Below are 71327 nucleotides of genomic sequence, written 5' to 3'. Positions count from 1 at the left end.
CGCTGCCGCGGCTGCCGGTGTGGTGATCAACGATCCCACGATGCGCCTTGCTGATGTAGAGGCAGCGACTGCGGTGGCGGCTGTGCCCAGGCCACGGTGGCTGCATGTGGGGGTATGGCCCCCAAGACATGGGCCGCACCATTGGAGGTGGCCCAGCCCACAAGACCAAGGCGTGCACGGCGCTGCTCGACATGTACCGCAAGACATTGTATAATACCAAATAGGATACTTTACTTTTAACCCTGCTCCTCCAGAGTATATAAGGAGAGGCAGGGGTCCTCTACTCGACATCATGTATTCAATACAATACACCAAAGACACAGAATGTAGGGTATTACGTCGATCAGACGGCCCGAACCTGTCTAAATCGCTGTCTCTGCGCCTTGTGTCACCATCTGGTTCCTGATTACGCGCATCCCCACCGATAAATCTACCATCGTGGGATACCCCTCGGTGGACTACTGAGCATCTTTTGTCGACAGTTGGCGCGCCAGGTAGGGGTGTGTGCTTGATCCATGGCGAGCCAGATGGACCTCAAATCAACAACGCGTTCTCGTCGTCAATCTCGTGGAGATTCATCCCGGTCTACGACGACGATTCATTGCTGCTACACCAGCCCCTTCGACAGCAGATCTGATCTTGGAACCACCTTCAAGGTCGTCTTCACCAACAACTCACCGCCGCTGCTCTCGTCAGCCCTCGTCGACGACTAGCCGCCGCTGCTCTGGTTGGCCCTCGTCGACCACCCGCCGCAACGGCTCTCGTCAGCCCTCGTCGACGACTCGCCACCGTCCTTCGCCGACGTCCCTCACCATCGACTCATCGTCACCGCTCGACGGCCTTCGCTGACATCCCTTGCCGACGTCTCTCGCCCTCGACTCATCGTCACCGCTCGGCGGCCTTCGTCGACATCCTTCACCGACGTCCCTCGCCATTGACTCGTCGTCACCGCTCGGCGGCCCTCGCCGACGTCCCTCGCCGTCGACTCGTCGTCACCGCTTAACGGCCCTCGCCGACATCCTTCGTCGACGTCTCTCACCATCGACTCGTCGTCACCGCTCGACGGCCTTCGCCGACATCCTTTGCCAACGTCCCTCGCCGTCGACTCGTTGCCACCGCTCAACGGCCTTCGCCGACATCCCTCGCCGACGTCTCTTGCCATCGACTCCTTGTCACCGCTCGGCGGCCTTCGCCGACATCCTTTGCCGACGGCCCTCGCCGACATCCTTCGCCGACGCCCCTCGCCATTGTCTCGTCGTCATTACTCGGCGGCCCTCACCGACATCCCTCGTCACCACCGAGCTGCAAGCGAGCTGCCCGCGTCGCCGACCAGATAATGCCATACGCCGCTGACCAGACATTCTGTCTAAAGCTAAGTCACGTTTTAATATTCTTCTAAATATTCTCCAATCTCCATATATTGTTATAATGTTTCTCCGAACTGTTTTCTCCATGTTTGCTCTCCAAACGATTTTCCGAACCCTCGAACAGTCCTGTTGATGCTCGGATGCCTCCAGAGACGGCCCTGTCTCCGGCTCCTCCCTACACGTGCTACGGGCTCCGCGCTCTGCGTTATGGATGGTCGGCAGCGGCTCCTTGGTCATGCCTATTTCTCCTACACGTGCACGGGCTCCGCGCTCGACGTTATGGATATGGGCTAGCTAGGGCTGGAGACTCAGCTACACACTAACTATTTGGGTGGTTTATATTAAACATAAATATATTTTCACGCCAACTGATCACCGAACTGCATACGCCGTTTCATCACCATTGCTGATTTTTCTCTAGAGTTTCTTTATTTGTATATCATGTACTACCCGTTCTACATATTTGTATTGCAGGATCGTCGTCCAGGTGATCAGACCACTTGGTGCTCAGGCTTCTCCACCGTTCAACTGGTTGGACCACTTGGTTCATGGACTCCATCACCGACCAGTTGATTGGACTGTTCGCCGGTCGCTTCTACTCAATGTTCACTTCGCCGCCGACCAGTCGACCAGAATGTTCGTCGCTCGTGCTTCATCACCAGTTACGTCGGTTACTCCTCGGCCCTTGGATTCTTCGTGCTCGAGGACTAAGTGGGCACACTTCACTGCATGGATGTCGTTAGCTACGTCGGTGCTCGGACCTCGCCGCCTATGCCGGGGACTCCTCGGTGCTCGGACCTCGCCGCCTACGTCGAAGACTCCTTGGTGCTCGGACATCGCCGCCTATGTCGGGGACTCCTCGGTGCTCGGACCTCGCCGCCAACGCCAAAGACTCCTCGGTCCTCGGTGCTCGGTCATCGCCATCGATGCCGGGGACTCCTCACTCCTTGGTGCTTGGTCATCGCCAGCGACGCCAGGGACTCCTCGCTCCTTGGTGCTCGGTCATCACCGCCTACACCGGGGACTCCTCGCTCCTCGCTCCTCGGTGCTCGGTCATCGTCGCCAACACCAGGGACTCCTCGCTCCTCAGTGCTCGGTCATCGCCACCGACGTCGGGCACTCCTCGCTCCTCGATGCTCGGTCATCACCAGCAACGCCGGGGACTCCTCGCTCCTCGGTGCTCGGTCATCGCCGCCTACGCTGGGGACTCCTCGCTCCTCGGTGCTCGGTCATCACCAGCGACGCCGAGGACTCCTCGCTCCTCGGTGCTCGGTCATCACCAGCGACGTCGGGGACTCCTCGCTCCTTGGTGCTCGGTCATCGCCGCCTACGTCGGGGACTCCTTGCTCCTCGCTCCTCGGTGCTCGGTCATCGCCGCCAACACCAAGGACTCCTCGCTCCTCGGTCCTCGATCATTGCCGCTGATGCCGGGGACTCCTCGCTCCTCGGTGCTCGGTCATCGCCAGTGACGCTGGGGACTCCTCGCTCCTCGGTGCTCGGTCATCGCCGCCTATGTCGGGGACTCCTCGCTCCTTGGTGCTCGGTCATCACCAGCGACATCGAGGACTCCTCGCTCCTCGGTGCTCGGTCATTGTCGGGGACTCCTCGCTCCTCGGTGCTCGGTCATCGCCGCCTACGCCGGGGACTCCTCGCTTCTCGGTTCTCGGTCACCGCCAGGTACGCCGGGAACTCCCTGGTTGGTCGGACATCGCCGGCTATGCCGGGGACTCCTCGGTGCTTGGATCTTGTTATGTCTCATCGATGTGCTATCAAGCTGCTCTATGTTGTTCGGATCAGGGTGCTGATCTTGGGCAGTACGTCTGGGGTCTTGATACGTGCACGTTAGACAACGTCGGCAAGCATTTAGACTTATTTTTCTTTGACCCTACTACAAGATTCATTCTTCATCTTCTAGCAGGCTCGGGGACTAAGTGGGCACACTTCACCTTGCGGTGAATGTGCTTGTTCTCATCTCTAGGCTACGCCCAGGGACTGGCTGCTTGCTCGACTGGTTTTCTACTTTGTGATCTTGGCACCACATGACTGCGTCACCTACTGTCAGGCTCGGGGACTAACTATGGGGGTATGGCCCCCAAGACATGGGCCGCACCATCGGAGGTGGCCCAGCCCACAAGATCAAGGCGTGCACGACGCTGCTCAGCATGCACCGCAAGACATTGTATAATACCAAATAGGATACTTTACTTGTAACCCTGCCCCTCCAGAGTATATAAGGAGAGGCAGGGGTCGTCTACTCGACATCATGTATTCAATACAATACACCAAAGACACAGGATGTAGGGTATTACGTCGATCAGACGGCCTGAACCTATCTAAATCGCTGTCTCTACGCCTTGTGTCACCATCTGGTTCCTGATTACGTGCATCCCCACCGACAAATCTACCATCGTGGGATACCCCTCAGTGGACTGCCGAGTATCTTTTGTCGACACTGCAGCTATGGCGCTACACACCAAGATGGAGCGGTAGTCGAAGCCAGCTAGAGGATCACATAGCCCGGTCGGGCGCCATCGCCAATCACCGTCACTAGAGCGACGTCGTGGTTGGCACGGCCGTTCACTAGTGCTGTAGACAGTATACCATGACTCTATAGGGAACACCATGGCCGATGCTCACCAACTCGAATTACCACGAGTGGAGCCTACTGATGAAGGTCAAGCTGCAGGCTTGGTGGCTATGGGAGGCGGTCCACGTCGGTGGCATCAGCTATGACAACGATCGCCGGGCACTAGAGGCATTGTGCGCTACTGTCTCCACCGAGCTCAGCGCCTCCCTCGCCAATAAGGCCACGACAAAGCTGGCATGGGAATCGATCATCGTGGCACATATCGGTGGAGATCACGTGCGTTGGGCAACGTTGCAGCGCCTCCGAGCGGAGTGGGAAGGCTTCTCCTTTCAGCCTGGGGAGCAAGTCGAAGACTTTGCCCTTTGCATGACCAACCTGATGGAGCAGATGGCATGCAACGGCGACACCGACGTCACTAAGGAGTGTGCGGTGGAGAAGTTCCTCTGCTGCATGCCGATGAAATATGCGCATATCATCATGTCGATCGAGATGCTCCTCAACTTCAAGCAACTCACCGTTGAGGACATGATCAGGAGGCTCAAGGCGGTGCAGGGCTATGAGGAGGGCCCTCATGCTGAGCCGGGCGCTGCCGGAGGCAAGCTGCTGTACATGATGGAACAGTGGCATGCTTTCGAAAAGAAGAAGAAGAAGGAAGGATCCGGCTCGTCTGACTCCTCCAAGGAACATCGCTAACGTCCACGTGGTGGTAAGAAGAATGAGGAGAAGGGGCCCTGGGGCCAGGCTAGCACTAATGGTGGCGGCGGCGGCGACCATAAGGCGTCCTAGGATGACACCTACAACAACTGCGATAGGTCTGGCCATTAGGCCAAGGACTGCCATCTTCCTTCACACCGTGGTGGGCAGGCTCATGTCGTGCAAGTAGAGGAGCAGGATGCTGCCCTGTTCCTGGTGCACGAGTGCATCGAGCTATAGCTAGAAGCAGGAGAGGGGGTGAAAGGTCCAAGCTTTCCCCTTTCTGCGTCAGCTAGCTCCACACATGTCCACCTCGACGAACCGCTCACCCACGCCTTCCTCAGTAAAGGCACCAACGATGACAAGATTGATGGCTGGTACCTTGACACTGGTGCTACGCACCACATGATTGGTCGACATGAGTTCTTCTCTGACCTAGACTCCGGCATGAAGGGCTCCATCAAGTTCGGTGATGCCTCTGCCATTGAGATCAAAGGAGTTGGCTTGATCATCTTCAAGGCCAAGACAGGGGAACACTGCCTCCTCACCGGCATGTACTACATCCCAGCCTTGAGGAACTCCATCATCAGTGTCGGCTAGCTGGATGAGAACGACTCAAGGGTGGGGATCGAGGACAACGTGCTACGCATCTAGGATAGAGGCCATCATCTTCTCACTAAGGTGAACTAGGGAAGCAACCGCCTTTATGTGCTTCATGTGTAGGTGGCGCACCCCCTTTGCCTTCCCACGTGCTAGGATGATGAGGCGTGGCACTGGCACAAGCGCTTCGGGCACCTTCACTTCAAAGCCCTGAAGCAGCTCAACAAGGAGGAGATGGTTGGCGGCATGCCCTGTGTCGACCACGTCGTGCAACTCTATGACACCTATGTGGTGACCAAGCTAAAGTATTGGCCCTTCCCACATCAAGCATCCTATCACGCCACCGAGCAGCTCAAGCTAGTGCATGGTGACCTCTGTGGTCCTGTGTCACTGGCCACTCCTAGAGGTTGGTGCTACTTCATACTGCTCATCGACGACGCCACCTGGTATATGTGGGCCGTGCTACTTGATTCCAAGGCGGTAGTTGTAGACGCCATCAAGTGCCACCAGGTAGCCATAGAGAAGGAGTGTGGTTGCAAGCTCTGGGTGCTTTGCACGGACAACGGCAGTGAGCTCATGGCGCCCGAGTTCATGGCATACTACGCCAATGAGGGGATTCCACACCACTACTCCGTGCCATGCTCACCACAGCAGAACGGCATGGTCGAGCGCTGCATTTAGACGGTGGTGGCAGTGGCGCGTGCCCTCCTCAAGCAGCGCGGCATGCCAATGACCTACCAAGGCAAGTCCGTTATGACTGTCGTACACCTACTCAACCGCTCACCGACCAGTGCACTCGATGGCAAGATGCCATATGAGGCCTGGCACGGGCACAACCCGACAGTCAGCTACCTACGTAGCTTTGGCTGCCTTGTCTTCATCAAGGAGCTGAACCACATCAGCAAGCTCAACGATCGCAGCTCACTGGGGGTCTTCATTAGCTACGTAGAGGGTCCAAGGCCTACTGCATGCTAGACCCGGTGACACAGTGTGTGCGCGTGGCGCGTGATGTCGTGTTCAATGAAGGACACGACTAGGCATGGGACAAGGCGGTAGACGACGGGTCTAGACCTCTATGGCACCCTAGCCAACCGCTGTGGCATCTTCTGCTTCACCCCTGTAGCCCCAGCGCATGTAGGGCAGCTGGAGATCAAGTATGCGACATCGCTGGAGGACGATGAAGATCGCCTGGATGCCTACTACGATGATGAGCCCCTCCGGTACCATACGGTGGCAAACATCCTTGGAAAATAGTCTCCACCGGACCAGCCCAAGTGGCTCTTCGCCCACACACCGGTGAGTCGACCACTTACGCTGAGGCGCAGGGTGATCCAGCGTGGTGGGCAGCGATAGAGTAGGAGCGCAAGTCCATTGAGCAGAACCACACCTAGGAGCTGGTGCCACTACCTAATGGCCACCGTCCTATCACCCTGAAGTGGGTGTTCAAGCTCAAGAAGGATGAGCTCGGCACGGTGATCAAGCACAAGGCATGGCTGGTGGTGCACGACTTTGTCCAGCAAGAGGGGATTAATTACGATGACGCCTTCACCCCTATGGCACAAATGGAGTTAGTCCATGTCCTCCTCGTGCTGGCGGCTCAAGAGGGGTGGCAAGTCCACCACATGGACATGAAGTCCACCTTCCTCAATGGCCAACCTCAAGGAGGAGGTCTATGTACATTAGCCACCTGGCTACGCCATTGCCAGAGAAGAGGGGAAGGTGTACCGCTTGCGCAAGGCACTCGACAGCCTATGCCAGGCCCCGCTAAAAGCTCTAGTTTGGTTTTGGTTAATTGATGAAACCCTAAGTGCTAACCTAGTTTATCAAAGTGATTATGAGATAGGTAGCACTACTCTAAGTGATGAAGCAATGGCGAAGATCAAGACGATGGTGATGGCATGGTGATGATAAAATGCTTAAACTTGGAAAGGAAGAAAGAGAAAAACAAAAGGCTCAAGGCAAAGGTAAAAATTGTAGGAGCCATTTTGTTTTAGTGATCGAGACACTTAGCGAGTGTGATCACATTTAGGATCGATAGTCATACTATTAAGAGGGGTGAAGCTCATATTGAAATGCGGTTATCAAAGTGCCACTAGATGCTCTAACTCATTGTATATGCATTTAGGATCTAGTGGAGTGCTAACACCCTTGAAAATGTTTGTGAAAATATGCTAACACATGTGCACAAGGTGATACACTTGGTGGTTGGCACATATAAGCAAGGGTGAAGAAGTTAGAGGTGAAAATAAGTTAGTCTTGCTGGTCACTGAGTGACTGGACGCTGGTCTCAGAGGGACCGGTGTGTCCGGTCAAGTGTGGCAGCGTAGACGCTAGCGTCGGTCATCGACCAGACACTGGGTCTTGGACTAACCGGATGCTGAGGTCCAACATCCGGTCCTATTGTCGGGCAGCACAGAAGAAAGTCACTGTGAGACCAGACGCTGGCAGGGTCCGGTCAAGCATGATCGGACGCATCCGGTCGAAGAAATTCGTTTCTGGAACCTTACTAGAAATGATCGGATGCTAGAGACTGAGCGTCTGGTCAATTTGTGCGCTGCGTCCGGTCAATAGATGACTGTTGAAATCTGATGAATAGTATTCAAAGAGAGGGGACACGTGGCATATATCACGTGATTGGACGCTAAAGGCCAGCGTCCGGTCAATCCGACCGAAGCGTCCAGTCACCCCGAGTTGTACCCAGTGAAGGGGTACAATGGCTCTATTTCATGGGAGCTTCTATTTAAGCCCCATGGCCGGCTCAAGCTCACACTCTTGGCCATTTGCATTGACATAGCAACCTTGTGAGCTTAGCCAAAGCCCTCCCACTCATCTCTATCATTGATTCATCATCTTTGTGAGATTGGGAGAGAATCCAAGTGCATTGCTTGACTGATTGCATCTAGTGGCACTTGGCATTCATGTTTCACTACAGGATTCACTTGTTACTCTTGGTGGTCGCCGCCACCTTGATGGCTTGGAGCAGTGAGTATCGTTGAGCGGAGGTTGGTGATTGTCACTGGCTCCGATCGTGGTGATTGTGAGGGGTCTTGTGCCTTCTCCGGTGGAGCGCCAAAAGGTAACTCTAGTGGATTGCTTGTGTCATTGAGTTACCTCACTTGTGGGTTGGTTCTTGCGGTGTCTAATTGTGTGGACGAGGTTCGTGCAACACCTCTTAGCCGCCAAACCACCAAGTGTTGGTCGACACAACGGGGACTAGCGTGCCGACAAGCATGTGAACCTCGGGAGAAAAATCGGTTGTCTCTTGCCCTTTGGTATTCTCCCGATGATTGAATTAGTATTCATTTTGTGATTGGTTCACTCCTCTACATGGCAGTATAATCACCATACTCACTCATTTATATTCTTACAAACTAGTTGTGGCAAGCTCTTTAGTGTAATTAGAATTGAGAGCTTGCTTTATTATTTTAAGTTCATCTAGTGGAGCTCTTTAGAGTAGCAAGATTGAGAGCTCTTAGTGAGTAGTAACATTGCAAGTTGTGTGCCTAGTAATCATTGCAACTAGAATTATTGGATAGGTGGCTTGCAACCCTTGTAGAGCTAGAGCAAGTTTGCATTTCGCTATTTATCATACTAATCAAATTGCTCTAGTTGATTTGTAGAGTTTTAAATAGGCTATTCACCCCCTCTCTAGCCATATTAGGACCTTTCAAGTGGTATCGGAGCCATGGTCACCATTTGATTGAAGGCTTAATAACCTCGGTGTCAAATTATGGCTTAAGTTGTGTTCAACCATGTGGGGGGCAAACTACCGTTCTTTGATGGCACATGCTATGATTATTGGAAGAGAAAGATGAGGATGTATCTTGGTTTAATCAATAATCAAGTATGGGAAGTGACCGAGAATGACTATGCTATCATCAATCCCGATGATCCCACCAACCAAGATAAGATCAACAAGCAATGCAATACAATGGCTCTCAACACCATATATAATGTCATTGATTCCAAGGTGTTTGAGCAAATCAAGGATTGTGAAAGAGCAAATGAGGTGTGGAAAAGATTGAAAGAAACATATGAGGGCACACCGGCGGTAAAGAGTGCCAAGTTATATATCCTCAAAGATAAATTGACAAGCTTCAAGATGAAGGAAGATGAGAGCATTCCGGAGATATTCCATCGATTGTAAGTGATTGTCAATGATTTGAAGGCATTGGGAGAGAAGATCAAGGATGATGATGTCTCTCATCGATTCTTGATGTGCCTACCTCCAAGATTTGAGATGTTGAGATTGCTCATCATAAGAGGAGGATTGAAGGAGATTACCCCTAACCAAGTACTAGGTGATGTCATGACCCAAGAGACATACCATGTGGAAAGGGAGGGGGATGACAAGGACGACAAGAAGGAAGAAGAAGACAAGAAGAAGAAGAGTATAGCAATCAAGGCTAGCTCATCATCATCCAAGAACAAGGGCAAGTCTAAGAAAGAATCAAGCGATGATGATGATCTTAGTGATATTGATGATGAAGCTATGGCCCGCTTTGTCTGCAAGATGGGAAAATTCATGAAGAAGAAGGGCTATGGTGCAAGAAAAAGAAGAGATCACACCAAGAGCAAAGAGTATGTAAGAAGATGCTACAATTGCAAGAACCCCGATCATATTGTAGTAAATTGTCCCTACAATAGTGACAATGATGAAGATAAGAAGAAGAAGCTCAAGAATGATAAGAAAGAAAAGAAGGAAAAGAAGGAGAAGAGGATGAAATTTCAAAAGAAGAAAGGTGGAGGCTATGTAGTCACATGGGATAGTGATGGCTCTTCGGATAGTGATAGCTCTAGTAATGATGACAAGAAATCTATCAAGAGAGCACTAGCAAGCATCGCCATCAACAATAAGCCCTCCATCTTCGACACTCCATCGACATGCCTCATGGCAAAGCCTACCAAGGTAAAATATGATGAGAGTGATAATGATGAATGTGAAAGTGATGCTTGTAGGAATTATGATAATGATGATGATGATGATGAGGAGTACACCAAGGAGGAACTCTTGGATATGTGTGAGCAAGTGCACACTTGCAATGAGATGAAGAGAAAGGAGTACAAAGAATTATGCAAGAAAGTAAAATTTCTTGAGCAATCCTTTGATGAGCTCAATGCTACTCATGAGAGGCTAATGGAAGCCCATGGGAAGGTTGGCAAAGCTCACTCTAAGCTTGAAAAGGCTCACTCCTCTCTCATTGAGCAAGTCAAAGTGGAGGAAGCCAAGAAGGAGCAAGTGATCGTATCATGTGATGTGGGACTAACTTGTGATCTTATTGATGAGTCTTTTTATAAGTTCGTTGTAGTTGCTCCCACTAACTCTTCTTGTAGCACTACCACTTCTACTTCACCTTTGAGTGATGGTCTCTCTTGTGATGCCTCACTAATGGTGGAAAATAAGACCCTCAAGAAGGAGGTGAATGAGCTCACTTGTGCCTTAGGCAATGCCTATGGTGGAGATGCCCGCTTGCTAAAGTGCTTGGGTAGCCAAAGGTTTTCTCTCAACAAAGAGGGATTAGGCTATACCCCCAAGAAAGGCAAGGCGGCCTTTGTCACTCCCAAAGTTAGCTTTGTGAAGGGCAATGGTCGGTTTTGCAATAGATACAAGCAAGTTAGGCATATAGAGCAATATTGCAAGATTAACAAGAACAAGCTACCTAATGTATCCTCAATTAAATTTGATTCTTGTTACATGCTTTTTAAGGGTGCCAATGGTGTGAAGGCTAAGTTCATTGATACACCAATTGTGGACCCAAAGAAGAAGGTCATTTGGGTACCAAAGACCTTGGTAACTAACCTTTAAGGACCCAAGCAAGTTTGGGTACCTAAAAAGAATTGATCTTCTTTTGTAGGTCAATTATAAAGCCAGAGGAAGGCATTGGGTGCTTGATAGTGGGTGCATACAACACATGATCGGTGATCCAAGAATGTTCAATTCAATCAATGAAAACAAGAGCAATGGGATTGATAGTATCACATTTGGTGACAATGGCAAAGGCAAGGTCAAAGGGCTTGGTAAGATTTCAATATTCAATGACTTGAGCATTTCCAATGTGCTACTAGAAGAGACCTTGAACTTCAACCTTTTATTGGTAGCTCAATTGTGTGATCTTGGTTTCAAGTGCATATTTGGTGTGGATGACGTAGAGATTATAAGTGTAGATGGCTCTAACTTGATATTCAAAGGATTTAGATATGAAAATCTATACTTTGTTGATTTCAATGCTAGAGAAGCTCAATTGATAACATGTTTGATCACTAAGTCTAGCATGGGTTGGTTATGGCATAGAAGGCTTGGTCATGTTGGAATGAAACAATTGAACAAGTTGATTAAGAATGACCTAGTTAGAGACTTGAAAGATGTCACTTTTGAGAAATATAAGCTATGTAGTGCATGTCAAGACGAAAAGCAAGTTGGTAACACACATCCTAAGAAGAGCATGATGAGTACATCTAAGGCATTTGAGTTGCTGCACATGGACTTGTTTGGACCAACCACATACACTAGCATTGGTGGAAACAAATATGGATTTGTGATTGTGGATGATTTCACTAGATACACATGGGTATTCTTTCTTGTTGACAAGAGTGATGTGTTTGCAACATTCAAATCTTTTGTCAAGGGCATTCACAATGAGTTTGAAACTACTATCAAGAAAGTGAGAAGTGATAATGGAAGTGAGTTCAAGAACACAAGAATTGATGAGTTGTGTGATAAATTGGAATTAGACATCAATTCTCGACCAAGTACACTCCTCAATCAAATGGTTTAGTTGAAAGGAAGAATAGAACTTTGATTGACATGGCAAGATCAATGTTGAGTGAGTACAATGTGAGTCATTCATTTTGGGCCAAAGCAATCAACATGGCTTGCTATTATAGCAATCGACTCTATTGTCAACCCATGATGGAGAAGACACCTTATGAGCTTTTGAATGGAAGAAAGCCCAACATAGCATACTTTTGAGTTTTTGGTTGTAAATGCTACATATTAAAGAAAGGCACTAGATTGAGCAAGTTTGAAAAGAAATGTGATGAAGGCTTCTTGCTTGGTTACTCCACTACTAGCAAGGCATATAGAGTTTGGAATTTGGCTAGTGGTACTCTTGAGGAGGTTCATGATGTGGAGTTTGATGAAACAAATGGTTCTCAAGAGGAAGATGAGAATCTAGATAATGTAAGAGGCACTCAATTGATCAATGCAATGAAGAATATGGACATTGGTGATATAAGGCCTAGAGAGGTGATTGATATTGAGGATGACAAGAATCAAGTGCTCTCTAACTCAAATGTGCAAGCTAGTGGTTCTCATGATCAAGTTCAAGCAAGAACTAGTGATGACAAAGTGCAAGATCAACAACAAGTGGCTAGTTCATCATCTCAACCAAGTGATCTATCAAATGCAAGCAATCAAGTGCAAGTGCTTTAACCAACCAATATTGCAAGAGATCATCCTTTGGACACTAACATTGGTGATATTTCAAGAGGTGTACAAACTAGATCAAGATTGGCTTCATTTTGTGAGCACTTCTCTTTTGTGTCATCCATTAAACCTAAGAAGATAGATAAAGCTTTGAAGGATGTTGATTGGGTCAATGCTATGCATGAAGAGCTAAACAACTTCACAAGAAACCAAGTATGGGAGTTAGTTGAGAGGCCTAAGGATCATAATATGATTGGAACCAAGTGGGTCTTTCGGAACAAGCAAGATCAAGATGGAATAGTAATAAGGAACAAAGCAAGATTAGTAGCTCAAGGATACACTCAAGTTGAAGGTCTTAACTTTGGAGAAACATATGCCCCGGTTGCAAGATTGGAAGCAATTAGGATCTTGTTAGCCTATGCTTGTGGCCACAACATCAAGTTGTACCAAATGGATGTGAAGAGTGCATTTTTCAATGGGTACATCAATGAGCTTGTGTATGTTGAGCAACCTCCCAGTTTTGAAGATGAGAAGAAACCCAACCATATTTACAAGTTGAGAAAGGCTTTGTATGGATTAAAATAAGCACCTAGAGCATGGTATGAGAGATTGAGAGATTTCCTACTCTCTAAGGGATTTAAGATGGGAAAGGTTGACACCACTCTCTTTACCAAGAAGCTTGGAAATGACTTGTTTGTGATGCAAATCTATGTTGATGATATCATTTTTGGGTCAACAAATCAAGAATTTTGTGAGGAGTTTGGCAAAATGATGGCTAATGAGTTTGAAATGTCTATGATTGGAGAGCTTAGCTACTTCCTTGGTCTTCAAATCAAGCAAATGAAGTATGGCATATTTGTGAGTCAAGACAAGTATATCAAGGACATGCTCAAGAAGTTTGGAATAGATGATGCTAAAGCTATTAGCACACCAATGGGGACAAGTGGAAGCTTGGATAGTGATGCTAGTGGCAACATGATGGATCAAAAGATGTATCGGTCTATGATTGGAAGCCTACTTTATGTGACCGCATCAAGGCCGGACATGATGCTTAGTGTATGCATGTGTGCTAGATTCCAAGCCTCACCAAGAGAAAGTCATTCGAAAGCAATAAAGAGAATATTGAGGTACTTGAAGCATACACAAAATGTTGGATTGTGGTATCCCAAAGGAGCAAGATTTGAGTTGATTGGATATTCGGACTCCGATTATGCGGGATGCAAAGTTGAGAGAAAGAGCACATCGGGCACATGTCAACTATTGGGAAGATCACTTGTGTCTTGGTCATCAAAGAAGCAAAATAGTGTAGCACTTTCAACCGCCGAAGCAGAATATATTTCGGCCGGTAGTTGTGCTCAATTACTTTGGATGAGGGCTACTTTGAGTGATTTTGGAATCAAATTCAAGCAAGTGCCATTGCTATGTGACAATGAAAGTGCTGTAAAGCTCACCAACAACCTGGTTCAACATTCAAGAACAAAGCATATTGATGTCCGCCATCATTTCATAAGAGATCACCAACAAAAAGGGGATATTTGTATTGAGAGTGTGGGCACTGAAGATCAACTTGCCGATATCTTTACCAAGCCACTTGATGAAAAGAGGTTTTGCAAACTAAGGAATGAATTGAACATACTTGACTTCTCCAATATGTGTTGATGCACCCCCAATTTATATGACATGCCTCTCCTTCGAGCAATTCAAGGTAAAGTTGATTGACATGACATCCATCCATTGCTAAGGACTTATTTAGTACATCTAGTCATTCCTATCATGTCCTAGGCTCATTCATGAAAATCAAATGAATTTGATGCTTGTATGGTACCACTATTGCTTGTATATTTGAAATGATCTAGTGGTAGCATATGACATGTTTGTGGGCTTGTAAACCTAGTGTTTGATCTAGAAAATAAGCAACATGTGTTTAACTCAACATGGTACAAGATAACCCTTATTTGGAGGTGTGAAGAAGCTTGTCCTTGGATCAAACCGAGTTAAATATCTTTTGTAAGTAATCTAGATTGAACCAAATTGAGAAAATGATCCTTATTTCACATGGTTTCACCCCAACCTATCTATAACTTGAGCTCACCTTTTGTGCTAATTGTTGACAAAGGGGGAGAGAAATTCACAAAGATAGTAAGATAGGAGGAGCAAACAAATGAAATGACATTGTAAGGGGATCAATAAAAAATGCACACAAGTAGGGGGAGCAAGCTCATAAACTTGCATGTTACATTTAAATGTGCATTTCATATATTTGCTTGCATGACACAAGTTTTAAATTTCAATATTCATGCTTGTGTGGTATATGCTAGTTGTAGGTTTGAATGATGAAATGAAAATCTAGCATGCATAGATTATCTAGTGATTTCATTTCCAAGTGTTTCTGAGTGGTATCAAGCTAACCATGGTGCTAAGGATGGTATAATGGTACACTCCGATTGGTATCATGCTTCAAAGGTCCATCTTTTATACCTTAGCATCATTTGGTAGACATTGTCTGCTATATTTCCTATCTAAGCAAATGTGCAAGCTACAATCCAAACTCTTAGCACATATGTAGGGGGAACAATTACTACCATTTAGAGTTCATGAAACTTGTCCATATTCTTTTACACATGGTAAATATGCTTGGGCAAACAACGTGGATTCAATTAAATCTCAATTCATATCTTTGTGAAAGGGTTGTCATCAATTACCAAAAAAGAGGAGATTTAAAGCTCTAGTTTGGTTTTGGTTAATTGATGAAACCCTAAGTGCTAACCTAGTTTATCAAAGTGATTATGAGATAGGTAGCACTACTCCAAGTGATGAAGCAATGACGAAGATCATGACGATGGTGATGGCATGGTGATGATAAAATGCTTAAACTTGGAAAAGAAGAAAGAGAAAAACAAAAGGCTTAAGGCAAAGGTAAAAATTGTAGGAGCCATTTTGTTTTAGTGATCGAGACACTTAGCGAGTGTGATTACATTTAGAATCGATAGTCATACTATTAAGAGGGGTGAAACTCATATTGAAATGCGGTTATCAAAGTGCCACTAGATGCTCTAACTCATTGCATATGCATTTAGGATCTAGTGGAGTGCTAACACCCTTGAAAATGTCTGTGAAAATATGCTAACACATGTGCATAAGATGATACACTTGGTGGTTGGCACATATAAGCAAGGGTGAAGAAGTTAGAGGTGAAAAGGAGTTAGTCTTGCTGGTCACTGAGTGATCGGACGCTCGTCTCAGAGGGACCGGTGTGTCTGGTCAAGTGTGGCAGCGTAGATGCCAACGTCAGTCATCGACCGGACGCTAGGTCTTGGACTAACTGGACGCTGAGGTCCAGCGTCTGGTCCTGTTGTTAGGCAGCATAGAAGAAAGTCACTGTGAGACCAGACGCTGGCAGGGTCCAGTCAAGCATGATTGGACGCATCCGATCGAAGAAATTCATCTCTGGAACCTTACTGAAAATGACCGGATGCTAGAGGCTGAGCGTCCGATCAGTTTGTGCGCTGCGTCCGATCAATAGATGACCGTTGAAATCTAACGAACAATATTCAAAGAGAGGGACACGTGGCGTATATCACATGACCGGACGCTAAAGGCCAGCGTCCGGTCAATCCGACCAGAGTGTCCGGTCACCCCGAGTTGTGCCCAATGAAGGGGTACAATGGCTCTATTTCGTAGGGGCTTCTATTTAAGCCTCATGGCTAGCTCAAGCTCACACTCTTAGCCATTTGCATTGACATAGCAACCTTGTGAGCTTAGCCAAAGCCCTCCCACTCATCTCCATCATTGATTCATCATCTTTGTGAGATTGGGAGAGAATCCAAGTGCACTGCTTAAGTGATTGCATCTAGTGGCACTTGGCATTCGTGTTTCGCTGTGGGATTCACTTGTTACTCTTGGTGGTTGCCACCACCTAGATGGCTTGGAGCAGCGAGGATCGTTGAGTGGAGGTTGGTGATTATCTCCGGCTCCGATCATGGTGATTGTGAGGGGTCTTGTGCCTTCCCCGGTGGAGCGCCAAAAGGTAACTCTAGTGGATTGCTCGTGTCATTGAGTTACCTCACTTGTGGGTAGGTTCTTGTGGTGTCCAATTATGTGGACGAGGTTTGTGCAACACCTCTTAGCCACCGAACCAACAAGTGTTGGTCGACACAATGGGGACTAGCATGCCGGCAAGCACGTGAACCTCGGGAGAAAAATTGGTTCTCTTGCCCTTTGGTATTCTCCCGGTGATTGAATTAGTATTCATCTTGTGATTGGTTCACTCCTCTACACGATGGTATAATCACTCTACTCACTCATTTATATTCTTGCAAACTAGTTGTGGCAAGCTCTTTAGTGTAATTAGAATTGAGAGCTTGCTTTGTTATTTTAGTTCATCTAGTGGAGCTCTTTAGAGTAGTAAGATTGAGAGCTCTTAGTGAGTAGTAACATTGCAAGTTGTGTGCCTAGTAATCATTGCAACTAGAATTGTTGGATAGGTGGCTTGTAACCCTTGTAGAGCTAGAGCAAGTTTGCATTTCGCTATTTGTCATACTAATCAAATTGCTCTAGTTGATTTGTAGAGTTTTAAATAGGCTATTCACCCCCCTCTAGCCATATTAGGACCTTTTAACTATGCACCTGGAACACGAAGCTTGATGCCACACTCAAGAAGATGGGCTTGAAGCAGAGCGCGCATGAGGTGGCGGTGTACCGGTGAGGCAGCGGACACAACGTTCTACTGGTCGGTGTCTATGTCAATGACCTCATCATCACCGGTGCTGAAGAGCAGAAGGTGGAGGCGTTCAAGGCGAAGATGAAGAAGGCGTTCGACATGAGTGATTCGACCTCCTATGCTTCTACCTCGGTGTTGAAGTGCACCAGGACGCCAGTGGGATCGCCCTTTACCAAACCCACTATGCCAAGCGCATCCTCGAGCTTGGTGGCATGACAGGCTATAATCTAGCCGACATCCCAATGGAGGAGAAGCTCATGCTAAGTTAGGAGAGCATGGCGAAGGAGGTCAATCCGACCCATTATCGGTGGCTAATCAGGAGCTTATGCTACCTGGTCCACACCCGGTCGGACCTCGCACTCATCGTCAGGTACATAAGACGGTTCAGGGAGCATCAATGATGGAGCATATGCAAGCCATCAAGCGAATCCAGTGCTATGTGGTGGGCACCCTCGACTACGGTCTTCACTATGGAAGGGCCCCTGACATGGCGTGTTTCATCGGCTACTGCGACAGTGACCTCGCCGGTGATGTGGACACCTGCAAGAGCACAACTAGGATGATGTTCTTCCTTGGTGATTGCTTGGTCAGCTGGTAGTCCCTCAAGGAGAAGGTGGTGGCCCTCTCAAGCTATGAAGCGGAGTACATCACCATCACCACTGCAGCTGCTCAGGCCCTATGGCTGTCAATGATGCTAGCAGAGCTCCTTGGTAGGAAGGTGGATGTGGTTGAGCTAAAGATGGATAGCAAGTCTACCATAGCTCTAGACAAGAACCCTATCTTCTATGAAAGAAGCAAGCACATCCGTATCAAGTATCACTTCATCAGGGATTGCTTGGAGGATGGGAGCATCTAGGCTAGCCACATCGCCACTACTGATCAGCTGCCTGATATTCTCACCAAGTCGCTGGGGAAGTCCAAGTTGCAGGAGATGAGGGAGAGGATTGGGCTACAACAGATCACCTCTAGTGCTCAGCACAAGGCTTAGGATGAGAATTGATAGATAAGCCTAGTGCTAAAGCACTTGTATCTTACTTTTCTGCACTTTACTTTCCTTGACTTCCAAGCCTTGTTTTAGGAATATGCTCAGCATCTACTTTAGTGGTTAGAATATGCTGGTGCAAGTAGGGAGGCCCTCTGCATATAAAGCAGGGGCATTGTCATTGTTTTTTTGGAAAGGGCATTGCCATTGTAAAAATGAAGCCATTGTATTTCCTTTCAATCCAAGCGACCAAGCTGCCCTCTGGTAGTTTCCAGATCTAAATCTGAGATCTAATTGGGCCAACAAACTGGTCTATTTCTAGATGTGGATCACATAAATGATTGTCTATAGAAACTCTTATTTTTGCAAGTCAGGCCCATTTGAGCAACAATGGATATGAGACGGTGGCTTGCACTATTAGGCATTTGGTTGTTGTAGGGTTACCATCATAGGACCTAAAGACAGTGCCGAATTTTGGCATGATTGTTGAAAGGGATGTGTGGATTCTACCAGAGTAGGTGAGCCGATGAGGTGGAGGTGCACGGATTGGGGACTGTGAAAGGGGTAGTGTACTTTAAAAACAATTTTCATAGGCAAGTGTCTTAACCATCCATCTCTAGAAATTGATATCCATATTTGGGTGTAGCACTCATGGAAACCATGTTTTTCGTGGTTGTTGACATTTCTTAGAGTCGCTACTAAGAATAGAGTTTTAAATCTAGTCCCTAGCAATAATGCCAGAAATGCTTGTTGGTATTTACTAACGTGTCACTTGTTTTTAAATAGGCACCTATTATAAACCTATATCTCCTAATTTTACTAGGTTGTCACCTCTAGTGATGATATTAGAGATATTTGTTGGTACTACATAGCATTACTACTAGAATAATACTAAGCAGTTCTTTATTAATTATGTGACTAGAAAGAATAAATAAATATATAAATGAAAAGGATCTGCAAGCGAACAGATAATATACTATTGTAGCATTTTACCCAAGAGTATTCTAGGTATCGTTATTTATATTTTTATCACAGAGAAGGTCTAGCATGAACATGTATTGATAACTTATACTATTGAAGGAGAAGTAAACCATAACCAATATTCTACTCATAATAGGGGTAAGTCATAGGATAAGTTTATATATATATGTATGTATGTATATATATGATGAGTATTGATCAATGATAATGATAAATCACTCAGAGTACTCCTTTCTATGGCATTAGCATGGTCGGGTAGAATATTAGAGGAATAATTCTTAAGTCATTCTTAATTATAAGTCAAAGCATGCATTGATTAGTGCAATTATACCTAGTAATCATTGCTAAGATCATCATCATATCTACACATTAGGGATATTACTAAGGAAGATTAAGAATAGAGCTTGCTCTTCCTTCGTAACTGAACCCTACGTGCGCCTATATTCGAGGAGTGGACTACAAAGGACTCAACGGGAGTGTCACATCCACGATTTACCATATGACCCAGAATATAGAGTGTATCCGTAGGTAAACAACATATAAGCACCAGGCTTACACAATGTCGACCACACACCTATGGATCCTTAGAGTGAGCACTATAAAAACTTATACATGAACATAATGATAATCCAACTATACTATGCATATAATCAAAGTAGACCATGAACATTATAATAAAGAACATGAATAAGATGAATATTGATATTGTCATAACAATTGTAACTAGCATATAAAAGTAATGGAGATACAAACGAGAGAGGGGTGCAAAGATTATACCAAACCACACTCTTGACAAGATCAAAAGTCCAAGCGAAGCCTGCTTGCCTCCGTCTAGACCTAGCCTAACTAGCTATGACATAGAATATGGTGGAGCTCTGAGGATGATTAGAGTTTCTGTCTTCTCAGATGACTTATCTGCCTTTTTAGGGGGGGCAGGGGCTGATATATACAAGTCGGAGTGTCCAATGTGAGCCCTTGGATCAAATCGACTTAAAGGACAGCGTAGATGCATCTAGGAGGCGGTGGAGAACCAACATAACAATGAGGGGCTGATAGGTGGGCCCCACCTAGCGGCGTCTCGCTCTCCGCTTCGGTGCGGAGTCCTCCTGAGTCTTCTAGAGTCTTCTGGTGTCCATTTCGCTGCGGATAAGCGCAAATAAATCTGACATGTAGGTCCATCTTGATGGTTTTCTTGATAAACCCTGTAGAAAATACAGATTCACCAAAACTCGTGGAATTTGTTAGTTTAAACCCCTAAACCTTCATTGGTGATTATATTTATGCCCTTATGCATGTTATATTGATGGTTTATAATGGTTGTTAACTACCGTCAACAAACTCCTCTAAGCTTAACCTTTGCTAGCCCCTTAGCAAAGCTAAACTCAGTAAATGGATCAAGAGTTTAAGGATTTTAAAAACATTGATGTAACTCCTCAAAAGTACACATGCGTTCAAATAAGAATTCTCCTCTAGATTAGAATAAACCGATCTGACTTTCAAATTCACCCATATTACCTTCAACCATGGGGCTTTTTAACCTTCACTTGGGTTTTGAGCAATTGAAAGACAGAACGATCAAGTTAAGCACTATGTCTCAAGTTCTTTGCTCAACCATTATTCTGGAGTTTTTATAGGTTTTTAAAATAAAACTCAGAGTTTCCATTATATGACACTCTCAAGTCTCTCAATATATGTATGGTATTTGTGGATACTCAGCAAGGCAATAGTGGTGTTATGCCTTTCTCTTCCTATAACTAAGGCTTATGTGGAGCTCATAGGAATGGAGATAGCATGAAAGAGCATACTTGCAATACATATATTGTAAAGTCAAACCTCGATCCAGAGAGAGTTAAGGCATACAATCAAATCGAGATGTGCATGTGTATGGATGCATGTAGTGGATATATTTGGTGGCTAATCTAGTTCTACATTGCTCCTTGAAAACATATTTTTCTTTTGAAACTTGGAAACAACTTTGCAAGAGAACATGGGCTATCTTATCCATCTTTTTTTAGGGCGGGCATCTAAGTACCCATTGTCTTAAATATATCGGACACTTGTCCATTTTTTTCATCTCTTTTTTATGAATAACTTTTGCATAGCCCCATGCCTCTTTTATGCAACAAAACTTTTGAGAGATAGCAATAAGAACTTGAAGCGTTTATTTGGTGGATATCCTATGAACATGTTTTTGGTGTTTACTCTTAGTGTAGGAGTAAAACATTTTTTGGTGGATCTAGATAGAATGACATATTTTTGCGCCTACCCCCAGTGTAGGGGTAGTGCATATGTGGGTGATGTGTACGTGATCTTGATTTTAAAAGCATGACAAACCTCTCATAAGGGTCAACAAAGCTTGACTAAACTTAATACAGTGCAAGCAACATATATGTGAAAGTTTTTCTAATCTAAATATCATATATGGCTCTGGTAGGAATTCAAACTTTATCACACATGAGCTCTTCATGTAGGATTTTTATGTTTTTCAAAAGATAAATCTTCAGAACATTAGTATCACTTGGAACAAGATAAACAACAGCTCAGACCTTCTCATATCATATTTGTCGACTACCTAGACTTAGATCAAACATACGCTACCCATGAGTTTCAAGTTCAGAGTAAATTCTTATATCAAAACGGTCGTATCCAAAACTCAGGAGAATTCAAGGCTGAAAACTAGATACTTGAAAGAAATTATGATAGAGCAACTATTCATCATTTCCATTGTAAGAGATTATCCTTGGAGTTCATTTATTTAGCTTCTTAAAAATAGAAAACTAGACGCACACTTTTTATTTTATTTTTACTTTTAAGATCACACCTTACTATTATATACCTAAAATAAATTTTTTTATTTTGTTTTTGTTTATTATGCATCTTTTACTTCTTTTAGCAAATATGAAGCAAGCTTAAAAAATAGTAAAACAAAAAGGGGAAAGAAATACTTAGCTAGATACATGGGGGATGCTCCTCCCCCCAAACTGGATGTTGTCGTGGTCTTTCTAAGAGTGAGTCTACTAGCAAAAGTCTTTCTCATCCATCCAGAAGTTGTGTTCCTCGTGCAGCGAATGTAGTGACAGTTTAGGAAAATATACTTCGGATGGATGGCTTTACTCTTGATTATCCTGCAAAATACTCCAACAAGAACACCAAAACTCATGACATAGATTAGGATAAGGGGTTAGCGGTCAGCCATTCAGAGAATTGTTGTCCTTGGAGGTTTAGACAGCTTTTCTAATTGGCAAATTTGTAGCAGGATGTCTATTATTTTTGGATTTTCTTATTTATATAATGCAGAAAGAAAATATGCATGCATGTTATATATATATATATATATATATATATATATATATATATATATATATTATTTTTTATGCCACCACAATGAATCTTCTCGTGGGTGTTTACACACCACAAAATTACTCACGTGGGGCTTAGGATTTATGTTGCAATACTGTAATGCAGTCATGAAACTTTTTATCTTCCTATTCTAAATGCAATGCTAATGCAGAAAAGTAAATATGCTAAAGTGAAAAGTAATTCATGCAATACTAAAAAGTAAATATGGATAACTACCGATGTTACCTCACGGTCAGGGTTCAGATTTTAAGTCCTTTGGACCGGACTTGGCTAGAGAAAAGTTCTTCACTCTTTGGGTGCATCATCCTGTCTCAGTAATGGAGACTCAGATGGTTGCACATCTTGTGACTTTGGTGGCGATGCTACCTTTTCTTTCCATACTTGCTTGGTCTGTGGACTTGACTTTGGCAGAGTGGGCTCATCTTTTACAACTTCAGGTTCCTCATCTTTCTCCCAACTTTTCTTTGTGGATTAATTCTTTTGGTTTTGGGATGATCGACATCTCCTCCTGGAGCGGGACTTCTTCGGCTACTCATAAGTGGTCTAACTATTGAAATAACAGCATACCTTTTCTCTTGGGAATTAGAAGTGGACTTGTCCAGATTCGACGTAGATGATCGCATTAGTAGTGTTGAGGAACAATCTTCCAAGTATGGTGGATGTATCATCTTCTTCTTCTCCCATGTCTAGAACCATGAAGTCGGCAAGGGCATAGTGATCATATATCCTTACCATGAGATCTTTTGCTATTCCCATCGGAAATCGGATTGATTGGTCCACCACCTGCAATTGCATATATATAGGGAACAAAGGTTCATCACCAAATAAGTATTCATATGTTACCTTGGACATTAGATTGACACCCGACCCAATATCGTAAAAGGTCTTATGGAAGATTCTTTATCCAATGGTACACTCGATCGTGGGTACACCTGAATCATCCTTCTTAGCAAGGAATGGTGAAGCAAGGAGGTGGTCGTACTCTGATCGGAGTGTGTTGATCATGTTGACTGATTCTTCTTATGGTTGCCTTGTTTTGTTCTTTCTCTTTCTCCTGTTATTCTTCTTCTTGGTCACTCTTGTCTCTTTGGGTAGGTATGGCGTCTATGGATGTCTAGGAGATTGTAAGATACGATTCTTGAAAGAAAACTTTTCCTTTCTATCCTTGATTGTAAAACAGATCTTGACACTGTCCGCGTAGATGATGGCTTTTGTGGTGCTTAGGAAAGGTCGGCCAAAAATAATGGGTGCCCTTATATCTCTACCTGTTTCTAAAACCACAAAGTCTACAAGAACATATGATTGTCCCACTCGAATAATAGCATCTTGAAGAACTCCCTTGGGGTAAAAGAGTGACTGATCTGCAAGCTACAAACGCATATTTGTATACAACAAACTATCTCCATTAATTTGATCATAAATTACCTTACACATGATGTTGACACTTGCTCCAAAGTCACAGACATCTTCTTGAAAAATGTGAGGTCCAATGGCGATGGGGGTGATAGGTCTCCCTGGATTGCTTTTCTTCTCCGGCAAGGTATAGTCTATCCACCTTCCCGTCGATGGTTGTATACAGTAATATGTTGCATTGTGAATATCAACAAGATTTGTAGTTTCTAGATCTTCTGATTGCCCTAGAATCTTACCTTTGTCGGACGGGGGAACAGCAGCAGCCAGCTGAGCTATTTGTGATTCTATCATTTTATTAAAGCTATGCTGGTTTTTAATAGCAGAAGCAAAGCTATCCATTTTACTATTTATGTTCTCTAGAATTTTATCATTGGTAGCTATCTTTCTAGATAATCCCTCCATAAGTTTGGATTGGCCAGCAATTAATTCTCTCAAGGGTGGTTGATTAAAATTATTAAAATTATTATCTTGATAGTTACCTTGGTATTACCTTGGTAGTTCGGCCTTTGTTGCTGATTCCATCTTTGATTCTGCCGAGGATGAAAGTAATTGTTGTTGACAAAGTTCACATCCTCTTGGGTTTTAGAACAGTTGTTTCCTAAATGTCAATGTTTCCACATACTTCACATGTCATGTGAGAATCATGAATATGCATGACTTCTTGCTTCTCATTGGCTCGATCTTCAAACTTCTTTATCAGCAGGTCCATCTTGGCAGATAGCATGTCTACCTCCTTGAGTTGATGCATACCTCCACCCCTCTTGCGGATTTGAACACGTTCTTCATTCCAACCTTGATTGGAGGCCATCTTCTCCACAAGAGCTATTGCAGCTAGTATGGTGAGTGACAGGAATGCACCTCCGGCAGCAGCATCCAAAGTCTCACGGGTACCGTTGGTCAACCCATGGTAGAAAGTATGCATGAGTAGCCAATTCTCCATCCCATGATGAGGACATTCTGCAATGTAATCTTGAAAGCGTTCCCATGCCTCAGGGACAGATTCATCATGTTGTTGTTGAAAGCTTAAAATTCTCCCACGTAAAGCATTGGTCTTGCCTGTGGGAAATAACTTTGCTAGAAAGACAGTGGGGCAGTTATCCCTTGTAGTATTTCTATCTTTATTAGCGTAGAACCATTGCTTTGCCTTCCCTAAGAGTGAGAATGAGAAGAGGCGAAGTAATATGGCATCCCGGGTTACTCCTTTGATGGTGAAAGTGCTACAAATCTCTAGGAAGTGTTGGAGATGTGCACTCGCATCTTCATGTGCCTTTCCACAAAACTAGTTTGCTTGCACCATGTTGATGAGAGCTGGGTTGAGCTCGAATCCATTGTCTCCAACATTGACTATTGGTCTAGTATGGATGTTGGCTATAGCTGGAGCAGAGAAATCATGGAGAGTCCTGTTAGCCTGGCTTCAAATTCTGGTGTTAAACTTCGCCTTATATGGTTGTCTTCCGACTTTAAAGTTGGAACTTTCTTGAGTTTAGCTCTAGTCCTTCTGATTAATGCTTCTGGATCTTCAATGTAGTTTATCGGAAGGTCAAAACCAGTCATACATTACCCTGCATAAGATACACAAGTAGACAAAACAAGGATAAGCCTGTTTGAGCAGAGGTCAATGGTTATCTTCGATCACATCAACAAGTATAAGTTTATCAATACTTCCTTTGCCTAACTACCTTCTCCGGCAACGGCGCTAAAAATGTTTGTTGACATTTCTTAGCGTCGCTACTAAGAACAGAGTTTTGAATCTAGTCTCTAATAACAACGCTAGAAATGCTTATTGGTATTTATTAACGTGTCACTTGTTTTTAAATAGCCACCTATTATAAACCTATATCTCCTAATTTTACTAGGTTGTCATCCCTAGTGATGATATTAGAGATACTTGTTGGTACTATATATCATTACTACTAGAATAATACTAAGCAGTTCTTTATTAATTATGTGACTAGGAAGAATAAATAAATATATGAATGAAAAGGATCTGTAAGTGCACAGATAATATACCATTGTAGCATTTTACCCAAGAGTATTCCAGGTATCGTTATTTATATTTTTTATTACAGGAAGGTCTAGCATGAACATATATTGATAACTTATACTATTGAAGGAGAAGTAAACCATAACCAATATTCTACTCATAACAGGGGTAAGTCATAGGATAAGATATATATATATATAAGATATATATATATATATATATATTATATCTTATCAATGATAATGATAAATCACTCAAAGTACTCCTTTTCTATGGCATTAGCATGGTCAGGTAGAATATTTGAGGAATAGTTCTTAAGTCATTCTTAATTACAAGTCAAAGCATACATTGATTAGTGCAATTATACCTAGTAATCATTGCTAAGATCATCGTCATATCTACACATAAGGGATATTACTAAGGAAGATTAAGAACAGAGCTTGCTCTTCCTTCGTAACCAAACCCTACGTGCTCCTATATTCGAGGAGTGGACTACAAAGGACTCAACGGGAGTGTCACATCCACGATTTACCACATGACCCAGAATATAGGGTGTATCTATAGGTAAACAATGTATAAGCACCATGCTTACACAATGTCAACCACCCACCCATGGATCCTTAGAGTGAGCGCTATACGAACTTATGCATGAACATAATGATAATCCAACTATACTAAGCATATAATCAAAGTAGACCATGAACATTATAATAAAGAACATGAATAAGATGAATACTGATATTGTCATAATAATTGTAACTAGCATATAAAAGTAATAGAGATACAAACGAGAGAGGGGAACAAAGATTATACCAAACCACGCTCTTGACAAGATCGGGAGTCCAAGCGAAGCCTGCTTGCCTCCTTCTAGACCTAGCCTAACTAGCTATGTCCTAGAATATGGTGGAGCTCTGAGGATGATTAGGGTTTCTATCTTCTCAAATGAGTTATCTGCCTTTTCAGGGGAGCAGGGGCTGATATATATAGGTCGGAGTGTCCAACGTGAGCCCTTGGATCAAACCAACTTAAAGGATGACGTAGATGCAACCTAGGAGGCGGTGGAGAACCGACATAACAACGAGGGGCTGACAGGTGGGCCCCACCTGGTGGCGCCTTGCTCTCCGCTTTGGTGTGGGGTCCTCCTGAGTCTTCTAGAGTCTTCTGGTGTCCGTTTCACTGCGGATAAACGCAATTAAATCTGACATGTAGGTCCATCTTGATGGTTTTCTAGATAAACCCCGCAAAAAATACAAATTCACCAAAACTCATGGAATTTATTAGTTTAAACCCCTAAACCTTCATTGGTGATTATATTTATGCCCTTATACATGTTATATTGGCGTTTTATAATGATTGTTAACTACCGTCAACAGTGGTCCTTGAACCAACAACGAGTTTAGTTTCGCTTTTCTTTGGCATCATTTGATATGGCTAGCTATTTTTAAAGCTATAGTCATGGGCTCCATGACTACTAGGTAGATGGCTACCGCCAGGTGGTGCAGGACTTGCAAATAAGGCTGAGTTCTGTGTGATAGTTGTAGGCTACGATGATGGGACAGTGGTGGAGCTAGGATTAACTTTTAAGAGGGGACAATTTACACTATAGAGATTAATGTGCACACAATTGCTAGAGCAATTAGTCACTGACAACATAAATACCTAATATTAAATAACAGAAAGACTGTATTAAGTACAAATATTTACCATTTAGTATACTGTATAGGTTATATAGTGAGTACAAATTAGTATGAGATTGAAAAATTAGTGTTATCCTAAACGCTAAACGGTAAATAGTCGGTCACCTACCGTTTAGCCCATTATTCGGGCAAAACGGGTGTTTAAACGGGAAAACGGCCGTTTAAATGGTCAAAACAACCGATTAAACAGAAACGGTGTACCACCGTGTAGCGTTTAAACGGTGTGTAAACGGGCTAAATGGCCGTTTAGGCGAACGGTGGAAAAATACCAATTGTACATTGATTATTAGTCTATAACTACTACTTAGGCTGTGGCAAGAGGGTGACAAGGCTGAGGTTGGCCTAGCCTTAGCTTCACCGGTGTGGAGTAGGTTAGAGGAGGCGTTTATAGAGGTTGTTGAGAAACCCACCTTTGGTTCAATGACTGTGCAAAAGGAAATACGACTATGCCTAGATTGGCAGGGTTATGCTTCATTCCACTCCACTATAAAGATTTGGGCAGAGTGTTGCAAAATGCTACTACTCCCTGCCGCTTCACCCATTTTGCGCTATGGGTGGGAACGAAAAAACCTGCTCCCCATGCTCCAATCCTGCTCCCATCATCCTTCTTCTTTGCCACCCTACCCTCCTTCTCCTCTGATGACTCAGCCTCCCTCACCTCCCTTGCCACCCTTCTCCCCCATTGATTCGGTCTTCCCCACCCTTCCCCGTTCCTCTTACCAACCTTCTCTGTGTGGATTCGGTGGCGGTGGACTCCATGTGCCCTTGTCTTCCTCTACTCTAGTGAGGAGGGCTCCTGAGTTGCGCCGACGTTTCACCGCTCTCCCTCCTTGTCTTCCTCCACGGAGGTGGCCTAGCTCACCCCCATCGTGTTCCTCTGCCGCGGCAGCCTCCTCCTACCTAGACCCTATTTGGAGCCGCTTTCCACCAGCTTACAGTGAAATAAAAGTGCACCAACCCCACCAAACGACACACTTTTGAGGCCGCTTTATCCATCCACGATTCTTCTCCCCATGCCTTTTCAATATAGATGCAGAAGTCCTTCCCAGACCGTAGTAGGAAAAATCCCGATTCTCTCGCGCTCGTGCCCCTCCATCGCTCACCCTTCGTTGCGCTGCCTCTACTCCCTCTGCCTACTCCCTCTGCGGTTGAGGTCGCAGAGGGAACCCCTGCACCCACTGTCGGATCTCGTCCTCTGAATTCTTCTCTCTAGAGTCGGCATTACAAACAACAAGTTTGTTTTGTCTAGACTAGATTTTTTAGAAGTTTTTTTTGTTGCGAGAAGATTTTTTTATGAAGTTAGTTATGGGAGAAAATCAGCTTTGATCTAAATCGCGATCCAAGGGGCAAGAGTGGATTGGAGTTGATTGGGTGAATATCCCTACGGCGACTAGACCGTGAACTCACTCGTCAAATAGTTATTTAACTGAGGCCTCGTTTAAATTCGGGGTGTAAAATTTTAGGGTGTCACGTCGGGTGTCATATGAAGATGTTGCATGGGGTATTTGGATACTAATAAAAAAATAAATTACAGAATCCGTCTGTAATCCGCGAGACAAATTTATTAAGCATAATTAATCCGTTATTAGCGCATGTGTTACTATAGCATCACGTTGTCAAATCATGGACTAATTAGGCTTAAAGAGATTCGTCTCGTAAATTAGTCGTAAACTGTGCAATTAGATTTTTAGTCTATATTTAATACTTCATACATGTGTCCAAATATTTAATGGGATATGAAGTAAATTTTAGGGAGAAATTAAACAAGGCCTAACTTTTAAGGTGTGCTGTGTGCATGCGCGCTTTCATTTGTCTTGTGTTCGGCAGAAGAAGAGAAAAGAAAGGACTCTCTCGTTTCCTTTTTCCTTTTTTCTTCTTCGTCCGCCCGCGGTGATAGACTTGAGTCTGAGTGAGACGAGACACGAGCAAGAACAAAAAAACGAAAAGGCGGAGTGCCTTGCATCGCGCCAGAGGACAATATAGCGAGTAGCGCAAGTCGGCGGTCGCCTCCATCCTCCTCCTCCTCCCCTGCGTCGCAGACTCGCAGTTGGTTCCTCCCTCCCCTTCCTCTTCCCTTCCTTCCCGTGGCTCTACTCCAGTGCAGTTGCAGTCGCGGTTGCTGTTGCAAATCGAATCTCCCTCTCCCTCCAGCAACCGCTAGAGCCTCCTCACCCCAGGCCTTTCTCTTCTCTTCTCCAACCGCTGCCGCCTGCCCCCGCGCGCCGGCCGCCTGTCATGGGGAACTGCACCAGCGCCATCGATGCCTTTGTCCAGCGCGGCAACAGGGCGTCGCCGTCGCCGTCGCCGGCCGCTACTCCTGGTACGGTAACCCCCGCCAGCATTTCCTCCTCTCTTCTCTCCTAAAGCTTCAATCTTTGGCATGCAACCGGCACCGCCTTGGAATGCAACCGACGGTTCTGTTCGGGTTGTTGCCTGAAATCCTTTGTTTTTTTCCCCTCCGTCACGCAACGCAGCCCATCCTCGGAACATGGCTTTGTTTATCTGATGGCATATGGCGTGCAGTTGTTCTCTTTACCCGCACATATATTGGACTCATACCACCACGTCATCTTGTTCTTCTTGGTGTTGTTTTACAAATTTCTGTTACATCATTAACAAACCTACTTTCCAAGAATCACATGCTTTTGAACGTAAGGCGCACGTGCTCACCAAGTCCTCATGTTTGGGACAATCGATGAATCAACTAAATTCTTCAAGCTCTCTGCAACTATATTTATTTAATTTGTTATTTTGTTGTTCTCTGGCAATTGAGACTTGTCTGTAGAATAAAAAACGGACCATCTCTCGTTCTTTTTTTTACCGTATAAGAAAATTTATCTCGGTCCGTCAACCCTTGGCCTCTAGCCTCTGTACTTGCACCTTATATATCTCTATATGTAATTACAAACTTGGAGAGTATCATTTTCTTTTGCTATCCAAATGTCAAAATTTATTTCCCAATCTTGTATATCTATCTCGGAGAGCAAAATTAGCCTCTGTTATATAAATTCTAATGCCATGGTAGATTATTATGCATTTGAAACTTCTCACTTCCTATCCAATTAACTCAAGACCTCACATTTTTTCCTACCTCACGTTCAGGAATGTCTGCATCGAGGAGGACTAGTAGCTCTGCCACCACCGGGAAGCTGTCAACGCTTAGCAGCACCAGCACCTTCATGCCGTCCACAGTTAGTGGTGTCAGCGTCGACGACGATTACCCAGAGGGCCAGATTCTTGAGTCTCCAAACCTCAAGATATACACCTTTGCCGAACTCAAGAGCGCCACCAAGAACTTCAGGCCTGAGACTGTGCTTGGGGAGGGCGGATTCGGCAAGGTTTACAAGGGATGGGTTGATGAGAAGACCCTCAACCCGTCAAAGGCTAGCACTGGCATCATGGTTGCCGTCAAGAAGCTCAATCCTGAGAGCGTGCAGGGAATGGAACAATGGCAGGTACAGAAACTGCCGAGTTGCTAGTTTTTCATCACATTATTATTTATTAATTGCAACAACAACTATGACAATAACAACAACAACAAAGCCTTTTAGTCCCAAGCAAGTTGGGGTAGGCTTTATTTATTAATTGCAAGCTTTAGAAAAATCTAATAGATGCAATCTAAGGTGGTTCCGGGTTTAATTATCAGGGAACTAGGGAAATGAATCAGTGAATGCTTACACATTACACAATAGTGCATCTTGCTGCCCTTTTCAGCTCGTTTCAATTGTGTACTGATTTTTCTCTCTATGGATTGTTAAATCATATATTGGTCTGCTTTTTGTAGGATGAACCTAAGAAATCCCTATGTGAGTCTAGTTATTTATCAGTATTCTTTCCTGTTTTATTTACAATCAGAATGATCTAGTTGTTGGGACTTAGTGCATGCTCCTGTACTCTCACCTTTTTATTTTGTGCTTTTTTTATTTCTATCTTTCCTACTTTTAGTCTTATCAGCATATAAGGGTTTAATTTACTTGTTCCCAAATACAGTCTGAAGTCAATTTCCTTGGGAGGATTTCGCATCCCAATCTCGTCAAACTATTGGGCTATTCCATGGATGACAACGAGCTACTACTCGTGTACGAGTTCATGTCAAAGGGGAGCTTGGAGAACCACCTGTTCCGAAGTGAGTATATTTAGAAGATATTATTTTCCTAATGATAGTATTTCATCCAGAAACATCTCTTTATGTCACATTGGTCAACACTCTTTATGCCAACTTCACCTGCAGTAGCGCACTTTGCAAATGTTGGTGCTTCATCTGCATCTACAAATCATTTTCATTAAAATATTATATATGAAGCACCATAGTCCATAGTGCCATACAACTAACGAGCATTTTTGGAGGATGCATGTCAGCATCAGCTAAATTGCCCAGACCTGTACGATATCTTGTTGCTTCAGCTTTCAATTATCCTTGCCGAGTCAAAATGGAAATTCATGATGAAAAAGTTGGCTCCACTTGTTTTCCCTGTTACTATTTCTGGGCCATCCAGGGTATTTTGTTTGTGTGAAACATCTTATTTTCTAGTCGTAATATTAATACTGATTATTCACCATTGACAGGAGGGGCGGTTTACGAGCCGCTGCCTTGGAGCCTCAGGCTGAAGATTCTCATCGGTGCAGCTCGTGGCCTCGCATTTCTTCATTCATCAGAAAGGCAGATCATCTACAGGGACTTCAAGGCTTCCAACATCTTACTGGATTCGGTAAATACTCTTTCCAGAGCTACTAATGACTAGCTGTTGTTACCTGACGGATACTATAATCAGTACACACCAATATCATGTTCAGCACTTCAATGCGAAGCTCTCAGATTTCGGATTAGCCAAGCATGGTCCAGATGGTGGGGAGTCTCATGTGACAACAAGAGTCATGGGAACCTATGGCTATGCAGCTCCAGAGTATGTTTCTACCGGTATGTGTCAGGGTTTCTCTCCCCCCGACATGTCTATCATTTTATCCCTTATGGTTGACAATTTGTGTAAGCAGTATAAGGAATATGATTTTTTCATAGAGCTAAATGATAAGTGATCACATCTTTCATGAACTAGGCCACCTGTATGTGAAGAGTGATGTGTATGGCTTTGGCGTTGTACTGCTGGAGATGATCTCTGGCCTGAGGGCGTTGGACCCGAAACGCCAGAGCGAGAAGGTGAACTTGGTAAACTGGGCAAGGCCATTGTTGTCTGACCGGAGGAAGCTTAGCCAGCTGATGGACAGTGGGCTGGAGGGGCAGTACAATCCCAAAGGAGCCCTCCTGGCTGCTCAGCTGACCCTCAAGTGCCTGAACGGTGACCCAAAGAGCAGGCCATCCATGAAGGAAGTGGTGGAGGCACTGGAGAAGATCGAGTCTGTGAAGAGCAGGGTGAGGGAGCCCAGGAACAGCTCCTCGTCCTCGCGTCGTGGCCAGGTGCAGTCCCCTAGGAGTGACAGCGCTAGGAACAACTCCAGCTCCAGGGGCAGGTAGATGCATGGCATGGCCATGAGGATATTTAGGATGAACTGGTCGATTCTGATGCGGAGGTTGTAAAGGTAGTAGACCACAATTTTTGTTGTCATGACAAAGTTTACGCCGATCATGATGATCAATGTAACAGTTACGTTAGCAGTACACGAGGATGACTTTGTAGTTGGCATATGCATAAATTCAACCATTCTTCCATGGAAGTCTTGTCTGAGTTGAGTTGCATCAGATTGCACTTACAATAGTTCCAGTCATGGTCATTCACTTCATTTTTCGGTTAGTCATGGTTCTGTGCAAGTGCTGAACTTTTATAGCCAAATATGAAGAAAACAAATACTCTAATCATTACAAGAATTCAAGAAAGATTTTATCAACCTTTGCTATTATATAGAAAAAATATTTATTATAATTGCTGAAAATCTTGAGACAGAAAGTGATGTTTGATCATTGCTTGCCCATACAGATTTGGTCATACTCCCTCTGTAGCTGGCTTAAACTAATGTAATACTAGCTAGTCCAAATAAAAGCAACGTGGTGGCACTCTCCGTTCCTTTGTTGTCGACGTTTCTAGTGGGATAACCACTAACAAAGGCTGTCCAGAAACGCTTTAGATTAACAAGCAATAACTTTTGGTGGTAATGGGGATTTATAAATGGTTTCGAGTCACTTAAGGATTTGGTGCCCTAGGATTTAGGCCTCCAATTCTGCATTTCCCTGGATGGTAAAAAGTTCTGTAACTTGGTTGGAACTAAGCCTACCTGCAGATGTCATCACTCATCAGTCGGCACAAGGAAGTGTGTTTCAAGTCCATCTCTTCGCACTGCTAAGCACATATGTGGATTATGTATGATGATCCCACGTTAAGTAGCATTATTACGGAAAGGAGGTAGGCATGTGCCAGGAGTGACTTGACCATTGACCCACCTTTTGATCCTTGGCATACTAGTACTGCACCGTACTATTCTGCCATTGTTATTTCTCTCTAGAATTTATATTCTGAATGTAAGTTCAGAAAGTAGAACGGTTTTATGCTAATTTTTGTGCAACCTAGAAACTTCCAAGTGCTGGCTCCAATGCACAAACCTCAATTGTAATTTGGTGCAACATTTTCCTGAACTTAATTGTAATATGTCCCATAATCTCGGAAAGCAGACGAAACTTTTTTAGAGGAACTATGTGTCAGCGTCACCAAGGAAGTCGAACCTGAGTCAACCACCAACCAGGAGGGCGACGGAGCACCTGAACGCGTCACGGGCTCGGTGAACCAGGCCGAACCTGAACCAAGGAAAGGGAGTCGCGTCCGACGCACCAACGTACGGTTCGGTGGAGATGAGTGGGCGTGAGTCATAGGATACGCACAGCTGCGTCTGTGAGACTCACGTCGATGGCCAAGGGCCGGTATACATAGGAACAGAGAGAGAGACCGAGGGGTATGAAAAAACATATGAGAACAACTGAATACTAAGCTTCTCCTTCCGTCATTTGGCTGTTCTTCCAACTTCCCCTTCTCCTTTCCAATTCCTTCCTCCTGGGAAGCTAACAATTGGTATTCAGAGCCTTCCGATTCTCCTTCGCGTTCCCTTTCTCTTCTCTGATTCGCAACTTGCCGTGGTTGGTAGATTTTGTCGCGCCGCCGCTAGCTGTGGTTGCGCGATTGATTTCCTGTAAATCCCCGGATCCGCGAATCGAGTCGAGAACACGCGACTTGGATTCCTCACCACCGCCACCACCACCAAGACCTCCAATCCGTTTCCACTATACTCGTTCCGCCAAACGTCGGGGCGCCATGAATCCGGATATCCAGCTCCTGTTGGCGGAGTTCTAGAAACTCGCCTCCGCACAAGTCGTTACCTAGAAGAAAATCGACGAGCAGACGGATCTCCTCGAGCGGCGATTCACCGAAGCGGATGAAGTCCTGGACAAGCACTTTTGGGAGGCCGACGTGGCGGTCGAGCAGCGGATCATCAACTCCGAACTTCGCCAGGATGCATGCCTCAGCTCCATTGAGAAGACCGCTTTAGATCTCACCTCTTGGCGCCACGAACACCAAGGCATCGTCGACGACCTCCGTCTTCGCATCGGCAAGCTTGACAACTACTGGAACTGATCCGTGATTGAGTCCATCGCCGCTCACCTCAAGCCGGCTATCTTCACCGAACCACTAGTCAAGTCGGAGCAGCACGCCGCATCTGCATCTGCTGGCTACAAGGCTGCTCGGCCCAACGGGCACGGCGTTGATCCTCACCACCGGGAGAATGAGTTTGGGGTTGTCACAACCTATACTCATTCCCCGGTCACGGGTATGGACAACTCCTCTGCAAATCCCCCTAAGTTTCATGGCACTGCATATGACTTAGTGTTATCCCGTAATCGCCCACCTGAAACCCACCATAACCCCACCGGCAAGCTTCCCAAAATGTCCTTCCCAACCTTTGATGGCACTGACCTTAAACTATGGATTACTTGCGCTGAAGATTACTTTGACATGTACTCTGTTGATCCCTCAGTTTGGATTCAGTGCTCATGCATGCAATTCCTTGGCCCTGGCAAACGCTGGATCCAATCAGTTACTGACAAACTGAAAACCATGACCTGGTCTGAATTTTGTCAAGCCTTGCATACCCGTTTTGATCGCGATCAACATGAATACCTTCTTCGCAAGATGAACCGCATTCACCAAACTTCTTTTGTGCAAGATTATGTTGATCGTTTTTCTAAACTTGTTGACCAGCTCACAGCCTATGATTCCTCCACAAATGATCTGCATTACATCACTCGTTTCCTAGATGGCTTACATTCAGACATTCGTACTGTCATTCTTGTTCAGCGCCCTGATTCCCTGGATACTGCGTATACTTTGGCGTTGTTGCAGGAAGAGGCTGCGGAGTCATCATGGAAACGTGAGTTCAAGCCATGGCATCAGAAGGCCAGCTATTCCCCTGCTCCACAACAAGACAGTTTGCAAGTTGGTACAGTGGACAAACCTTTGTTGAATCACAAACCACTAGACAAGAAGCTCGCCGATCTCAAGGCTTATCGGCGTGCCCGTGGTTTGTGTGATCACTACGGAGAGAAGTGGAATCGTGACCACAAGTGTGCACAACAAGTGGGACTCCATGTTTTGGACGAGCTCTATGCTCTTTTCTTTGAAGAACCAGTAGAAGATCCGACACAAGATGGCACTGAGGGACCAGAGCTAGAAGAAACCTATTACTGCTTATCTTCTGACACTATAGCGCAACTGGGGGGTAAAGACCTTGCAATTCCAAGGCATGTTTCAGCAGTGGCCAGTCTTGATTCTCCTGGATTCAAGTAGCTCCACATCATTTATCAGCCAGCACCTACTATCTCAACTGTTAGTTATCCCAGTTCAGTGTCCTTCACTAACTATCAAAGTAGCCAATGGTGAGTTCATGCAGTGTTCTGCACAATTGCTAGCAGCAGTATGGACTATTCAACAGCACTAGTTTACTCATGATCTCAAGGTCTTGTCCATCACACACTATGACATGATCCTTAGCATGGATTGGCTACAACTCTTCAGTCCAATGAAGGTGGACTGGTTGCATCGTTGGTTGGTCATTCCTTATAAAGGTACTACGGTCCGGTTATAAGGCAATCCATTATTAGAGGATTTTTGGAATGATGAGTTGTTGGTGCACATATGCAGTATCACTCCACAACCTCCTGCCACCAAGGGTCAGTTCCCTCCAGCCATCGGTGCCTTACTCACTGAGTTTCCTTCTGTCATTTGTCCACCTGACCAACTACCACCTAAGAGGGACTATGATCATGAGATACCATTGATTGAAGGGGCTCGACCGATCATAGTATGACCATACCATTACCCACCAGCCCTCAAGGATGAAATTGAATCTCAGATTGATTCTATGCTGCAACAGGGTATAATCCAACCAAGTACTTCGCCATTCAACTCGCCTATCTTGCTAGTCCATAAAAAGGATGGTTCCTGGAGATTTTGTGTCGACTATCGATACCTCAATGCCCTTACTGTCAAGACTGCATTTCCTATTCTAGTCTTTGACCAACTCATGGATGAGCTAGTAGGTGCTCGGTATTTTTCCACCTTGGACCTATTGTCGGGCTATCACCAGATCCGACTAAAGGAAGGTGAAGAGCACAAAATGGCGTTCTCCACCCATGTGGCCCACTATGAATTCAAGGTCGTCGCCTTTGGACTTTCTGGTGCACCTGGCACTTTCCAAGGAGCCATGAACAGTACTCTCAAGCCTTGCCTCCGCCGGTGTGCTATTGTTTTCTTTGATGACATCCTTATTTACAGCAAGTCTTTTGAGGAGCATCTCGATCATCTCCGTCTGGTTTTGTCTTTGCTAGCCCAAGATCAGTGGCACATCAAGCTCTCCAAGTGCAAGTTTGCGCAAACTGAGATCTCTTATTTGGGCCATGTCATAAGTGCTAAAGGTGTGGCTACAGACCCAGCTAAGATTGAGGCAGTAGTTTCCTAGCCAACGCCGACTACAGTCAAGGAACTTTGGAGCTTTCTTAGTTTTGCCGGTTTCTACCGCCGCTTTGTTCGACATTATGCAGTCATCTCAAAGCCACTGACAACATTGTTGAAGAAGCACTCACTGTTCGCGTGGTCTACTGAACATGATTCAGCATTCCAGACTCTAAAGAAATGCTTGAGTTCTGCTCCAGTGTTGGCCCTTCCTGATTTCCAAAGACAATTATGTATTGAGACTAATGCTTCTCACTATGGAGTTGGTGCCATGCTCCTTCAGGAGGGCCATCCACTTGCTTTTCTGAGTCAAGCTCTCGGGCCCAAGAATTAGGGGTTGTTAGCATATGAGAAAGAATACATGGCTATCATTATTGCTGTTGATCAGTGGTGTTCCTATTTGCAGCTCGATGAGTTTGTCATTTTCACCGATCACAAGAGCCTCATACATTTGAGTGATCAGTGACTTCACACTGCATGGCAATAGAAGGTGTTCACAAAATTGTTGGGTTTGCAATACAAAATAGTATATAAGCCAGGTACTGACAATCAGGTTGCGGATGCCCTGTCTCGCATTGGCAATCTAGAGGAGCTATCTGCCATTTCTGCCCCAGTGCCTTCCTAGCTCGATGCCATCATCCAGAGCTATGCATCGGATGCTCGGGCTCAGGAACTGATGGCCAAGCTAGCTATCTCTGCAAACTCTGAGCCTAATTTCTCTATGCACCAAGGGCTGCTTCGGTACAAGGGCCGTATTTAGGTGGGACCTGATGTGCCTCTACAACACAAGATTGTCACAGCTTTCCATTCTTCCCTAGTGGGCGGTCATTCTGGTTGTCCTGCCACCTACCAACACATCAAGCTTCTTTTTGCCTAGACCGGTCTGAAATCATCTGTTCAACAGTTTGTGGCTGCATGTCCTACTTGTCAGCAAGCCAAGCCCGATCGCGCCAAATACCCCGGTCTACTCCAACCTTTACTGGTTCCCAGTATGGCATGGCAAAGCATCTCGATGGACTTTGTGGAGGGCCTTCCACCATCTGGGGGCAAGAATTGTATCCTGGTGATTGTCGATCATTTTTCCAAGTATGCACACTTCATCCCAATGGCTCATCCATTCATTGCTTTTACAGTGGCCAAAACATTTATCACCAATGTGTATCGTCTCCATGGTCTGCCATTGTCAATCATCTCGGACCGTGACAAGGTTTTCACCAGTCAGCTTTGGCAAGAGCTTTTCCATTTGGCCAACGTCACTCTTTGGATGTCTTCAGCTTACCATCCTCAAACCGACGGCCAAACAGAGCGTGTGAATCAGTGCATGGAAACTTTTTTGCATTGCTTTGTCAGTTCTTGTCCAGCTAAGTGGCTTGATTGGATCTTCTTGGCTGAGTATTGGTACAACACCACATGGCATTCTTCATTGAACTATTCACCATTATTTGTCCTCTATGATCATCACCCGCACCACTTTGGGATCTCTAAAGACAGTTCTATTTCCTCAGTTCCCCTAGCTGATTGGATGAAGGAAAAATCAATGATGAACACTCTCATTCAGCAGCACCTAGCCCGGGCTCAGCAGCGCATGAAGACACAAGCTGACAAATCTCGTTCCGAACACCAATTTGCAGTGGGCGACTGGGTGTACCTCAAGTTGCAGCCTTATGTGCAAACCTCTTTGGCTGCGCGGGCTAACCAAAAGCTAGCTTTCAAATTCTTTGGCCCGTTTCAGGTCATCGGTCGCGTGGGCGCAGTCGCCTACAAGCTCAAGCTTTCGGAGAATTTAGCCATTCATCCCGTTTTCCATGTGTCCCAGCTCAAGACGGCGATCCCCACATCTCATTCAGTGGCTGATCTTCCCCACAATCTCGATGGGTTGCAGATACCACTGAAGGTTCTCCAGAGGCACATCCACACAATCGACCACAACGTCGTTCCCTAGGTGCTCGTGCAATGGTCCAATCTGCCGCCATCTCTTGCTACCTAGGAAGACACTGAAGCTCTCCGGCAAAGGTTTCCTCGCGCTCCTGCTTGGGGACAAGCAGGTCTTCGTCGGGGAGGGGAAGTCAATGTCACCAAGGAAGTCGAACCTGAGTCAACCACCAACCAGGAGGGCGATGGAGCACCTGAACACGTCACGGGCTCGGTGAACCAGGCTGAACCTGAACCAAGGAAAGGGAGTCGCGTCCGACGCACCAACGTGCGGTTCGGTGGAGATGAGTGGGCGTGAGTCATAGGATACGCACAGCTACGTCTGTGAGACTCACGCCGATGGCCAAGGGCCGGTATACATAGGAACAGAGAGAGAGACCGAGGGGTATGAAAAAACATATGAGAACAACTTAATACTAAGCTTCTCCTTCCATCATTTGGTTGTTCTTCCAACTTCCCCTTTCCCTTTCCAATTACTTCCTCCTGGGAAGCTAACACTATGATGGGCAATTGTTAGGTTGTAGATACGTTGTAAGGTTCAAGGTATACTTATATTTAAGAGTACAAGCTAGGGTTTGCCCGATTTGGTAGGAATTAGAGGAATTAAGGAAGATTAAATCTCTAACAAGTCATAATCCCTTTCAATTCCTTCTAATCCCCTTGATAGAGGATTAACCGAACAAGGCCTAACTAAAGAAGAGCAGCACACTCTTGAGTCCAGAGTAATATGATTTTGTATCTATCACAACCTCAGTCCAATTTACTCCACTCTCTACGCTTCATGTCACCAAACTTCCTCTATTTCCACCATCCTATCCTTGTCCAGTTCTCATGCAACGTTTCCATGGCGAGTTAGTGATATCAACTCTTTACACATTACACCATGTTCTTTGTGAGATTTTAACAGCATCGTCATCTACACCTTATGGAACATATGAAAAGATTCTAGAATGCTTTCTTACCCCCTTTTAAAGTCGCCTAGCGCATCGAAAATGACATTTCCTAGAGATGGCATGCAATGCAAGCACACTAATCTTCCTAATAAGGCACTGCTTTCTCGTAGGTCTTTGGTTTTCGCATATAATTTGATAGAGCACTCTAGACCTCACATGAGACTTAAACTTTGTTTTCTCTTCTACCTTAACTAAAAGGTAGATGTAACACAATCATTGTTGTTCCGAATCACACCGTGTTTATCTAACCCTCACCATTCCACCCTCGCCTAGGCATTGCCTCATCTCTCTTTCCTTGCACCCAACTCCTCTAAGATAAGAAGGAAATTCTCTGTCCAAATCAAAGTCATTGCCGTGCTCACTCGTTTAGCACATCATCACTCTTTTAGCACGGGTGAACGTGGCATTTTTATATAGGCCTGAGGAAGTGTATTCCCGACAAACGTGCCCTCCATTCCCGTTAACCGTTATGGCCAGAAAATAAATCAAAAAAAAAAGAAAATGAAAAGATTCGTTATTCTTCCAGCTACCTACACCCAGCTCTCGTCCCCCAAAATCCATCTCTCCCTAAATATTTTTTTAATTAAAAAAAAAAATCCACATCCCATCACTCCACTCCCCGTCCATGGCGTCCTCCTCCTCCTCCGCCTCGTCGGCGGCGGCCGCGGCCGCGTATCCCAGAACCACGCTCCCACTGCGGCGGCGCCCGGGCCTGCTGGCCCTCCTCCTCCTCCTCCTCTGCTTCCTCTCCTTCCAGGTCTGTACCCACCCCGTCGCCGCCCCCCCCCCCCCCCCCCCCCCCCCCCCCCCCCCCCCCCCCCCCCACTATTCACTGCAATGGCGAAATGTTAGGTTCATCGCGTTCCAACCCTCGGAGCCAGGGTTCCTTCCTTTTCTCATTGCTCCCGCTGCTCCTCCTCCGCAGGTCGTGGTCCATGTGCCCGCCGCCAGATCAGCGGTGTCGCAGTGGCTCTTCTCGGGTCACCGAGCGTAAGAACCCACCGCCATCCTTCCTTCCTCATTACTACGCGATTCGGTAAAGGATCTGACTTTGGTGTTGCGGTGTGATTTTGGACTGTCAGCGACCGCGGGACTCGCGAGAACTGCCCTGGCTGCAGCAAGTTACAGGTCACTCTTTATTTATCTGAATCAGGATACGTGATTGCACTGTGTTGCTTCTCTCGCCACGCTAATGTTCGCACGGTGAATGGTTAGCAGGATGTGGATAAAACTGAAAAGACGATTGCTTACACCGACCAGCATGGCCGGATCAAGCTGTTCAAAGTCACCGCCAGAGAATTCGGTTCGTCCTCTATCTGGGAGAACCCTTGGTTGCCCAGAGATAGCCAGCCGGTAGCCAGAACAGTATGTTCTGAAAAAAAATTATCTGTGTTGTTTGTGGGGACAAGTTGGTAGGTTGTTCTATTTTGTTTGTAGCTCTAATGGGTGTTTCTTCTGCTGTTGCGCCAGCAAGTGGCTGCCAGGGATCATCTACACGCCAGTGAATCAGAAACCACCAATCTTTCAAGAGCTGAAACTCTGGTGACTACAATTGTCGATCCGATTAAATTAAGGCGACAGGTCAATTCTGTCCTCCCTCCGTTGTAGTGACTATGAAATACAGTGCAATGGTTACTTGTGTTTTGAGATTTTTTGTTTGGCTTACTATGTGATGTGTTAATCCTGCCTATCTGAGTGTTGGTGTGCCGCTATTGCTCCCGCAGGTATTTCGACGCAGAAGAAAGGAGCGGAGGGTTCAGGAGCTGCTTCAGATGGATAAGAAGGCTGAACTTGAGATGCGAAATGCAGCAATAAATAGCTCGATGAACTTTAATAATAAAATTAGAGGCAGCTACAACATATGGAGGCAGGAGTTCCGCTTTATTAATACAGATTCAACACTAAGGCTCATCAAAGATCAGATAATAATGGCCAAGCTATATGCCACTATTGCACTCTCCCAGAAGGAACCAGGCATGTATGCCTTGCTCATGAAGTGCATAAAAGAAAGCCAAACAGCTATCGGGGATGCACTTATTGACAGTGAACTCGATTCTAGGTACTTCATTTCACTTCTGAAGATTAGTAATCAGTTTGGCTCTTTGCCACTTTGGTGTTAAAGAGACTTATGACCCCTTATTTCTGCAGTGCCTTAGAGAGAGCAAAAGCAATGGGGCATGTGCTATCTTCGGCTAGAGATGTTCTGTACAGCTCGGGTGAGGTGTCAAGAAAATTGCGTGTTATGTTGCAGTCAACGGAACTAAATATCGATGCAGTGAAGAAACAGAACTCATTTCTGGTTCAGCATGCTGCAAAGACAGTACCCATGCCCTTGCACTGCCTACATATGCAGCTGACAACCGATTATTATTTTCGTGATGATGTGACCAAGGAACATTTTGATGATGATGCTTTGAAGGCGGAACAATATAAAGAAAAGCTTGAGGATCGGTCACTCTATCACTATGCTATATTTTCTGATAATGTGCTTGCAGCCTCAGTAGTTGTCAGATCAACTGTGACAAATGCCAATGAACCAGAGAAGCACGTGTTCCACATTGTCACTGATAGACTTAATTTTGCAGCCATGAAGATGTGGTTCATTACTCATCCTCCTCAACTGGCAACTGTTCATGTGGAGAACATAGACAATTTCAAATGGCTCAATTCGTCATACTGTTCTGTTCTTCGGCAACTGGAGTCAGCTCGCCTCAAAGAATATTACTTCAAAGCACACGATCCATCATCACTCTCGGATGGAAACGAGAATCTGAAATACAGGAACCCAAAATATCTGTCCATGCTCAACCATTTGAGATTCTACATGCCAGAAATTCACCCGAAGCTTGAGAAGATACTGTTTCTTGATGATGATGTTGTTGTACAGAAGGATTTGACACCCCTTTGGGATATTGATCTTAAAGGGATGGTAAATGGCGCTGTGGAAACCTGTAAAGAGAGTTTCCATCGCTTTGACACTTATCTCAACTTCTCACACCCAAAGATATCAGAGAATTTCGATCCACATGCTTGTGGGTGGGCTTTCGGAATGAACATGTTTGACCTCAAGGAGTGGAAGAAGCGAAATATCACTGGAATATACCATTATTGGCAAGATTTGGTAAGTAGTGGCATAAGAAATATACTGCTGATTGCATTGTCTTGTTGCATTTTGCCCATCATTTAGTGAACCTGTAATGAATTTTGTTGTTTCACTTACTAAGAGAAGACCTGTTGCAGAATGAGGATCGTAAGCTGTGGAAGCTGGGTACATTGCCTCCAGGTTTAATTACTTTCTACAACCTGACATACCCGTTGAATCGTACTTGGCATGTCTTGGGCCTGGGCTATGATCCAGCTGTTGACATTGCTGAGATCGATAATGCTGCAGTAGTTCATTACAATGGGAATTATAAGCCCTGGCTTGACCTTGCCATTTCCAAGTACAAGCCATACTGGTCCAAGTATGTAGATGTTGACAACTCGCATGTTGAGCATTGCTATGAGGGCAAACAATGACATGTAAATTTCATCCAGTTTTGTTTTTCATTTCAGAGCATAAGTTATTCCCTACGAGGGTGTTAGGCAGAGTAGTGGTGTATTTAGCATAGTTAAGTCTTCATAATCTTGTCATTATGCTTCATAGTTATCTAGCTATTATATGAACTGGTGCATAAGGTGATTTATAATTATACCTGACAACAAAGTAGATATTGTTTTGTTTACTTTAGAACTTGCTGTACCTTGAATGAATTGGCCAAAAAGATAAAGAAGTTCAACGTCCTGTGCTATGGTATGAACACTATTATAATGGAGTACCGAATACTGATGCTTAAGATTGAATGGCGAAAGAAATGATAGTAAAACAAAGTTTCAATCTCAGAGCTGTGCCAAAGGCCTAGAACAAACGGTAATCATACCCTCAGGGCGTCCGTCCTTTTCCGGATCTCCCGCGCCGCGCACCCTCGCCCGCGCCGCCCGAGCCTCGCGCTGTGCGCCTTCCACCGTGGCCGCGGTCCGTGTACCTGTCGACCGTGGGTGACCTCGAGCTCCACGCCGGCGTCGAGCTCTGTGTCAACGAGCCTTCATTGGAGGGTAGCAAGTAGATAAGCACATGTTATAGTCGTATCTTTCATGCGTTTTAGATGTATGTTGCATATGTTTCATCTGAATGTTTCAAAAGTATATCTGATGTTGTATAGGTTGCAATGGCTATACACATATGTTGCAAGTGTGTTTCAAATGTTTCAGCTGTTTTAAACATATGTTGCAATTGTTTTTATCTGAATGTTGCAATGGCTATACACTAATACACGTATGTTGCAAGTATATGTTTCAAATGTTTCAACTATTTCAAACGTATATTACAAGTGTTTTATCTAGATTTGCATATGTTGCATTGGCTATACACGTATGTTGCAAGTGTATATTTCAAATGTTTCAGCTGTTTCAAACGTATGTTGCAAGTGTTTTATCTGTATGTTGCATATGTTAAGTGGCCATACATATATGTTGCAAGCGTATGCTTGTAAATGTTTCGTCTGTTTCAGATGTGTGCTGCAGCAAATGCTTTATGGCCTCGTTCGCGTGCCCTTAAACCCGGTTTGATTCGCTTCTTTTTTCATCCGGAACAGTGTTTTTCTCTCACAAATTCCTCCAGATTCATCCATGGAGGAATTTGGAGAAGTCTGGAGGAATATGTGAGAGAAAAACACTGTTCCGGATGAAAAAAGAAGTGGATCAAGCGTTGCAAGTGTTGCATGACCAGGTGGGTGCAGCCGGAGGTGGTCCCCTTCGGCGCAGCGGTCCCCGCGTGCGCGCAGGAAGCGAAGCGGCCCCACATATGCATGCATAGGCGCATGCGTACAACAGCAGCAGACGGGGTCAGGCTGGCAGGAGCGCGTGGACAAGTGCGGCAGCAGCGTGCCAGCAGTGGGCAGGAGGTGTATGCATGCCCTGTGGGGCTCGCCCAGGCAAAGTGGGAGGTGGAGGCGTGGTGCACGCGCCCCTTCCGTTGGCTGCATGCATCCAGTCCAAGGAAGGGCGTCGCCTGCGCCGTTTCCTGCCACATGCAGGGGGTGCATATCTAGCGCATGGGGAGGCAGTAGGCACGGGCGTCGGACAGAGACGCCGCATTCAGACATCTGGGCGCTAGTCTTTCCCTAGAACAAAAGGGCACTGTTAGGGATGAGTTTACCGGATGTCTCCGAAGAGACAGGGATGATGTTGATCCTACCCAACCATAGATGGCACCAAAAGTGGTTTTGCTAATGACATAGTGCCTCTGTATAGTGTGTTATCATTTCTCTTTCGTACAAGATTGGCTTCTGAAAAAACATGCGTTTTCCTTTTTAAGTATTTCATTGTATGACACCATTGGAACATCTATCTCAAAACGTAACTAATGCGAGCCCTGAAATTAAAGACATGGAGTCCAGGATAGCTCCTGTGTTGTCGTAGGCACTCCTCTAAAGAGACATTCCCTTTTATCAGCGAACAATACTTTCAGCCATAACTTTTCAGCAAAACGAACGAGACCATTATCATGACTTTCTCATTAATTGTTTAGCTTACTAGATCAATTTTTCACCAGGGTGCAGCTTAAATTTTCATACCTACAAGACAAGCATATCCCCCTCTAATTTGTTCTAGCTTCGTTACTGATGGCACTGATAGTCGCAACTAATAGGACGACTTGATAACATTGACTGCAATTTTGTACAAGCAGTGCCTTTCCCACATGGATACCGTAGATAAATCAAGGCTAAAGCGTAATGGACAGTAGCGAATGAGTGCTTCTGGTTCAAAGTCCTGATTCTTTGGTACTTGACCACAAAGAGTGCCATAGATGATCCACAATAAACCTAGGAATTATCTACTTCGTCTGAATGAAAAAAGCAATAAACTCTACGAGAACCAAAGAGTAGTATATTAAAAAAAAAATCAGCTGACACGGCCATGCTCACGGGAATACCAACAGTTCAGAACAAAATTTCAGCACATTCTTCTGTGCATCATATCCTCACGCGGGAATTTTACATACTGGACAGCTAAATCATAAAGGCTCACTAGCCATGCATAACAAACCAATTTGAAATCCCTACTCTGTGTTAACGACGATTATGATTGTGGTTTCTTGGCAAACCGCTGCAAGGCTTTTGGGAGTTCGACCTCTTCGCCTATCCGCTGCTTCTTGTCAGGTCGTCCATCGATCTTATCGGATTGCTCCAGGAAGGGCCTCTTGGCTTTGAAAACATCCTCCTCTTTCTTCTTGGCCCGCTTGCTCGGTTTGCTCCTACCCTTGGTCTTCTTCTTGCGCTCAATGTTCTTGGCGGCCTCAATGGCATCTTCCATCTCTTCCTCAGTCTCCTTGGTCTTCTTCTCTTTCTTCTTTGGAGCTCTTACAGTGGCTATCATGTTTGGGTTGAGCATGATAGTCTCCGGTGGGAGTTTATCAAGGAGAGCATGCACCTCCTTCTCACGATTCTGCTTGGTAGTTTCCATGGGGTTGTCAATAAAGGTATCAAAGTTCGGCTCACCAGATCCTGGAACAAGGATGGAAGAAAAGCCCATTGAGTGCCCAATCCCCAGAATATCTTCATAGGGGCGGAACAAAACCTTCCCAACCTGATAGCCCTTCATTATTTTGTGCTTCATGTAAAGCTTATAATCATGCCCACCAAAATCCCTATATATCTCTACCTGAGATCCATTGCTGCAGGCTAACAGCCCCTTCTGGCTAAAATCCAAGGACTGAGCACGCACCGGGTAAGAATGCACAATCTCATACTTCCTCAGGTCCCAGATCTTTATCTTCCTGTCAACACCTGCTGTTGCCATAAGATTGCCGCCCCTATCAAATGCAACAGCAGTCACCGGGCCATGATGACACAGCATGGTAACAAGGGGTTTCACACTGGTTGGTTTCCACATGGTAACTTTGCCACCAGCATGCCCAAGGCCGATGACAGCATTGTAAGGATTGGCCCGCATAACATCGGTACGGCCCAGACCTGTCCTATAATTTGCAACCATTTCACCAGTGCTCACATCTTGGTAGTGGAGCTGCCCAAAGCTGTTTATTGATGCCAAGAGGAATTGCTTAGACAGAAATTGGAGTTTCAATGCTTTTCCATGTTCCTGCCAACATAGAAGCGATCACACTCACAAAAGAAAACATCTTCACTGAGTTTAGGATGATAACACGTCTATGCATTGAGGGCAGGTTGAGACTGATACACATCTCTCAAAATCTATGTTGCTAAACTGTTACAGTGCTCATCAGCGCACAATATTATATTCCAAAGAAATTCTGTCTAATAAGTTCATTTGAAGGCCCATGGGATTTAAAAGGAAAAAAAAAGAAGGTACTGAATTGATTAAGTGACAGATGATCTCCTGGATGCAGGGCATTTGATGACTGAACTGTGAAGTACTCCCTCCATTCCAAATTGTAAGTCCTTCTGGCTTTTCTAGATACATAGCTTTCACAACGATCTAGATATAATGTATATCTAGGTATGTAGTAAAATCTATGTATATAGAAAAGCTAAAACGACTTACAATTTGGAACGGAGGGAATATGTGCTAATTGTATAAAGTACGCAAACTTTTATTTTCAATATGGCAGGAAAATTATCCAACGGAACTGTAAGGTATGTGTTCTTGGAAAATACCGATGTCATTGAGACTCAGTCACATGTAGCTGAGATCCACTTTCAGTTTGACATACAGTGCAGATTTCATGAATGCAAATAAGGGAATATGATTCTATTATCGAATATTTTCTTCTATAATTTTCCTATAAGCATGTGAAAACAACATTTGAACAGTAATATCATAACAGAAATATCCACAACTCCTATATTCACCAAAAAGATATTGCCATCATGCTTACCTTCAGACAGTGAATTTCTGTACCATGTCGATTATAGATGTAGGGGTACCTGTTTGAAAAATGTTTCATGAGTAACTATGGACTGTTAATAGTAGACAGGAAACAGAGACCAACAGCAATAATCAACTGCCTAGAACAGTAAAGCATCAACTAAAAGCATATACAATTTTGCTTGATCTAACCTAGTACAAACATATCAAATTGTAGAATAATTCAATGGCTCAGTAAAGCAATGATGAACAATTCAGACAAGCAATCCAGATCAGTCAGAGCTCAGACCACAAATGGCAATTCTCAGCTGCTCCTACCTCACATAATCAAGATTCAGATTATGTACAAGAAGTTCAATGAGCTGCCAAAAATAGGCTTATTGTTCACAAAAATGAATGTTGCATGAAATAATATGACTTCAGGATATTTCTATGAGGAACATGCAGCAACCATTTGAAAATAATTTCATGACCTGGTTGATCAACAGATTTCACAACAATTTGGTATATGTTTTGAGACCCTGAACAGCAATTTCTGTGAATTTTAATATTCCTTTATTTCATATTTTTCAGGCCAACAGTTAATACATGTTAAATATTTCATGAGCAATGATGTCATAGTACACAGTTCCAGCAAGGTAAAAAAATTACTTTTTTTGAGCGACTGCATACAACTGCTCATTGTGTAAGAATGTCACATCACGAACAGTTTCCCTCACCTAAAGAAATAAAAACCAAATCAGATAAAATGTATTATCCACGAAGCACATCAAAAAGAAATAACAGATGCTTATTGCGATTATTAAAACTGGGAGAGTGGCCAAAAATGGGTGATGCTGGAAAAAATTCGACAGAAATTGAAAGATACATCAGCATTAGAGCACGGCCACTGAAAATTGTTCAAAATAATGGAGGTCATCTTAGTAAACATGGACCATAAACACAAAGGAAAAGACAGGAATATCCTCCTACTGTTCTTAGAAAATGACAAGCCTGGACTACAATAATCAAACTTGGTTCACATGTAGCTGCCACCATTCAAAGCATATGAAATGGAAAAAATTATCAGTATAAGTTACTAATTGCATAATGTAGATTTTGCATCTTGATATCTGTTTAAAGTTGCCACGTGTTTTTTTACAAAGTGTGTTCATGCTACCCTAACAGACATGATCGAATAACTTGGAGCTTGCTAAGCTTGACCAACATAATTTTTGTAACCAAACCCTTGATTAACATATGACTCAGCTTCCATATCCGCCCATTCCCCTCCCTCTCCCTCCTCCCAGAGGTGCCACCGTCGAGGGATATTTGGAGATCAATGGGATGAAAAGAAACCCACACACTAATGACGCACCTCTAGGTCGGTGACATCCCAGCCCCATCTGTACGAACAAGGTTCCAAAGGGCACTAGGCAGGCACCAGGCCGCTGCCTAGCACCTAGGGTAACTAAGTGGAAATGAAAAGGAATTAAGCATTTTTTTTTTCTTTTTGCCGGGATGTGCTTGAGTGCATAACTACATCACAGATTTAGCCCATCCTTGATAACAATAGACCCAGCAGGCCAGCAATAGTATCCCTTGGCCCAGAAAACATGAGTAACCCAAGCCCATCCTATTCTCCTCCCATCTCTCGCACACACACATCGCCCTCCGGTGCTGCACCTCTTTCCTCTTCCCAGAGCCACACGCTTGCACCACACTGCCAGCCACTTGCATACTGTAAGGTCTTGCATCACCGACCACAGGTGGCCTGGCCTCGTGATAGCATGCACCAGGGAAGGCATGCATGGGGTGGGGGTAGGCTGTGCTGTGCTGGCCGCGACATAAGAAGCTCAAGCTTGAGATTCCTCTCACAGTTCGTAGCGATGCAAGAAGATGCGACCGCGACGACTGCAGCGCAAGAACTTTGGCAGTTGGCACATGAGTAGCCCAAGCCTCTCTCTTCCCCTAATCTACCTGCCTGCATTTCTGTGCTACCACATTTCTTATTTCGCGCACTCCCGCTTGCCCACCTGTGCTCGTGCTAGCCTGCCATGCTCCCGATTTTCCCCGTTTCCATGCAACTTTACCTGCTAGGGTGCATTTAATCAGACACCTGGGGCCTAGGTGATGCACCAGGGTTCTGCCTTGCATTTAAGCACGCCTAGGTGAGTGCTTAATCTGTTTTTCCGAATACTGTGTGCAAGTTAGGCCAGCATGTCTGGTTTTGACATGTAGAGGATGGCACAAAGAAGTTCCGACAAATTTGAGTAACTTCCAAGATCTTTGATCTGGTTGCAACCATCTCTCAAGTTCTTATGTATATGCCGCCTTGGTACAATTTACTCCAATGCCATCTTCCGCATTATTCATCAATGAGGATAGCATAAAAAGTAGCCATTTCTAGCATAATTTTATCTTTCACTCCTATATCACTCATTATGATTTTAGCCTTCTCTACACTTACAGAAAACAAGTCCAGTCTAGCAGAATTACGATTTTTTTTCATAAATAATACTATTTTAATGAATATTTGTAGAACTGGGTGCTACTTTTATGAAATTGCAAAACTAGCAGCCTGTCAGCAGTGCAAAGGACAATACGCGGCAGCCAACTAGTCGTTCAAGTCAGCCTGTCGGCCTAGAGCAGACTCCTATCGGCAATCCATGGGCCGGCAGTCAGCCTGGAGCAGACTCCTATCGACAATCCATGTGCCGACAGCACCTATTGGCTCTCTAGTTGCCTACATGTTATGTAAATTCCGTTTCCCTTTACTTATGTCTTCTCTTATTGATCCAAAATAAAGGACCTAAGGACCTCCAAAAATCATGTAATTTTCCAAATAGATGATAAAAATCAAGCACAATACATTTTACTAAGATCTGGCATTATAAGTTTTGTAGTTTTGAAATTAAAATTCTTCCCAAAATGCTACATGCATTCAATTTCCCTTTCATTCTGTCTTCTCCTATAGATCAAAATAAAGGACCTAGGGGGCCTCCAAAAATCATGTAATTTTCTAAATAGACGATAAAAAAAAATCAAACAACATCCATTTTTTCTAAGATATGGCATCATACCATTTGTAGTTTTGAATTAAAATCTCTTCCTGAAATCCTATATTTGAGTTTTTTGTTAAAATGTTTGGCTCTAAAATGGTTTCCAAAAATACAAGAAAAATAACCCAAATCAAAGGTTTAAAAAATTAGTATTTTGTCATTCAATTTCCCAATATGTGTTCAGGTAAAATCCAAAGTTCCTTAACAAAACAAATGCTTGGCAGATGCTAAATTAAATGACAAAGTTCCATAACAAAGCACGTATGCTACAAAATTACATGACAAAATACTAATTACCTTCTGGGAATAGCTATGATACCAGATCCAAGAAAAATGGATTCTGCTTGATTTTTATTATCCAATTAAAAAATTTACATGATTTTTAGAGATCCCAAGGTTTTGAATCGACAAGAAAAAAATAAAGGAAGAGATCTAATCAGCAATTAGGATGCAGATAAGTCTTATCGGCAATTGTAGGGCCGACAAGTCCTCCACCAGGCCGATAGCTGACGTAGTGACGTGGAGTCTTCTTATCGGCAATTGGAAGGCCGATATGCACGAATCAGCCTATGAAGGGCTGATAACTCACCTGTTGGCTGCCCAAAAGCTGACATGCCACTAGATCTACAATTTTTAGAATTTACTATCTAGTTTTGCAATTTTCTATTAAAATAATATTATTTTAAACAATCGCAAAATTAGAACATGGCATAAACAAGGGTATGTGAAATAAACCCATGTGGAGGGAAATGCTTCAATAGTAAAAAAAGAACTTACCTCAAACTCCTTCATAAGATCCATATGCAACATATCCATCATTGCAAGGTGGCCTTTTTGTCCGCCTACTAGCATGTAGCGGCCATTTGATGTGTATCCTATATTATAAGGACCGAGTACTGCACAATACAAGGGTCAGTCAGACCCCCTAGTAGCCAGTAATCGTATATTCAGAAAAGTTAATAGTAAGGTAGGCTAATAAAATTGAATATGCAGATTTCTGGATCAATCAAAATTGGCACTGGACATGCATGTGGGATTCAGTAGTGTCATGCATAAAACTATAAATATCAACAAAAAAGGGCAATTTTTGAGACATTTTAGACTCTAAAGGATCATATAGAATCAACAAGGTTGTTATTATCAAACAGTTAACGGCTGGTTTAGGTAAGAGCGACAGACAAGTTATGTTGACAGAAATTCTTAGAACACTAACATTGACTAAAAGATTTACCAGGTAAGATCATATCAAATGGTTTTCTTGAACTCAAAAGATCCACCTCTGTCAATATATCCTCTTGTGAAATTCTATATGTCTTCTCCAAATGATCAGGCTCTAAAATACCTCCATCATTAGGCATAAGCCACTGCAAAATGGAGTAACAGAAATCAGACAAGGACAAATATTTGAAATTAACAACAGCTTTTTTTCCTCAAATGGGCAGGAGAGCTGCATGTTATTTCATTAAAGAAGAAAATTAACAACAGCTAATTAGAGAGTATAACCATCAAGAACGAAGGTCATGAGCAAAGTGAATCAAACTAAGAAATTTAAAAGATCAACATATTTAAGTTATGCAAGAGAGCCCCTCATGCTGTCTTCAAAAAGGTACGCATGCCATTTCACAAATTGCTACTTCATATCTACTCCATTCCAAATTATAAGACATTTTGGCATTTCTAGATACATAGCTTTTGCTAAGCACTTAGATATACACTATGTCTAAAAAGGGCGTACCCAGTGCAGAGAGCTCCCGCTCTATGCAGGGTCTGGGGAAGGGTGTTAGTGGCAAGCCTTACCCTCGCCTGTGCAATGCGAGGAGACCGCGACTCGAACCTGGGACCTTCCGGTCACAGACGGTAAGACTCTACCGCTTACACCAGGCCCACCCTTCATATACACTATGTATAAAGACATATAAAATAAATGTATCTAGAAAAGCCAAAATGTCTTATAATTTGGAACGGAGGGAGTAAAATATTTATCTAGATTGATAGGACTAGATTGGCATTACTAGCTTTATTAGGAACACTACTTTCATAACGTATATCTCTATTTAAGATAATATACTTTTATAGATATTGGTAGTCAAAGTGTTGTATTAGAAACCGCGTCGATGTCCAAGTTCTGTTCAGAGGAAGAGCTAGGAGCTAATCTAAGATAACAAAGCTCTGCTCCAAAGCAAGTCTTTTCAGCTCAGCAATAGTACTCTTAGCAAGACAATATGAACAAAAAGATATATATATATATATATACATACAGATCTTCCTGAGGCTGTCCTTTTTGCCAGTAATGTTTCAGGCTTTCAGCGACTCATATAATGCTTAAAATGCTAACTCCGTATGTGTGCGAATACTCACTTTGTCAGTTCATCCAAACTGGATTCCCTTGAAGTCAAAACAGCTAAACATCAATTGTGGGGTACAATAGCATACATATACAATACCAACCACAGGTTTTTAATACCAGATTATCTTGTTCCACCCACATAATGTTCACCTAAGATTTCTAGTGAGAGTGAGACAGACACCAATTGCATATTTTGCAATCCAAATCCACAACAAGGCATGCAATGAAAAGAGAGGTGACCTTTTCGGCCTTTGCAGCAGCTTTTGCAGATTGGCCATATAGCTTCTCTTTTACACTGAGCTGCCCTTTCAACTTCTTGTCCCGCAGCGCCTACAAAGCCATTCCAAAACCAAACTAGTCAATGTGCAGTTTCAAGAGAAAATGACAGTAGCATAACTGGCCAGCATATTCATCCTAAATTAGAATGATTAACACTTGCAGCTTGTTTGCAAGAGCATAATAATGGATTACCTTCAAGTCAGCACCCTGCCCCCGCGAATACTTGGCCACCTCCATCTCCAGCTCGTGCTGAGCGTTTTGCTACGGCATCGATGCAGTGGATGATAAGAAGACACAGGGGTGGACCCAGTAAAGGGCATGTGTGTACACATGTACACCCGATAGTTTTTGCAAATCAATCCAAGTTAGTAGGCATAATACATGCATATTATGTGGTGGATACAGAAACAAGGTAAGGAGGGCTAAATAATAGAAGGCTGGGAAATCTTACTAGCCATACACTAGTAGATACAATATAATAGATACAATAACAAAGAACACATCTTATATGTTTGATACATAAAATTATGTCTTGTTTTTCTAATAGCAATTTGTAAGTTCAGAGAGCTCATAACCGAGCCTGAGGTCTCATGTTCATTGAAGAATTTCTCCTAAATCCATCCACGTGTACATGATTCAATCTATCATAAACAAATGTGTTGTGGACATAAAGGTCTACCAATCTTTTGTAGGGACATGGATCAAAATCTGCATGGTTTAGAAGTTGCAGAGGCTCAAATGCGGCTAAAAACACTGTACATTTATAACAAATTCAGAGTTCAATGTTCAGCCCGAGGGTGCCTACATACGGCAGCTGTTTAAGAGATCAAAATCTATATCTATAACTGCGTAATAAGAGTCAAAAGCTACTTACGGCAGCAGGCAGCAGGGGCGGGGCAGCGGGCCGCGCGGGGGCGGCGGGCGGATCCTGCCGGGTGCCGGCCGCCATGGAGAGGAGAAAAAGCTGGAGACCAGACGCGCGGCTGCCGATTGGGGTGGGAACGCGCGGTCGCAGAGGCTGGACTGCCGGAGGCGGAGTAGCAGAGAGGAGCGACGGGATGGCTACCAGTCGGGGCGCGAACGGAGCAGCGAGGAGCCTATACGAATAGTATGTTAGGGTTTGGGCGCACGGCTTCGCCCAGCAGGAAGGGAAGACCAAGTGGAGGGCGTAGTAACTGGTGGTGCTCGTCGCCGGCGAAGGTGCCGAAGTAGGGCGGCGGCGACGGCAGGCCCAGTCGTCAGTGGGTGGGAGGTTGTGCTTGCGCGCACGCTTGTTGGAAGTAGGGTTGCAGCTAGGATGCCCGCCCGCAAAAAAGGCCCGCTGGACAACTGCAAGCCGCCTGTTTGTCTGATGCGGGTTGAGGCAGGTCATCTCTCTTTGGAAATTGGGATTTTTTTTTCCTATATTAAATCATATACTAGGTTTTTACTGTATGATTCCTATACAATGCTTATACAATGCTTATAAAAATTCTAACTTCCAGTATGATTCTTTTACAATGCTTATAAAATCCTATCAAATTAAACTAACTTCCAGTAAAATTCCTATATGATTCTTTCTGCGTTCCAAGAGACCCTTTACTCCTTGCCGCTTCTCTTCTGCCTGTGCTTTTTCTGAATTCTGTTCAAAGAGACCCTTGAGATGGGGATGTGCTTTTCTGGGTGCAACCACCACACAAGAACTGTTCCTTCACTTCCCTTCCTTCTAGACGAACGTGATCAATCAGAGATGCTCTCTCCTAGTAAATAAACTGTCAAAAACATACCGTCACCGCTCATCACTGTTTCTTATATAGACAAGCGAGCACACAGACACAGCAGGGTTAAAAGTATTACAGGCGACAAAAAACAACGCCACCGTAAACTACATCGTTTGCTACCGTTGCCCACCACATTGACACATTCTTCTTTATCATTATACGCCTTTCCAGAAGAGAATAGTGTCCACCAAAAGTTCCAGGACATATAACCACCACCGATCATCAGCATACGTAGGACGCGCACATCCCTGTTTATTCAATTATATAGGTGTAACAGCCATTCTCAACATCACAAGCTCCATGTTGTGTTGCATCCTCAGCCACCGGGGCCAGCTTTTTCTCCCTTGTCAATCTTACATGTTTGGCTTCAGGTTCAGCCTAGATGCCAGCTTCTGGCCAAGGGAGGCGTCACACTGCAGCGCATAGATAATATGTTTTAAGTACCAAGATAAAACATACGAATGTCTACATGGTTAGCAATCGCCCAAGTGGCCACTGAGCATTTTACAACAAACAAGCAACAAAATGAATACCTGAGACCAGTAGGAGATCCAAATGGTATGGTGTTCATGGGTAACGCGAGGGTCTGACAGTGCGTCAACCCATCGCTGGATGAACCGGTCTTGCCTGTCAAGAGATACCAAAACACTTGGATTAGGCAAACAGTAGCTTAAAGTCTTTCTATGCCTCTAAACCAATCATCCTGAGGTGTGGGGGCAAACCTGGCAGGGTCAAAGGATCGATATCTCTCGCCAGCCTGCTTGAAGTTGTTCTCCTTCTGGATGATGCACTGCAGATTTCAACAGCACAAGCCAGGTTCTCAGAATCAAGAAAAATTCCAACAATGATTCACCTTCGCCATTATATAGTACAACGATGTAGCCACAAGCCCACCATAGTATAATATTGTAACATAAAGGCACTGTTAGAATTTAAACACACTACAATACACACCTTCTCGCGGCAGCCTGTTAGTACACGTGGAGGAATAGGGACCTTCTCAGCATGACGGGCAGGATCAAACCTTGAAGGGAAGTAGTTCACCTAAAAAGCAGAGAAAATAGATATAAGTGCTAGGGAACTCCCACATGTTACTTATGTCAATAGGTAAGATGCATCCTAACACACCTGCATGCAAAAGGAGAAAAGAACTCCAAAGAACATAGTACCTCTTCATCCCTGTGCATGAAGTTCATGAACCCTTCATGGTGGTTGTTGTGGTGGGCACATTTTGGTGCATTCACAGGAAGCATCAGATAGTTTGGCCCAAGGCGGTGCCTCTGGGTATCAGCATAGGAGAAGATTCTTGTCTGGAGCAGCTTATCATCAGAATAGTGGATTCCAGGGACAATAATCGCTGGGCAGAAAGCAATTTGTTCATTCTCTGCAAAGAAGTTATCAATGTTCTTGTTCAGGACCATCCGTCCAACAGGTTGCAGCGGGATGATATCCTCAGGCCAAGTCTTGGTGACATCGAGCGGGTCAAAGTCAAACTTATCCTCATGCTCAAGATCAATAGTCTGGATGTAGAGCTTCCATTCAGGGTAATTCCCAGCTGCGATGGAATCATATAGATCCTTTGTTGCATGGCTGTGGCAAGTGCCTCCAACAGTGACAGCTTCATCATCAAGCAAGCATTTCACGCCACAAGTAGGCTTCCAATGGAATTTCACAAGGTGAGGCTTTCCATCCCTGTTGATCAAGGTGTAGGTATTGACACCAAAGCCCTCCATGTGCCTGTAGTTGAGTGGGATGCCAACATCATCGAAGAGGAAGGTGAACATGTGTAGGCTCTCTGGGTGGTGAGAGAAGAAATCTACTATTCTCCAGTTCTCCTGCAAATTGGTCTTTGGGTTTGGCTTGAAAGCATGGACCATGTCTGGGAATTTCATCCCATCTCGTATGAAAAACACAGGCATGTTGTTACCCACAAGGTCAAAGTTACCCTGAAAAAGGCATGGAGAAAATCATAAGATACTATCCCTTTGGATATCAATATAAAGTGTTCTAAAAATGGGGTCACTAAGGCATCAACAAAAGTAAAAAAAAAAGTAAACAAACAGCACAGCAATCTGTAGGTGAAACTGGACAGAGATGGATTCAGTTATGAAATATCTTTGATTATACTGTTTCTGCTGAGAATCTTTGACTATCCATGTGCACATTATGGAGGCACAGAGTAATGTTCTTTTAAGCAAAAGACACTTATATCTGTGTCACAAATGGGTAACCAGAATTTAATTTCATATAAAAGAAGTTCATCATGGCAAGGTAAAAGGTCAACTTAAACAGGAGGAGGTAGCTTTCAATCAACTACAACAACAACAACAACATAGCCTTTAATGGTAGCTTTCAATCAACTAAAGGAAAAAAAAGAAAGATGCAGTTCATTCCAATGAGTAAAAGAACTTAGAGCTATCATTTCATCTGAATAACAGCTCATGCCAAGGACATCATCTACATGGCTAAAGTACACATCAAGTTACTTAGCAATAGTTGAAATCAGCTAAACATTTGATATTACTTTCTTTGACGAATGCATACATCATACAGACAGAAAAAAAAATATACTTGCCAAGATGTGCCATATAACTCACAACAGTCCTAAAAAGAATGTTTCTTTTCAAGACATAACAGAAAATAGAACAGTTAAGATGTATATCTTTTCCCCTTAGGAGGCGAGTTAAAATTTATCCTCAGTACCTCTCTGGTGTAGAACTTGACAGCAAAACCACGTGGATCCCTCAAGGTCTCAGGGCTTCCACGCTCATGCACAACCGTAGAGAACCGGACAATGACAGGAGTCTGGACCCCAGGGGCCCGGAGAAAATCAGCACATGTAAGGTGAGAGACATCATGAGTGACCTCAAAGAAACCCTTGGCACTGGCTCCCCGTGCATGCACAACACGTTCAGGGATACGTTCCCTGTCGAACTGAGCAAGCTTTTCAGTTAGATGATAATCCTCAAGGAGGATGGGTCCTGCCAAAGGAGAACACATCGTGTGAAAGTGTAAATCAGCGATTGCACCAGAACAGAAAGTGAAGCAGGTAGACAATAAAATAAACTCCTAAAACAGAAGGCTTCTCATTATTCTGACATCACTGATAGAAACATATTGGTTACAGATAGGTGTACGTATCCTGTTCCTGTAATTGATGGACACTTTTTGCGACAATGACATTCAGAAGAACCAAACTGGATTTGCAATCACTTTCAAAGTTTTGCCATACATGCTGAGGAGAGAAAATCCAAGGGTTATGCTTTCTGGTAGTGATTCAGCACTAGCCCAGGCGTCAAAAGTAAATATACCGCACCACACACCAGTAATAATAATCAACTGTGATTACCCTGCCTCGACTTTACTACCCTACAACTGCCCCTCACCGATTGATGCATTTCGTATTGGAAAGGTACTTTCTTTCCCTTAAGCAACTTAATGGTATGACAGCGATTGATAAAAATATCAGGACAAAAGTTTCACCTTACAGCTGATCCAAGGAATAAGACCTTTGGGCAGCACAGGAACAATAAGCAAGTCTCAAATTCATCGACGAAATTATTTGACAGATGAATCAATCCGTATATATAGAGCAGCAAAATTATTCACTGGAAATCAACCGAAAGCACATCAAGCCGCAAGCTTTGAGCGAATTGGAGGTCAACTGCTACAGCCAAGCTTCCACAGTGCAATACTGGTGCATGGATCATTACTTACAGAAAAAAAAAAATACTGGTGCGGGGATCACAGCAGCTAGCAACCAAAGAACGACTAATTCCCCATGGCAAGGCTAACACAGATCACGTATCGAATGAATCTCACAAAAATCAACATATATGCTACAGGATCGTGTAAGGGAAAAGGAAAGGAGTAATGGAGGCAGCAGAGCAGAGTCTGACCTCGCTGTCCGACGGTGAGAGCGGAGTTGTTGTTCCAGACGGGGGCGCCGGAGTTGGTGGTCCAGAAGCTGGAGTTGCTCCCGCTAGACGGGCGGTGCTGCAAGAAGGGAGAATCCCCAAGTCAGATGAGCGAGCGCATCAATCAAGGGCGGAAGGAAACAAGATGCGAAATTGATTTGAGGATCTAATAAGTAGGGCAGAATCGGTGAAGAAAGGACTCGAAATCGAAACAAAGAAACAGCACCTTGTACGGATCCATGGCTGCCGGTGGGATCGCGTCGAGCAGGCAGGTGGGCGGAAGGGATTGGAGGAGCAGACGCCTCTAGACTAAGGGGAGAAGGAGAAGGCCAGAAGGGGAAGAAAACAACGTCGGTTCGGTTGGCGACAAGGACGAGGAGTAGGAAGCCGCCTTTTCTAAGCAAAGCCAGCAAGGCGAGGATAGCCGGAAAATAATGGAGGGAGGGAGGATGGGCACGGGAAGAAAACTAGGTGCAAACTGTATTGCCTCCGTGCATATATGTCATGAATGATTGTCACGTAACCAAATAACACGATCCAACCACGTAGACGGAAAAGCAGCAGAGGTGGGAGGCTGGGCACGGGACGGGACGGCAGGGTGGTGGTTTCGTGCTCTCCGATATCCATTGCTCTCCACCTCCACGTGGACTTCTTGTTTTCTTGTTTCAGCCCGTCGGCGAGGGTGGCCCACTTGCAGCTGCAGAGATGAACAGAACAGAGAGAACACACCCACTTTGTGTAGTAGTACGTGATTACCAATTTACCACAAACTCTTTTTCTAGACAAAATCTTAGCTACTGCTGGAGCTAAAAAAAATTCTTTGCTACTACATAGTTTATCCTTCAGTCAATCCCTCGCTCTCATCATAAAGGGATGTGTATGGTTTAGAGATAAGAAAGATGTGATGGATCCATTTTAGGATTTTTACCATAAAATGAACCTATGTCTCTCTTTGGTTGAGGGAAAAGGGATATGTATTTTTTTGGTTGGAGGGATAAGAAGGGATTACATGCTGTTTGGTTGAGGGAATAGGGATGTGTATTTTTTTTTTTTTGTTGGAGGGATAAGAAGGGATTGCATGGATAACAATTTTTGGTTCATTTGCCACCGTATGTGGACCCTAGCTATTAGTCTCCTCCTAATCTTCTCCCTCCTGTCTGGGCTTTGCCCATGTGCACCCGGCCTTTGCCCATTCATGGCGCTCGTATGGTGGGGCTCGTTTGCATCGCCCAACACTTGTCCCTTTGCGCGGCCCACATAGATGCGCCGCTAGGAGCCAGCCTATACCTCTCCATCTGTGTCACTCTGCTCTATCTGGCTCCCACCTATCCGTGTCATGCCCACCGACATCATCGTCTGGCCCTTGCTCGGCTGGCCCCACCTTGTCTACCTAATCAATGTGGCCCTCGCCAATTCGCACCGCTTGGATTGGCTATCACCCTTCCGTGCCATGGCTTTCGAAACCCTGTCCACCTTACCCCCCCCCCCCATAGTCGCACGCCATGACCATTGGCATCCCATCCACCCGACCCCTACCCAGTCGTGTGCCATGGCCACTGGCATCCTATCCACCCGACCCCTACCCAGCCACGTGCCATGGCCGCCGGCACCCAATCCTCGTCCAGCCACGCAAGGACGAGCTCAACAAGAGAATGCACATGGCATGATAGAGGACGAGCTCCTCTGCTCTTTTTGGAGGGATGGGGTTGCCCTACATATATGAGAAATATTATGTGGTGGGATGACTCTCCCCTATTGTCTCCCAAACAAGCACCACAAAAATTAGAACCATCCCACTCCATCTCACATTGTCACTACCTAATGGCCTAGGGAGTTCCAAAACAAATTAAAATGTATGGCGTGATTATCGAACAAATCTCGTTAGTTGAGTAACAAATTGTACGACATGTTGCAAAAACATATGAATATGTTTCGTAGTGTTCCCTAGAAAACAAACTTATTTTCTTTCGCTATAAATTATAGAGAATAAAGGACTACTAGTGAAAAGATGAATACCACAAATTGGATGGTTCTATTGAATCTCGTGGGCTATTAAGGGGTCGTTTGCAATGTTCCTTAAAGCAGTTTCTATGTAAGCACCACTTGTCCTTAGCCAAATAGCAAAAAACAAATTGTATAGATTCTGACAGTGATGAGACAAGAATCATTTCTTCATTTACACTAGAAGTGAGGGGCTAAAAAAACTTGCTCCTTTATTGCTCCATATATTTAATCCCACCATAATCATTTTTCACCAGCTCTCACACCAAAAATACTCTATTAGAGAATCAGGGAACTGAAGCTAAGAGTCTATTCATTTGGTAGAGCACCTTCTTGTGGCAGAACCACCCAAATTATGCTAGCCCACGTGTTACCGTCATTGTCCTGAAGACCTCTGACTGCTGTACACGAAAGCCAAATAATCCGGTAGTCCGTCGGGTGTCCTCGGGGAACTCCGAATCATCCACATTTTACAACTCATATAGGATCAACAATGGAGTTACCACAACATTACAACATTGATACAAAAAATTCATACATCAGAGTTGCGAAAGATTTACAACATTAGATTATAAAACATGTTATGTACCTTTAAGTAACACTTGAGTTCCAAAATGTTGAGTAGAACTACGGAAGTAACTTAAGTGAAATACCAAAGATAGAAGGGACAACTAGATCATGCCGAGCCTACCGACATGACATTGATTAGCAGCACAACCTGCAATAGGGGTTAACAAACCCTAAGTACTTAAGGGTACTCAACAAGACTTACCCATATAAAAGAAAAAAGACTCCAAGGGTATGAAAGCTTAAGGGAAGGTCTAAAGCAAGAGTAACTTTTGTAGAAAAGCTTACTACGAGTGAATCCTTACTTTCAATATTTTGGCGGTGTATTAAATCCATATCAATATCCAGTTTGCACCTGATCTAAATCAATCACTTCTTTAAACATCTCAACTTATTTCTTCTCATATCCATAAGTAACCATGTTCCATTGATGTACTACGATGCAGAGCAGTGATCAAGTTTCTTACTATCTAGGAGAGACGGCGATTCGAATCAATGTACATCCAGCTGGAGTAAACCTTAACCAACACGATATATGCAGGTCCTAGACCTACATATATCAACCATTCCCTCGGATCCTCCAAAACATGAACGGGTTCGCGCCACCCAAGAGCACAGTACTCCACCACCCTACCCTATTCCAGTAGGGTGGGTACATGCTACTCTCGCCATCTCTCCACTCCTAGTGTGCAGTTGTCCTTTCGCATAATGGAATAGCCGAGGTACTCAGGCTTACCGAGGGCATGCAGTTAAGTACTTTCAATCCTGATCAGCAAGTCTACAATCGGAATGGTCCTTAATCAACATAGGCGAAGCACTACATCAAGACTTCATTCTTGATGCAAGCTAACACCTGCCTGGTCTCATATTAACCATGTCTCATGTTCCATTAATTTATTTCTGAGAAAAGAAAATATTAGTTCGAATGATGAACTCATCATCCAACTTCTAGAAGCTAAGTAGTGCTAAGCATCTCTAGCCAATAACTACTAAAGGGCAACAAGGAAAGTATTGAAATATCAAGGTAGGCATGCAGCAATTGGTACTCCAACCAATTCCTATATCACTTAATGCACATATTATAGGACTCGAATTATAAAAGTATTTATAAATACAAGGAACGGTTTGGATGCTCTGGGGCTTGCCTGCGTTGCAGAGAATGTTAGAATCTACAGAAGGATCACCGAAGTCGAACTTGACATCAACATCACTGGTGGACGAACCTCTCCAACACTTGATCAACACAAATCTTCTCACTCACGAATGCACTACACGTAAACGAATGATACATGCTTTAGCATGATGGAATGCATGACATGATGCATCCAAGGTAAAGCTAAGCAAGACTTTATAAGCTACATCAACACATACCTTCTAGTTATTACAAAAAGATATATTTACTTAGATGATTAAGACCTAGACATGGAAAAACATACGTAGTTTAATCATTTTACCCAAGAGGTTGTATCTAAGAAGCAATCAAGATCACATACATGCATTCACCAAAGAAAGGCTTAATTAACTAAAAAGCATTTTTAGTGTTCATTAACTCAAGTTGATTATGATCATAACAAGATAGTAATTACTTTGCCATGAACAGCAGGGCTGAATGTGTTTCATGGTCTACAATCAAATCCACAATTACACCCAAGTATTATTATGATTTATGCTAATCATTTTAATATTTATTAACTAATTAACTAAGCATATAATTAAGGATATAATTAAACATCATCAAATTAATTCCAAACTTTTTGTATAGGTTGATAGTAGCATAAAACAGTTAGACAAAAAGTTTCACAACTAAATGATATTTATTTTATCCTACAAAATTCATGGAATAAGCATTTATTAATTAAAAGGGATAATTTTTAAACATCTAAAAACTATTGATTTCAAATGGTTTCATATTTTTCCTACATAGAGCACATCATGAAGAGGCTACACAAAAAGTTTCATTATTCTATAACACTTATAAAATTAGTTATGAAATTCACAATTTTAGTCAAAAACAGAAAAAGCAAAAAGCAAAATTCTGTATCATACTGTTCATATGAGTAACTGTCTGTGCAGTTAGCCCCCTGGAAAAGCTTCTATTTGAAGCGCAAGTCCCTGGTCGCGTATAGGAGCAGAGGAGGCGCACGGCGAAGCTCGGTTCCGGTCGGTTGGGACAATTACCGGCGACTAGAGGAGGTTCTAGAGCAATCTAGGGCCCGTGCGCACCCTTTGGTGTCCACGGCTTGCCCCGCAATTGCCCGAGGAGGCGTGGCCACGCGGACAGTGGCACCGGCTGCACAGAACACGGCGGCACGGTGGCGGACATGACGCTCCGACGGTACGCTGGACAATATAGGGTTTGGGAGGTCACGGTGGATCTCACCATGACTTTCTCGGTGACCCAGGGGAAGCAGAGGCGAACCCAAGCTGCGCTGCCGTCTACGCAGTGGATGACGGCGGCGTGAACTGAGCAGCGGACTCGCGTTCCGGCGCGTCCTGTGTTCCAAACAAGAAACGGCCGAGCCAATGAGCATCACGGAGACACAAGGAAACTAAAATGACAATATATAGGGCGGGATATGCTCGGTAGGAGCCTGGCCACGGTGAGGGGCACGCGGCGGCCATGGCGGACCGACGCGAGGAAGAACGGCGAGCGCGGCGGATTTTGGCAGCGAGGGGCGACGCGAGTGGGCTCAGGCGATACGCAAGGATGATACGATGCTGCGGCCGCGAGCAATTGGATGGAGGTGCAACGGCGGTGGCTAATTTTGCCGTCGAGCGGAGCTCTGCCGACGGCGAACAGAGAGAGAAAAGGACAGAGGCGGCGACAGCGCGGTTATTTAACGGCGAGGATGAGCCAGAATAGAGTGCGGGCACCTTCTGGAGCGAGCCACGCGGGCGGCCGCACGTCCAAACGCGAGAGGTGGCACGGAGTTGTCCAAACGGTGCACGGCGGTGAGGGAGACAGGCGAGCTGCTGCTGGTTCTACTGTAGCTGACTGAACCCTCCTCTTCCCTTCTCTTTTTCTCTGGATTAGGCTCAGCAACGTGATCCACTCCTTTAAACAAAGTTCATCCTTCTCTGATCTTCGTCTTTGCTTCAAGGACCTACATCTAAAACTAGCTGGTTTGGAGGTTTTTAAATTTTTAAAAACATGAATATGAAACTATGAACTGCATTCAGTTTCAGCAAAATCAGTTTTAATTAGCAAACTCTGGGAATTAATTAGTGAACAATCATTAATCAAACATCACAACCAATTACATATTATCAAAGTTCAAACATACCACCAATCAATGAAGCAAGAATTGCCCAACTTTTATTTTTGAAAATTCCTTTTATAAATTCCTAAAAATTGAACTCCGAGACTGATTTTCAGGGACGAGCAAAAATGGCTTGAATTCAACCTTTGAGCTCAAATTTAAACATGTTTGACTTGAAAACATTTCAGCACTTTGCTTCTATTTCACAGAGCACATTTTGAACAACCAAGTTTATTTTAGAAAAAAAATATTTGTTTAAAGAATTTCACATAAATTCACAAAGTTCCTTAGTTGATATTATTGATAGCATTTCAAACACACGTATACTTTACATATGAACCAAAATGCATTATGATTAATGCATCCAAAGCATGTTTGATACAATGCTTGATGATTATGCATAATGATGATCATGGTTAAGTTTTTAATTGCTTCTTAACATCTAGGATGTTACACTTCTCCTGATTCTCTACATCATGAAGTTATTATCCGAGAGAAGTGATTCTTCTAGATTCTCTAAGATGATTATTTATGAGAAGTGAATTAGAAGAAGCTACTTTTGTGAGTTCCTAGACTCATCCTAACTCATTTTAATTAAAGAACCATTTCATGGAACCGGCACAAAACCACTTCTCTATAAAATTTGATAGAACTTCTCATAACTACTCCTTTTAACACGCTAGGAATTCCTGGCCTCTGGTGTCGGCATTGTTCATTTTCTATTTTTTTATTCTTATTTTTCTTTTTTTCTTTTTTTCTTGAATTCGTTTCCCCTTCCAAAACCAGCGTAGGGTAGCGCGTCCATCGTATTAGTGTATTTAGTTTGCAAGTTATTTGAGATTTGAGAGCTCTGTTAAACACATACTCCTACGTGTTTACGTATATATACGAGATAGAGTTGCTAGCTAGGACGACACTACATTTTGTAGGTACGGTTGACGCGGTATGCTCATACATGCTTTGTAATTCGTACGTGACGTGTACGTACTACAGTACGTGGTGAAATGCAGAGCACGGGCGACGCGGCGACGATATGCAAAACGGTAATGCTACTGGACGTCCAGAAGTCCGGACACCTCGCTACTTACTGCCGCATGCGTTGCTCGTCTAAAAAAACAAAATCAACTCTTGCATGTCTCGCTCTGCTCTCACCCTTACCCTTATGTGTTCCTTATCTCCAGCCGCAGCGCACCAACGCCGGCGTCCTTTCCCGCGGGGAGCCGCCAATGCTCACAGATCTGGCAGCCCTCTCCCCCACCTCGGTGAAATCTATGGAGCAGGAGCGAGATCTATAGAGACGGCGTTGTGGTGTTGCAGGGGAGTGGGCAGCTCTCCTCTACCCCGGCGCTGCGCCCTCTCCCACCCCGGTGACTGAGCTCCCCCACACACTGGCAGTCATGGCGCTCCTCGCCCCCATCCCCACCGTCGCTGCCGAGCCAAGTCTGGTACTGGTGGCGCTGGTGGCGGTGGTGCTCGTGAGCCATCGCTTGCAGCCAGCTCTGACCCAATGGCTGAATCGACTGGCCCAAGCTTCTTCTCCCCTATGTTGCAAATGTATGTTTCAGGTGTTTCAATCGTTTAAAAGGTATGCTGCTATTATTTCTTATGGATGTTGTAAAACTAGATCAGCGAAACAGCATGTCGGTGTGGAAGAGGATGGGGGCGAGTCATCGGAACAACGTGGACAGCGAATCTAAGACGAACGGTTTGGATGCAAGCGTGAAAAATGGAGATGGCAACGCTAGCACTGCTGTATGCATAAGCCACGAGCGCAAGCGGACAGCTAGCCCACATGCAGAGTACGGTGCATGTGGATCGCTTCTTTTTGAATTGAGGCTGTGTTTAGTTCGTGAAATTTAGAAATTTAGCTACTGCAGCACTTTCGTTTTTATTTGGCAATTAGTATTCAATCATGGACTAATTAGGCTCAAAACGTTCGTCTCGCGATTTCCAACCAATCTGTGCAATTAGTTTTTTTTCATCTATATTTAATGCTCTATGCACATATCGCAAGATTCGATGTGATGGCTAGCGTAGCACTTTTTGGAAAATTTTTAGGGACACCGGAGAGTCGGTGACGCTACCGAGGCCATGCATGAAGGGGCGTGCTTGAGACCGGTCGTTCGGACCTTACCCTACGCCGGCGGCAGCGCGCGCAATAAAATTTCCCGCGCAGGTAGCGCGCGCTTGAGCGGACTGGGTGGATGAGGTGGGAGGACGCAATAGGTTGATGAGGTGGGCCCTACGTGACGAACCGTAGTCAAAACATATATTATCACGTTTTAAAAAAAATGTCATAACTGCTAAATCAAATATACAAATTAAATTCTGATTACATCATCGGATTTCTTGCAATAAATCCTTCAAAATAAGATTCCACATGAATATATTTAGATAAAATTTATTAACGAATATTTATCGTATAAAGATAAAACATTTTTCTTTTATTAAGCAGAGACAATATTCTAGGTTCAGAGAACAATGTTCCGGCTTTGTGAGAAAAATATTTTTGGTTTAGAAAAACAGTATTATAGTTTTAGATTCAAAAAATTAGTATTATAAATTTATAATATACATAAAAATAAATAAATACATAATATAAAAAATAAAATCTAGAGCAAAAGCATAAGGAAAAAAATAAAAACACGTAATAGAGAAAAAATTAAAAGAACATCGCATGGATATATTTCAAACATCCTAAAATATACTACAGAACATCATATGTATACTAACTGAACATGACTAACTACACCATGGAACATCACTAAATACATTATAGAACATCGCATATATATTACGCGAACATCACTAAATATATCATAGAATATCACATGCATCACAAAAAACATCATAGAACATCACATGTATAATACGAGAACATCACATGTATATTACGCGAACATCCTAAAATACATCATAGAACATTACATATATACCACGTGAACATAAAAAAAACATCACATGTATAACATATGAACATAAAAACATAGAACATCAAATGTATATTACATGAACATCACAAAAATAACATAGAACAACATAAAAAAAGAAAAGAAAAAAACAAATAAAAGAAAGGTAAAAAACTATAAAAAATGAAAATAATAATAAACACATAAAACAGAAAAACAAAATAAAAAATGAATGATGCATGAAAAGAAAAAAAAGAAAAAAAATAATAAAAAAAGAAATATAAAGAAATATAAAAAATAGAAAGAAGAATAAAAAGCATAGAAATAAAAAATAAAGGGAAAAAGGAAAAACAAATTAGAAGCAAGAAAAAGAAAAAGAAAACAAAAATGAACAAAATAAATGAAAAGAAATAGAAATGGTAAGATAAATAGAAGAGAAAAAGAAAGAAAAACGGAAAAACAAAACATGAAATAAATAAATAAAAATAATCAGTACATGCTCATTATCTTATTCGTTCACGTGAGATGTGGTCTAATGGACAGCGACAATCGCTAGCTTTGGGATAACGATAGATGCTGTGTGCATTGTCCATGCTAAGCTATTGTTGCTATGCACTACTCTACTCTGGATTAGATTGGATTATATATATTATTACACAACCTTCGCTACAGGAAACGGCTTCTTTGCCGAGTGTCCCAGACTTTGCCGATTGTCCCAGACTTTGCCGAGTATTATTACACAACCTTCACTACCGGAGACGGCTTACCTCATCCATGATGTATCATTTATGTAGTATATGCATAATAATAATAAGGCCTCTCACGTCTGATTAAATAAGATTATCAGCACACGCTATCCTCCATAGGAAGTTATTTTATTTTTTCTTTAAAATAATATTTATCTATATCTATATTATCTATATATTATATAATAATTTTAAAAAGCGAAAATTTTTGTCTTCCGTCTCTCACCATCTCTCGTGTCCAATATCAGAAATAATATAATCTCCTCAAATTTTTCGCAAAAAATCTCCTTAAATAATAATTATATAGATCATGGTGTATTTGTTTTACGCAAATAAAATTCAAGTTTCTCCTGCTATATATATATATATATATATATATATATATATGTTTCTAATAAGGTATCTTGAATATTACAAGGTTCTAAAGGGATATTTACCACTGTTTATGGACAGCTTGATGGTACAATCTATGCTCCCATTGATCAAAAGATTTACACTATTTTCAAGCTCTTCCTTCGTCGATCACTAATTATTTGTCAAGTATGGCTTAGTTATTTCTCAAGTAAGCTCATTTTCATCTTAAGGGGGAAGTGATGAAATAATGTTACTACTGCCATGCTTCTGAATCAAAATATCGACAACATGTGTATAAACGTTAGGGATAAGGTTGAGTTAATTAGTACACACACACACACACACACACACACACACACACACACACACACACATATATATATATATATCATACCTTTTTGTTACCTACGTGTTAAGTCAAAACAACATATCATTAAATACGTTCCCAATTACAACAACTAAGCGAGCACTCATAGCTTAGTGGCAGCGTCTCCAGGTGCGAGCGCTGCCCGCCCGGGTTCAATCCTTGAGATCGGATTCTTTTGTCTCAACTGGGATTCAGAAGGACGTGGGGTGTGGCTCGCTTTGTGGAGCCCAGGACTTTATTGATCTCCAGAATGACATGTGTTGTGTGTATAGTGTGTTGGTCTAGCGCGGGTGTAGAATGACGTGTGATGTGTGTATAGTGTGTATGTCTAGTGTGCGCTCTGGGGTGTGGGTCTCAGTGTGTGTGGGCATGCGCGTGTGTTTGTGTGTGCATTTGTTACGTGCGTATGTTCAGTCAAAACAACATAAATACATTCCTAGTTACAACAACAAAGTAACGGAGGGCTCATAGCTCAGTGGCATCATCTCCAGGTGCGAGGGCTGCCTGCCCGACCGAGTTCCATCCTTGAGATCGGACTCGGGTATCTCACCTTGTTATTTGTTCCCTAAAATATTTTTCCGGTTATCCTGCTGAGCGTATGCGTGAAGCCACAATGATAGTGTGACGTGCACGTCGCATATGGAGCCCCATGTGACTTCGTTGATCTCTAGAAGGACGTGTGGTGTGTGTCGCTTGTGGGCCCGAGGGACTTCGTTGATCTCCAGAAGGACACGTGTGGTGTGTGTATAGTGTTGAAAGGTCCTAATGGCTAGTGGGAGAGAATAGCCTATAAAAATTTCTACAACAACACTAAGTAAAGCAGTTAAACAAATATGAGGCGAAGCGAATGTTGCGCTAGCCTACTAAAAATGCAAGCCACCTACCACAATTCTAGTCACTATAGTCTCTAAGCACATAATGCTATGTCACTACCACTAAGTTAGTGAGATCTCAAAGACTAACTAAAGAGCCTCACTAACCACTAGCCCCGACACAAGCTTTTTCTTAAAACTAATTACACTAAAGAGTGTAGCAACACTAGAAATGTAAATATAAGAGAGAGGATGTGATAGTTATACCACCGTGGCAAGAGATGATCAATCAACCAATCACAGTGAATACTAAGAAATCCTCGGAGACAAGATGACACAATGATTTTTCACCAAGATTCACTTGCTTGCCGGCTAGCTAGTCTCCGTTGTGGCGATTCACTCACTTAGAGGTTTATGCGTTAATAGACATCACACGCC

General features: G+C 43.9%; 4 protein-coding genes, 1 non-coding gene and 1 pseudogene across 8 annotated transcripts; 4 read left to right on the top strand and 2 right to left on the bottom strand.

Moving 5' to 3' along the window:
- Window positions 1–25067: 25067 nt before the first annotated feature.
- LOC136530019 (small nucleolar RNA R71) lies at window positions 25068–25176 on the top strand. The gene has a single exon (XR_010777529.1). It is a non-coding gene; the product is annotated as a small nucleolar RNA R71 (small nucleolar RNA).
- Window positions 25177–29689: 4513 nt separating this feature from the next.
- On the top strand, window positions 29690–33480 carry LOC136528609 (probable serine/threonine-protein kinase PIX13). Its single transcript, XM_066521569.1, has 6 exons — window positions 29690–30130; window positions 30913–31265; window positions 31801–31936; window positions 32377–32519; window positions 32605–32728; window positions 32865–33480. The coding sequence occupies exons 1-6, from the start codon at window positions 30046–30048 to the stop codon at window positions 33278–33280; spliced, it is 1257 nt and encodes a 418-aa protein (XP_066377666.1). The 5' UTR covers window positions 29690–30045; the 3' UTR covers window positions 33281–33480.
- Window positions 33481–35579: 2099 nt separating this feature from the next.
- On the top strand, window positions 35580–39987 carry LOC136526584 (uncharacterized; annotated as a pseudogene).
- A 1228-nt stretch (window positions 39988–41215) lies between these two features.
- On the top strand, window positions 41216–44371 carry LOC136527240 (probable galacturonosyltransferase 3). 2 transcript variants are annotated; one of them, XM_066519885.1, is made up of 8 exons: window positions 41216–41399; window positions 41568–41632; window positions 41725–41770; window positions 41861–42007; window positions 42113–42223; window positions 42367–42701; window positions 42791–43763; window positions 43883–44371. In XM_066519885.1, exons 1-8 carry the CDS (start codon window positions 41268–41270, stop codon window positions 44159–44161), a joined length of 2088 nt encoding a protein of 695 aa, XP_066375982.1. In that variant the 5' UTR covers window positions 41216–41267; the 3' UTR covers window positions 44162–44371. The 2 variants fall into 2 exon arrangements, with proteins under 2 accessions (XP_066375982.1, XP_066375984.1); XM_066519887.1 differs by having other exon boundaries at window positions 41267–41399; window positions 41861–41945.
- Window positions 44372–46550: 2179 nt separating this feature from the next.
- LOC136527927 (probable U3 small nucleolar RNA-associated protein 7) lies at window positions 46551–55583 on the bottom strand. 3 transcript variants are annotated; one of them, XM_066520792.1, is made up of 9 exons: window positions 55373–55508; window positions 55071–55293; window positions 54389–54457; window positions 54158–54247; window positions 52802–52934; window positions 52348–52466; window positions 49181–49248; window positions 48540–48588; window positions 46551–47782 (listed from the first exon to the last, which is right to left on the bottom strand). In XM_066520792.1, the coding sequence occupies exons 2-9, from the start codon at window positions 55143–55145 to the stop codon at window positions 46763–46765; spliced, it is 1623 nt and encodes a 540-aa protein (XP_066376889.1). In that variant the 5' UTR covers window positions 55146–55293; window positions 55373–55508; the 3' UTR covers window positions 46551–46762. The 3 variants fall into 3 exon arrangements, with proteins under 3 accessions (XP_066376889.1, XP_066376887.1, XP_066376888.1); XM_066520791.1 differs by having other exon boundaries at window positions 46916–47187; window positions 47270–47782; window positions 55071–55583; XM_066520790.1 differs by having other exon boundaries at window positions 55071–55583.
- Window positions 55584–55964: 381 nt separating this feature from the next.
- On the bottom strand, window positions 55965–60311 carry LOC136527928 (catalase isozyme 1). The gene is made up of 8 exons (XM_066520793.1): window positions 60100–60311; window positions 59856–59952; window positions 58660–58937; window positions 57126–57902; window positions 56911–57000; window positions 56679–56746; window positions 56490–56583; window positions 55965–56369 (listed from the first exon to the last, which is right to left on the bottom strand). The coding sequence occupies exons 1-8, from the start codon at window positions 60112–60114 to the stop codon at window positions 56310–56312; spliced, it is 1479 nt and encodes a 492-aa protein (XP_066376890.1). The 5' UTR covers window positions 60115–60311; the 3' UTR covers window positions 55965–56309.
- Window positions 60312–71327: the final 11016 nt, after the last annotated feature.

This window comes from Miscanthus floridulus, chromosome 19, assembly GCF_019320115.1.
Source record: "Miscanthus floridulus cultivar M001 chromosome 19, ASM1932011v1, whole genome shotgun sequence".
NCBI classification, from domain to species: Eukaryota; Viridiplantae; Streptophyta; class Magnoliopsida; order Poales; family Poaceae; genus Miscanthus; species Miscanthus floridulus.
The sequence above is the reverse complement of the archived record's forward strand: the minus strand, read 5'-3'. Positions and strand labels throughout refer to the sequence as shown.

Bases quoted from the DNA above. Each gene is read 5' to 3' on its own strand.
- LOC136527927 (XM_066520790.1), bottom strand. From the start codon at position 55,568: ATGACCTGCCTCAACCCGCATCAGACAAACAGGCGGCTTGCAGTTGTC. The intron at 52,467-52,801 runs GTAAATCTTTTA...TGTATTGTGCAG, and splicing joins ATTTGATATGATCTTACCTG to TACTCGGTCCTTATAATATA. The intron at 48,589-49,180 runs GTAATTTTTTTA...TTTTTCAAACAG, and splicing joins TATGCAGTCGCTCAAAAAAA to GTACCCCTACATCTATAATC.
- LOC136528609 (XM_066521569.1), top strand. From the start codon at position 30,046: ATGGGGAACTGCACCAGCGCCATCGATGCCTTTGTCCAGCGCGGCAAC. The intron at 30,131-30,912 runs GTACGGTAACCC...CCTCACGTTCAG, and splicing joins GTCGCCGGCCGCTACTCCTG to GAATGTCTGCATCGAGGAGG. The intron at 32,520-32,604 runs GTAAATACTCTT...TATCATGTTCAG, and splicing joins CCAACATCTTACTGGATTCG to CACTTCAATGCGAAGCTCTC.
- LOC136527928 (XM_066520793.1), bottom strand. The intron at 58,938-59,855 runs GTCAGACTCTGC...CTCCTTTGGCAG, and splicing joins TCTCACCGTCGGACAGCGAG to GACCCATCCTCCTTGAGGAT. The intron at 57,001-57,125 runs GTACTATGTTCT...TCTGCTTTTTAG, and splicing joins TCATGCACAGGGATGAAGAG to GTGAACTACTTCCCTTCAAG.
- LOC136527240 (XM_066519885.1), top strand. From the start codon at position 41,268: ATGGCGTCCTCCTCCTCCTCCGCCTCGTCGGCGGCGGCCGCGGCCGCG. The intron at 41,633-41,724 runs GTAAGAACCCAC...TTGGACTGTCAG, and splicing joins CTCTTCTCGGGTCACCGAGC to CGACCGCGGGACTCGCGAGA. The intron at 42,008-42,112 runs GTATGTTCTGAA...CTGTTGCGCCAG, and splicing joins GCCAGCCGGTAGCCAGAACA to CAAGTGGCTGCCAGGGATCA.